Source organism: Phyllobates terribilis, unplaced genomic scaffold (genome assembly GCF_046119375.1).
Source record: "Phyllobates terribilis strain yellow unplaced genomic scaffold, ASM4611937v1 Scaffold_9__5_contigs__length_417890890, whole genome shotgun sequence".
Classification (NCBI taxonomy): Eukaryota; Metazoa; Chordata; class Amphibia; order Anura; family Dendrobatidae; genus Phyllobates; species Phyllobates terribilis.
Genome location: NW_027362769.1, coordinates 293,540,330 through 293,612,418, shown reverse-complemented (window position 1 = coordinate 293,612,418; position 72,089 = coordinate 293,540,330).

The window sequence follows — 72,089 nt, the reverse complement described above, 5'->3', positions numbered from 1 at the left end:
AACTATACTTACCATCACGCCCATTCCAGCTGAAGCCAACGATCTCCTGCAATAAAAGAAAATTAATAAACCAACATCATCCTTACCTTTCCATGGTTCCCATGACAGCTTCAGCTCTGCTACATCGAGATGACTGGCTGGACCGCAGCAGAACGCTGCCATTCAGCCTGTCATCCCGCAGACACTGAGAAGAGCAGGCTTGCTTGCACTCCTCAGTGTCTCGCTGTGATGGCAGCCAGATGAGCCGAGGTCATGTCCAATGAACTCGGCTCACCTCATGCACGTCACTGACAGCGTGGGAAAATTCTCACGCTGAATCGCTGAGTGCAGGAGAATTCTCCTACGCTGTCAGTGACGTGCATGAGGTGAACTCATGTCCAATGAACTCAGCTCACCTCATGCACCTCATTGACAGCGTGGGAAAATTCTCCTGCACTCAGCGCTTCAGCGTGAGAATTCTCCCACGCTTTAAGTGACGTGCATGAGGTGAGCTGAAATCATTGGACATGAACTCACCTCATGCACGTCACTGACAGCATGGGAAAATTCTCACGCTGAAGCGCTGAGTGCAGGAGAATTTTCCCACGCTGTCAGTGACGTGCATGAGGTGAGCTGAGTTCATTGGACATGAGCTCACCTCATGCACGTCACTGACAGCGTGGGAGAATTCTCCTGCACTCAGCTCTTCAGCGTGAGAATTTTCCCACGCTATCAGTGACGTGCATGAGGTGAGTTCATGTCCAATGATTTCAGCTCACCTCATGCACGTCACTTAAAGCGTGGGAGAATTCTCACGCTGAAGCGCTGAGTGCAGGAGAATTTTCCGTGGGTATCACCCCCTTCCCAGGCTTCAAACATCTGCCCCAGCCGTCTGCTTAACCTCCTCTAGAGACTAAAATTACGGGGAACCCCACGCTAATTTTTTTTTTTAATAAATCCTTTATTTTAACACTAAATGACAAGTACAGTAAGCAACACTGTCACTGTACTTATTATATATGTGACTGACATGTTTCTATCTATCTAATCTTTGTGTGAAGCTCTATTATTTCTGTTCTAAATTGTCGGGTACCGCTGCTGAATTGCCGGCTGGCTTTTTTAAAGAGACGGTGCATGAAAACACTAATATTTTTTTTAATAAATCCTTTACACTAAATGACAAGTGCAGTAACCAACACTGTCATTGTGCTTCTTATATGTGTGACTGACATGTTTCTATCTATCTAATCTATGTGTGATGCTCTATTCCTTCTTGTCTCAATTGTCGGGTACCGGTGTATGCCGCTGCTGAATTTGCCGGCCGGCTTTTTTAACCCTCCGTCACATACAATATCGGTTCTAACGAGTTCACATACAATGTGACTGTCAGGCGCAGGCTAGAAAAATACCTATAATATCTAATGTTTGCAATTTCAGTGCTCTAAAAGTGATCAGTGACCTTTATAGGAGTGTAATAAAAGAGACTACACATAATCAGGTGCAAAAAAAACCATTTACTTAACATAAAACTAATAACTCTGAAATACAAACATTTCAAAACTCCCGCCAAATAGTCCCCAGTTCAACTCTGTCAAAAAACTCTACAAAGAAAATTTATGGAAACAAACTTAATTTTAAGGTACCTTAAGTACTATTAAACACATATTCAATCAGAATTAGATCCTGAAGTTTCCCCATAAAAATTACACTTGCAGAGCAAAGAGCAAGAATTACACATAATTTTTGCATGTGTCAGGCAGATTGCATTATGACATTTGTGACATTCATAATTAGAAAGCCTTCTGATTCCGCTTTCCGTGGTGCAGGTGGTGCATCTCCTTCTTTTGGGAGGTGGTGCAGGTGGTGAATTTTCACTATCATCTTCTAGGCGGAATCTTTTGAGCTGAACTTGAAGGCGAGAGGGGATACCGATTGTTTTCATACTTCTCATGTGTAGCTCTCCAAGCACTAGTTCATGGGCCAATTTTTTCAGATAGAATCGTCTACGGAGTGGTTCAAGCTTGTTTTCAAGGTAAATGACTTGTGAATTTATACCACCCAAATTCAACATAGCAAAAAATATGACCATTGGCCAGCGTTTGGTGTTTCTGCTGACGTTGAAAGTTGAGCACATCTGATCAGCTATATCAACACCCCCTTTGGCTGCATTATAAAATGTAATTATCTCCCGTTTTTTTTGTGCCTCAGTCCCAGGATCGATGGCATCATCATCATGAAGTGTTGATAGAAGAAGTACAATTTTTTTTGCTTGTGGTACATAGGAAACCAAAACCTTTCCATTATGGAATGCAAACATACTGCTGTACTGTTGTCTCCCTTTCACACTTACAAACTGTGTAGGCAATTCTTTTTTATTTTTTCTTACAGTTCCGACATATGAAAGCTTCTGCATTTTCAGATAATCAATCAGATCACAATTTGAAAACCAATTGTCAGCTGTTATATTGCGACCCGATCCAAATAAGGGCTCAGCCAGTCTTTTTACAACATCACTGGGTTTGTTGCTGACACTGTAAGGACCTTCTGGTTGTTTTCCTGCATAAACTTCCAGGTTGTAAGTGTAGGTCTTACTGGCATCAACAAGGGCATACATTTTTATTCCATATTTGTTAGGCTTTGATGGAATATATTGACGAAAGGCACATTTACCATGAAAACCAGGGAGCATTTCGTCAATAGTGAGATTCTCCCAAGGGCAATAGCTTTTTTTACAGTTTTCAACAAATTTTTGGAATATATCACGAATTGGAGCAAGTCGGTCATGTGTTTTACGTTCGGTCCGGGTAGTTCTGTCGTCAAACCGAAGGCAACGAATTAGAAGCTTGAATCTGTTTATGGACATAACAAGGCCAAATTTTTCAACTCCATCCCCATCTTTACTCCAAAGTTCCTCCAAACTTTGTCTATTTGCCCCATAAGCTCCTGCAAGGTATAATAACTCAAAAAAAGCACACAGTTCTATTTCATCTGTGGCCTTGATGGTTCTGTTGCAGATGAACTTGTCCTTTATAATGTCTATATATTGGTTGGTATATGTGACAATAGAGTCCAGAATGTCATCTGTGAATAAACTATTCCAGCATTCAACTGCAGTTTTTGCATTACTTGCAGTTCCTATAACTGCAGGAAGGTGAGTAATAATGTTTTGAGGTTCCCTACATTTTTTCTGGAGTGGCTTCTTGTTCCATTGGTTTTTTTTATCTTTTCCCATATAATAAGATTCTACATCTTCATCCTCATCACTGTCACCATCTTGCTCTGTTTCAGAATCCACTTCACATACTTCCACCTCATCATGATAATCAATCTCACTTTCCTCTCCTATATCCTCATTCAGTGTGGGGTCTGCATCATCTAACAGCATGTTTGTTACTTCCTCAACATCAAGATTTTTTGATAAATTGTACATTTTCCTCTCCATTTCAGCAGATAATCTGAAGCAAGAGAAGGAATATGTGTTAGGTAACTACTGTATATGCCTGTGCAGCACACTTTCTTTTTTAATCTGCCTTATTTCTATGAAATATTCTCATACTTTGTGCTATACATTCATAAAACAAGCTAAATAAACAATTGTGATGAATAAAAACATAAAATACCAACCTTATTGAGTGTGATGTGTTCACATACAATGAGCCTGAGAGATTAGCGCAGTTATATCTGTCCTCCTGAAGCTTTGCAATCCAACTGTGGTATGAGGTTTCACAGAGCTGCTAGAGACAGGAGACTACCTGGAGGGAGGGGATTTCCTCACAATCTGGTGCGGAAGGAGAAATGAAAGTAAAAGAGATGTGCCTGTCAGGCCTATTGTATGTGATGGAGTGTTAAAGAGAGTGTCTTCTGAGCAGTTTGTCAGCTTTTGGACACCTTTGAAGGTGTTTTCTATGTGTTTCTATGTGTTTTTGTTTGCCTGCCATTGGTTTTAACGGTGTTCGACGGTGTTCTAAGGTGTTCGACGAACAGTTCGACGAACAGTTCCTCGAACATCCCGGTGTTCGACGAACAGAACCGAACCCGAACACTACGGGGGTGGCTCAACACTATTTGTAGCACCACTTTGACCAATTTTTTCAATAAAGGTCTTTTATACATATGTTAGTTCATGTCTCATGAATATTGGACTGGACATTCGATGGTTCTCCTTTCTTCCAACGGAATGGAAGGCAGAAATGGCTGATTTTGGAACTCTGGTATATATATATGATACGTCTGACAGAGAACCACGGTTTTAAATAGCAGGCCTGTAATTTACTAATACTATTCTTCACAGACACCTAGTGTGCATAGCTTGACTGAGACACTGCAACAGAATGGAGAAGGAGGCCAATATTTTCCTCATTCAGTTCAAATTTCTGGATTTTTATCGCTGAAATATGTAACAAATCTGGCTTTATTCTGCAGTGAGAACAAGCAAATGGAGCAGAAAAATGGTGTACTCTGGATTGATTTTTAAGCAAACAACCAGGATTAAGATAACAAAAAAAATTTGCCCTTTCCCCTGATATCTGGGGCTATGTCTAGAAATATCTGTAATTATTACAGCAGCAGCAGACAGAACATTCAATGGACCCTCATGCGCTATATGCACTGCAGTCTGCCACATACACAGCCTGCCTGCATAACACCTGGCTAGCACTGCTTATGAGCAGCTTGATTAGTCTTCAGAAGGACTCTTAGTTCAGATGAATGGTATTCCACAACATATATATATATATATATATATGTTGTGGAATACCTATTATAACTGTAAACAAGCAAATCTCTCCCTGACGCAGCAGCAGCTCTCCCTACTCTGCCTGATTCCATGGTAGACTGTGACCTCATGATGCTGTGCAGCCACTGTAATGACCACAACCAACATGGCTACGGCATTACAGTGCGTGACAGGCAATCACTTCATTTTCATGGGCTCTCTAAAACATGCAGGGAGGGGACCCGAGTTCCTGCCCGAGCAACGCTGAAATACCCGCCGATCGCCGAGCACAGTGATGCTTTGGCGAGTACCAAGCAGTGGCGAGCACTTTCGCTCATCACTAGTCATCAGTAGAGATGAGCGTTGTTCTACTCGAACTGTTCGCCAATCTCAAATTCGAGCTGTTTTGGGCGGTGTTCGAGCCGGTCGGCGAACACGAACAATTTGAGAAAAATTCGGCTGTTCGAGGTTATGTTCGATAACTGTTCGTGCACCAAAATCATAACTGGATTTTTTCTCAGTAATGATGAAAATTAATGTTAATACGCAGTTTGAGTGTACAGCGGGGCGGGGGGAGGGGCAGGGGATGGATCTCTGCAGGAACAATGAAGATCTCCATTTTTTTTTCTCTTTCCCGCATTTGCAGTGGGGAGGTGCAATCTGTCAGCCTATCAGCAGCGCACACACGGAGCGAAGTGCTTTTTTTCACACAAGCAAGGGCATGTGTGATTGGCAGTGTATGTCACATGTCCTTGCCCTATAAGACCAAGCCATTTTCCCCGTCGCCACCATTTTCTCACTGCTGCAGCTGCGTGTTAGACGGCACCGCTGTTGCTGTGTGCGCTATACCTTGTTAATTTCAAGCCAATTTTCGCACAAATATACAGATAGCTTGGGAGTAGGGAATAGTTGTGATTGCAGTCCTTTTAAGGACTAGGTTACAGCATTTCCTATGACTTTTATCAGGCAGGTCTGTGCTCTTAAATAGATAGATTGTGGGAGTAAAGACTAATTGTAATTGGAGTCCTTTTCAGGACTAGGTTACATCAGTTCCTATCAGTTTTTGCCAGGCAGGTCTGTGCCAGTGCTGTGCAAGTTTTTTTCACAGCATTTGGCTGAATCTAGCAAAGCTAATCCTTTTTGGCCTATTGCAGAGTGTGTTAGTCAGTGGAGTAGCCTATCTGTGTTGCAAGATATACCACCTGTGTATAGAATACCAATTTTTTTACTGCACCTAGTGAAGTAAAATCTTTTGGGCATAGCATCATTCTATTAGTCCATCTATACTGACCTCCATCAGGTTGCAAACTGAATATAATTTTTTTCTGCATCTAGCTCTTAAAAAATATTTGGGCTTCTAGCAGTGTGTGGGACTTGGTCTATTAGTCCATCTATACTGACCTCCATCAGGTTGCAAATTAAAAATAATTTTTTTCTGCATCTAGCTCTGAAAAAATATTTGGGCTTCTAGCAGTGTGTGGGACTTGGTCTATTAGTCCATCTATACTGACCTCCATCAGGTTGCAAATTAAAAATAATTTTTTTCTTCATTTATCTCTGAAAAAATATTTGGGCTTCTAGCAGCGTGTGGGACTTGTTCTATTAGTCCATCTATACTGACCTCCATCAGGTTGCAAATTAAAAATAATTTTTTTCTGCATCTAGCTCTGAAAAAATATTTGGGCTTCTAGCAGTGTGTGGGACTTGGTCTATTAGTCCATCTATACTGACCTCCATCAGGTTGCAAATTAAAAATATTTTTTTTCTGCATCTAGCTCTGAAAAAATATTTGGGCTTCTAGCAGTGTGTGGGACTTGGTCTATTAGTCCATCTATACTGACCTCCATCAGGTTGCAAATTGAATAAAAAAAATTTCTGCATCTAGCTCTGAAAAAATATTTGGGCTTCTAGCGGTGTGTGGGACTTGGTCTATTAGTCCATCTATACTGACCTCCATCAGGTTGCAAATTAAAAATAATTTTTTTCTGCATCTAGCTCAGAAAAAATATTTGGGCTTCTAGCAGTGTGTGGGACTTGGTCTATTAGTCCATCTATACTGACCTCCATCAGGTTGCAAATTAAAAATAATTTTTTTCTTCATTTAGCTCTGAAAAAATATTTGGGCTTCTAGCAGTGTGTGGGACTTGTTCTATTAGTCCTTCTATACTGACGTCCAGCAGGTTGCAAATTGAATATAATTTTTTTCTGCATCTAGCTCTGAAAAAATATTTGGGCTTCTAGCGGTGTGTGGGACTTGGTCTATTAGTCCATCTATACTGACCTCCATCAGGTTGCAAATTAAAAATAATTTTTTTCTGCATCTAGCTCTGAAAAAATATTTGGGCTTCTAGCAGTGTGTGGGACTTGGTCTATTAGTCCATCTATACTGACCTCCATCAGGTTGCAAATTAAAAATAATTTTTTTCTGCATCTAGCTCTGAAAAAATATTTGGGCTTCTAGCAGTGTGTGGGACTTGGTCTATTAGTCCATCTATACTGACCTCCATCAGGTTGCAAATTAAAAATAATTTTTTTCTTCATTTAGCTCTGAAAAAATATTTGGGCTTCTAGCAGTGTGTGGGACTTGTTCTATTAGTCCTTCTATACTGACCTCCAGCAGGTTGCAAATTGAATATAATTTTTTTCTGCATCTAGCTCTGAAAAAATATTTGGGCTTCTAGCGGTGTGTGGGACTTGGTCTATTAGTCCATCTATACTGACCTCCATCAGGTTGCAAATTAAAAATAATTTTTTTCTGCATCTAGCTCTGAAAAAATATTTGGGCTTCTAGCGGTGTGTGGGACTTGGTCTATTAGTCCATCTATACTGACCTCCATCAGGTTGCAAATTAAAAATAATTTTTTTCTGCATCTAGCTCTGAAAAAATATTTGGGCTTCTAGCAGTGTGTGGGACTTGGTCTATTAGTCCATCTATACTGACCTCCATCAGGTTGCAAATTGAATAAAAAAAATTTCTGCATCTAGCTCTGAAAAAATATTTGGGCTTCTAGCGGTGTGTGGGACTTGGTCTATTAGTCCATCTATACTGACCTCCATCAGGTTGCAAATTAAAAATAATTTTTTTCTGCATCTAGCTCTGAAAAAATATTTGGGCTTCTAGCGGTGTGTGGGACTTGGTCTATTAGTCCATCTATACTGACCTCCATCAGGTTGCAAATTAAAAATAATTTTTTTCTGCATCTAGCTCTGAAAAAATATTTGGGCTTCTAGCAGTGTGTGGGACTTGGTCTATTAGTCCATCTATACTGACCTCCATCAGGTTGCAAATTGAATAAAAAAAATTTCTGCATCTAGCTCTGAAAAAATATTTGGGCTTCTAGCGGTGTGTGGGACTTGGTCTATTAGTCCATCTATACTGACCTCCATCAGGTTGCAAATTAAAAATAATTTTTTTCTGCATCTAACCCAGCCAATAGTTTTGGCCAAATATCACAGTTTGGCCACTCAGCTCTGCTCGGTTACCATCCATTGTTTTTTTGTGCAAACAACTCCAGAGTTGTGAATTAGTTAACCACCAAAATGAGTGGAAAAAGGCCTGCTGCTGGTGGAAAGGGGAATAGGCGTGTTGGGAAGGGGAAAAAAGGTTGTGTCCGTGGGGTAGGTGCAGAAGAAAGACCATCTTCCAGCCAAACTAAAATGTCTACTTCTTTTAGCGGACAATGTGATAAGATCCCTTTCTTACGGCCACGCCAATCGCTACAAATTCCAGATGAGGCACAAAAACAGCAGGTGCTTCAACGGATATCAAGTGCTCCTTTAAGTGGGCTCTCCTCCACATCAACTTCAACATCACAAATACTCCAGTCCTCAAAGGTGTCACCCAAATCGCACTTGCTTCCTCACAGCTCCCAAATCTCCAGCTGCCCGTCTGAGTATGAGGTAGAACAGATGGTTGAGTCTGCAGAGCTGTTTACTCATACTATAGCCTGGGAATCAGAGGTCGACTCCAGCGCTTCTGTGAATCCAGACGAGGAAATGATCTGCACTGATGCCCAGAATCTTTATGAGTTGGATCCAGGACCAGACGCAGAAGGTTCTGACCATAATGTAGACCCTCATTCCCAAACTGTAACTCCTGTTGGTGGAGACAATGAGGAAGACGATGATAAGACTCAAATACCTGATTGGAGCGACAACTTTAGTTTTTTGTCAGGGCAGGAACAGGTTGGCTCTGAGGACGACGGGTGTGATAACGCACAGGGTGATGATGATGAGGTCGGAGATCCCACTTACTGTCAACCCACAGTCAGCCAAGAGATGAGGTCAGCAGAGGAGGTGGAGGAAGATGCTAGTGACGACGAGGTCAGGTTGCACCTTCCTGGACAGAGACGTAGTACTGGAAGCACGTCGACAACTGCATCCTCAAACACAACTCTGCCTCTCACCACAAGTCGTGGTGGCTCTTCAGGTCGCATGGGTGCTAAGCCTTGCATAGCCTGGGCATTTTTTCAGATCGATAAAGATGACCCAACTCGTGTTATCTGTAACATTTGTCAGCAAAAGCTAAGTAGAGGCCAAAAAATACATAGTTTGAGTACTTCATGCATGAACCGGCACATGGACATGAAGCATAAGTTGCAGTGGGAAGCTCAGTGTGCTACAATGCGGTCTAGCCGGCCGGGCCAACCACCGTCTGCCATATCTTGTGCATCCGCGGCCTCTTCATCCTCTGTGACTGGGGGGACAGCAGTCACACCTGTTTTGGGGCGCAGACCTGCCACCTCTTTACCCGCAACAGCCAGCGTGATTGGCAGGTCATCATTTTCTTTGGAGGTGGTAACACCAGCTGGTCTTGAGCGCTGTCCGACATCGATAGCACCACCTTTGGATCAAGGCAACCTAACATGTCCGCCTGCATCTTCCTCACAGACCGGCAGTTTGCCGGGGACACCCTTATCAACCCCGTCTAAGCACAATAGCCAGCCCTCGGTCCCTCAGATGTGGACAAGTAAAAGACCATTTCCTCCTAGCCATGAGAAAGCTAAGAGGTTGAATTTCACCATCTGCAAGCTCTTGGCTACAGAAATGCTGCCTTTCCGCCTGGTGGACACAGAGGATTTTCGAGACCTTATGTCCGTCGCAGTGCCCCAGTACCAGATGCCCAGTCGGCACTACTTCTCAAAGAAAGGTGTGCCTGCGCTCCACCAGCATGTCGCACACAACATCACCGCTTCTTTGAGAAACTCTGTGTGTGACAGGGTGCATTTCACCACAGACACTTGGACGAGTAGGCATGGACAGGGGCGTTACATGTCGCTGACTGGGCACTGGGTAACTATGGTGACAGCAGGACAAGGGGCTGCTGTCCAAGTCTTGCCGTCCCCACGAGTTGTGCGTCAATCCTCTTTATGTCATTTTTCCTCCACTGCTTCTGCCTCCTCAACCTCCTCTCGGTCTTCCACCTGCACCCAAAGGCTGTCTGGTCATGCCACAAGCTTTCTAACTGCGCAGAAGGGATCCTGCACACCTCCTTACTATGGTGGCAGTAGGGCTCAACGTCATCAGGCGGTTTTTACATTGAAATGTCTGGGAAATGTGAGTCACACAGCTGAGGAGTTGTGGTCAGCTCTGGAGAACCAATTTCATGAATGGTTGTCTCCACTGGACCTGAAACCAGGGAAGGCCGTGTGCGACAATGCTGCAAACCTGGGTGCGGCCCTTCGCCGGGGCAATGTCACACACGTGCCTTGTATGGCTCACGTGTTGAACCTGGTTGTCCAGCAATTTTTAGCCCACTATCCCAGACTAGATGGCCTTCTGCAGAGGGCACGGTCGCTGTGTGCTCACTTCCGCCGTTCGCATCCCGCAGCTCAGCGACTTACATCTCTACAGAAGTCGTTGGGCCTGCCACTTCACCGGCTAAAATGCGATGTGCCTACCCGGTGGAATTCAACTCTGCACATGTTGCAGCGACTGTGGCAGCACCGACAAGCCCTGGTGCAATACGTTCTGACGTATAGCCTGGGCCAACGAGATTCAGAGGTGGGGCAAATCACGCTGGAGGAGTGGTCTCAGATCAGGGACCTATGCACCCTTCTGCACAGTTTTGAAATGGCGACGAAGATGTTTAGTGCTGACGATGCCATTATCAGCATGACTATTCCGGTGATTTACATGCTGGAGCACATGTTAAACAGAATTCGGAGTCAGGTGGTGGCACAAGAGGAGGTGGAGGAAGTAGAGGAGGAGGAGTTGTATGCGGAAGGGCTAACATCTGCAAGGTCCAGACGGTCGGCAGCACCAAGGCGGCAGGCATGTGAGGGTGGGGGAGATGATTTTACCAGGGCGCATGGTAGCAGCCAAACTAGTGAGGAAGGTGCAGGAGCCCAGGAAGAAGTGGAGGACGAACTGATGGAAGACTCATCAGATGAGGGAGACCTTGATCACATTTCTGTTGTGCGAGGTTGGGGGGAGAGGACAGAGGAAGGAAGCATGATTGCTACCTCGCCACCAACACAACAGGGACTTGGTGCTCCTGGATGCGCAACACACATGAATGCCTTCTTGCTGCACTACCTGCAACATGACCCTCGAATTGTGAGAATTAGAAATAATCCTGACTACTGGGTTGCCACACTGTTAGATCCCCGGTACAAAAGTAAATTTGCAGAAATTATTCCTGCCATAGAAAGGGATGCACGCATGCAGGAGTATCAGCAGAGACTGTTGCAGAATCTTACATGTGCTTTTCCACAAAATACCAGTGGTGCACGTAGTGAATCTCACAGTTCCAACTTGCCAACCGTGGGACCGTCAAGTGTTCAGCACTCAAACCGTAACAGAACCACAGTATCTGCTGGTAACATCAATTTTGCGGAATCATTTCACCACTTTTTTAGCCCATCCTTTGCAAGGCCACAGGAGACAAGAAGTCTGACACATAGTCAACGCCTAGAGACGATGGTACAGGAGTATCTCCAAGTAAACATTGAAGCCACGACTGTGTCACTGGACCCTTGCTCTTTTTGGGCTTCCAATCTGGATAAATGGCCGGAGCTAGCCACTTACGCCTTGGAGATCTTGTCATGCCCCGCAGCCAGCGTTCTGTCTGAACGTGTGTTCAGCGCTGCTGGTGGTGTGCTGACAGATAAGCGCACGCGGCTCTCCACTGATAATGTAGACAGACTCACGTTCATAAAGATGAACAAATCATGGATCCGAAACGACTTTTCTACCCCTGTGTCATCCTGGGAAGAGTAAAAGCTTGATGATTGGTTAAAATCACCCTACCAACCGTTTTAAGCTTTCAAATTACTAATCATGTTTATCTGTATCTTGACTGGAAAATAATTTGGGCTTTGTAGCAGTGTGCAGCACTGATCCTATTAGGCCATCTATAATAAGCTTCACCAGATTTAAAATTAAAAATAATTTTTAGCTGCATCTAGCCCGGAAAATAATTTTGGGGCTCCGAGATGCGCAAGACACATAAGTGCCTTCTTGCTGCACTACCTGCAGCATGACCCTCATATTGTCAGAAATCGAAGTAATCATGACTACTGGGTTGCCACACTCTTAGATCCCCCAAACTTTTCGATCAACCTTTTCATTTTAATAAAGACCAAAAAAATGGTCATTTTTGAAATTATAAGCATTAGCAGGTTGTTAGAAACTGAAATCAAACAGTTTTCAACTCAAAACTTTATTCTAGGTGATGTTACATTTTCACATAGGACCCCTTGTTCGAAAGGAGCTTCTGAACTCTCTCGTCCATTGAATTTGTCAGGTTTTGGATGGTTTCTGCTTCAATTGTTTTGCATGAGGACAGAATACCCTCCCAGAGCTGTTGCTTAGATGTGAACTGCCTCCCGCCATCATAGACACTCCTTTTAATGATGCTCCAAAGGTTCTGAATGGGCTAGAGGTCAGGGGAGCATGGGGGTCACACCATAAGTTTGTCCCCTTTTATGCCCATATCAGCCAGAGATGCAGATGTTTTATGTGCAGCATGAGATGGTGCATTATCATGCAGAAAAATGATCTTGCTGTGAAATACACGGTTCTTCTTCTTGAACCATGGCAGGAAGTGCTGTTTGAGAAAATCCACATACATTATGGAGTTCATCTTTAGCGCCTTCAGGGATCCTAAAGGGGCCGACAATCTCTCTCCCCATGATTCCAGCCCAAAACATTACTCCACCTCCTCCTTGTTGGCGCTGTAGCCGTGTTTGCGTGGGGTGTCCATCAACCAGCCATCCTCCACTCCATTCATCTGGACCATCGAGCGCTGCACGGCACTCATCCGTGAACAAAACAGTTTTGAAATCAGTCTTCATGTAATGTTTGGCCCACTGGAGCCGTTTCTGCTTGTGTGAAGTGGATAGAGGAGGTCGACAGGATGGCATATGCACAGCTGCAAACCTCTGAAGGACCCTGCATCTTGTTGTTCGGGGGACGTTGGAGGCACAAGCAGCTTCAAAAACTTGTCTGCTGCTATGACAAGGCTTTTTTGCCGCTGCTGTTTCAACCTGACGTAATTGCCTGTAGGAAAGAGTCCTCAATTTGCCCTTATCAGCACGCACACGTGTGTACTGTGAATCAGCTACATACTTCTTGATTGCCAAGACACTTCATCCTGATCATCGCACAATGTTGATTGTAGTCATGCCTTGACCTAAACACTCCACAATTTGTTGCTTCTCAGCAGCCGACACATCCTTTTTCTTTCCCATTTTGGCAGAAAATGTAGGCTGCTTAATAATGTGAGAGAGCCTTCTTAAGTAGTCTTGCCTTTCATTGGACACACCTGCCAAACTAATTAGCACAGGTGTCTGCAATTGCTTACAGTGATATAAAGAGCCCTGACACACATCACCATCAATGAGTTTAACTGACAAACAAACAAATTCTTCCCTTATCACTCCTAAACACTTTTTGCATAATAATTTGGAACGCGGTGTACATGTGCTTTTCCACAAAACACCAGTGGTTCACGTAGTGAATCTTACAGTTCTAACTTGCCAACCGTGGTCTGTATGGAATTGTTCAATAAAGGGCCCAAAATTAAGATAACATAGATGGGAGAGGTCTCTATGAATAGGAATTCCTAAGTATTTGATACCCTGTGAGGGCCAGGCAAAGGGAAAGTTGGACTGGATGGAATCCTATATGGATTTAGGGAGGGAGACATCGAGGGCCTCAGACTTCGCTGCATTGATTTTAAAATTTTACCATGTAACAAAGTGATCTATTTCAGCCATAACAGCAGGGATGGATATATGTGATTGAGTGATATATACTAGGACATCATCAGCAAATAGAGAGCACTTGTACTCGGTGCCTCCCACCTCAATCCACCTAATATTGGGGTTATGGCGAATTGATGAGAGCAGGTGCTCCGTCACTAGGATGTATAAGAGAGGGGACAGAGGACATCCCTGCCTTGTCCCATTGGTGATTGTGAAAGTTGATGAAAATGTTCTGACGCACCCCCTGGGCCTTGGGACACCCGGAGCCGGACCCTTTTTGGTGGATGCTGGTGGTTGTAGTCTTCGTGGCGGCGATCCGGTTCCGTGGCTCAGGGCGGTCAAACCAGTGGCGGAACTTTTTATGTGGTTTTGATGTTTAAATGTCCGACTACGCCACCCGTGGATTGCGGTCAGAGTGAACCGCCGCTACAGGGCAGACCGCTAAGGCTGGTGTTGTGGGTGCAGCAGAGCGTAGCATAACTCCCCACGGGAGAAGTATAGCCTCAGGGCAGTGTATGCGGAGGATGGGGGTGATGGTGCAGGGCAGCAGCAGTAACGACACGGAGTCAGTGATGCAGTTCAGGGCCTTTACTCACAGTTCTTATTATCCAGACCACGTCTGCAGGTAACGGCTGCCCACGTCGTACTGTGCTCACCAGGTGAGGGGCTCAGACAACTCCCAGATAACTTTGGAGCGCTTCACAGGACCCCCTTTGTGTGTCCTTTGTCTGGCCTTTCTTACCAACACTTCTGTCCGGCTGCCTCGGGCCTCCTCTTGGTAAACTTGGCGCCAGTTTCCCTGACCCTATGTGGTGCCTTCCTAGCGGGTGGAGCAAGGTGCTGCGCCACATAAAATGTCAGAGCCTCCGGTTTCTAGCTGAGGGTCGTTTCCTGCCTCCACTAGTTCGGGGACCGGTCTCCCCCTTTGGCCTGACCCCTCCACGCAGGTGGATTCGGGCGTGCGGTGGCGACTCGCCCGTCCGCACCCCTGGGATCCCTTCATTCCTCGTTCCTGGAGCCTTCTCCGCTCCTCTTCCTTCCTTCTCCCTCTTGCAGGCCTGGGCCTCTGTTACTAGGCCCGCCTCCGGAGCAGAGCTCATGCAGAGCCCCTGCTCCCTGCCACTTCTGCTCAGACTTCTCTGCACTGAACTAAGATGGTGCCCACCTTTTATACTCCCTTCTCAATGCACCCAGGAACTGCTTCCTCCCTGCTCCTGCACTGCAGGGTTCCCCTTCCTCAGTGTTCCCTCCCCCCACTCCAGCCAGGGACAGGGACTGTCGTGCCCATCTCAGGGGCATATTGGTCGCCCTGCCCAATGGCAATGTGGTGTAATGCATGCAGGTGTCGGGTCCTGATCCACACTCCATCCTTATCTGAGAGTGAGATATCACACCTCTGGGTGAGGTGCAATACGTCTGTAGCAACCGAGCCCTCGGTGCTACAGTTCCATTTATCTTCAGCCTAGGTGACGTATTGTGATACAGGGCCGTGATTTTGGCTATAAAAGGGTCCCCTAGACCCCTACCCCAAGCTTTTTAAGAGAATCATATATGGCGTGCCAGGAGACTCTATGGAATGCTTTCTCAGCATCCAACGAGAGTATCTACTTACAAATTTTTAACTGCATCTAGCCCAGGAAATACTTTGTGCCTAGTAGCAGTGTCTGCTAGTCAGCGGATTATCCCGGCTGTTAAGCAAGCTACACCACCTGTAGTTTGGACACTTAATTTTTTCAAAGGAAATGCTTCGGGACCACGGGATACTTAGTGAAGAGCATCAGGAGGCACCCCAAGGCATAGGGGCTGGGACTGGCACTAGGATGCCTTGCGGTGGACAGCCGAGCTCGATCCTTATAAAAGCTTTTTAACTGCAGCAGCTTTAGTGGACGCTACTGGAGCTGGAATTACGCGGCTGCTGGCATGAGACTTGCCCTCCAATAGATCCTTGTAAATGGATTTAAAGTGTATTCATTCAAATTAGAGGGACAATTTAAATTAAAAAGCTTAGAGCTGCCTCCACCACAGGGGGGCTCTCTCGACCCACCAGCGGACAGGCACCAGTATTGGGAGAGGGGGGCTGGCCGTCAGGGTTCACCGCGGCTCTGGCACAAACCCGGCGACACGGAGGTGGCACGGGCAGGAGCGGACTGGCCGTCTCGGCTTCTCACTTTTTAGATTTTAGAAGGGCATGACATGCCTATATCTGTGTCTCCCCCTCCTTTTACTCCTCCACCTCTTTTCTTTTCGCATGACTATATGTACTTGTCACTTTTCCATGTGTTAGTTGTGTCTTCTGAGCAGTTTGTCAGCTTTTGGACACCTTTGAAGGTGTTTTCTATGTGTTTCTATGTGTTTTTGTTTGCCTGCCATTGGTTTTAACGGTGTTCGAAGGTGTTCGACGAACAGTTCGACGAACAGTTCGGCGAACACACGGGTGTTCAACGAACCGAACCGAACTCGAACACTATGGGGGTGGCTCAACACTAGTCATCAGCCCCATCATCATCATCCTCATATACTGCTATTCATAATGTTCCTGCTTTCCCTCCATTCCCACCTTGATTTATTATGCCATTATTGGGATAAATATGCATTGTGCACTTTAACTTTTTTTGTATTTGAATAATTCAAGAGGACTTTTTAAATATATCTTCTTCCGTTGGAATTTTGTTGTTTTCACTAAAATTATGCATATTTGAAAGTCAATCCTCTTGGCTTTATACCCTATATGCTCATACTGTGACTCTATTTGGTGTATTTACTCCTAAGCATAAACTGTTGACAATGTATGCAAATTCTTCACAGTGTTACATTGCTTTAGTGTTTTCCATTCCTCTAATATCTCCTGGTTGGTGGTGGAGATGCATGGGTTACTTAGCCCTATTGTGGGTTAATATTGTTATCTACATGTCATTTTTTACTTTTTAAGTGTTTTAATAGTTTTTTTGTCTGCTGTATCGTTCAATAAAAATATTTGTCTATTTTTGGCGATACCTGTGTTCATAGCATGTTTCTTTCTTCTTTTTATTTAATATATGGGTATTTATCACATGGTACAGGCTGACTATATACTAAGGATTAGGTGGTGCCCTTTATATTATATGATTGATACACCAATCGTGTTAATTCAACATGACCCCTATAAAAGGTTAGGTTAGTCATTTTGTATGTTTATATGCCTGATGAAGGAGTCCTATCGACTATGAAACGCGTTGCCTGAATAAAAGAGTGTTATTTATACATGTTGATGTCATAGGTGTATTTAGGTTTTCTGGTATTCTGGCAAGAATGCAATTTGGAGCCCCCCCCCCAATCACATATGCGATTTGCACACTTAGTCATGCGCTGCCGAGCTGCTCTCCCTAATTCTCCCAAAGTTTAGTGAAAATAGAGAAGCAGGAGAGAAGCTCATTTTCACATGACTGTGAGTATGAAAATTGCATATGAGTGAAGTGGCCACTGCTGAAACCAGCATGCAGAGCTAAATCCTGACAGTGAGGGTATTACATATTGTTAGGGTTGACATGCTACATGGCTTCACTTTATAATTAACATGCTTTTTCAGGTTTTAGATGGAAGTCTGCAGTCACTCAATGTGACTAGAGGCTTCTGAATTCTCACAGCGCATGCTCTCCAAACTTTTAGAATTCGCCCTTTCTGGTGTCAAGAGTGGACGGTCATGTCAGCATACTTCTGGCCACATTTTGACTAGACTTTTCCGGCATTGCTCAATTAATTTTCATTGAGACAGTCCACACATGTCTAGTCGGCATGTGACCGCATGTATGCAAATCGCCGGCACAAGAGAATACTGACAGCGTGCAGTGCGCACTGTGAGAATTCAAAAGTCTGCAGTTACATAGAATGATTGCAGACTCATCACAAACTTGGACAACCCCTTTAATGCTCCTAACATAAATAAAAACATAAGAATTAGTCAGTATCACAAAAAACATTTACAGCCTGGTACCTGATAGATGATGCTGTCTCTGCAGTCGCTCTCTTTCTTTTCATCTTCATCTTGTCCAGACTCCATGATGACTTTTCTCATCCACAACATGTCTCTGCAGATTTCTATCTTCTTCGGCCTTGTGCAGCACATCTCAACAAGATGCCCTTAAAGATAGCAGTGTCATTATAGTGCTCCTGAATAAAAATCTGTCCTATGCCGAGCCCCTGAATAAATAATTGCCCCCACTATATTCCCTGCACAAAATATGACCCCAAACTCTCCCTCTTTTGGTACATGCTCTCCACACTGCCCTCTCACACTGTCCTTCACCTATACAGCCCTGCCTCTATACTGTGCCCTCTCAGCACACTATCCCTCTTTGGCTTATTGTCCCCTCCTGGCTGTGCCCTTATACTGTCCCCCATGCTACTCTCCCCACTACTCAGTCTTCATTCACTCACTCACACTTTCCACCCCCCATACTGTCTCCTCACATGTTTCCCCCTCCTTCATGCTGTCTCGTCTCACGTCCTCCCTGCTAAGCGTACTGTCTCCTCACATATTTACCCCTTCACTCTCCATACTGCCTCCTCACACATCCTCCCCATACTGTGTCTGCACACATCCCCTTACCTCGCTCCCTATACTGTGTCCGCATATATTTTTTCTCTCGCTACTCATACACTGTCCGCACTCATCCCGCCACTGATCATACTGTGCCTGCACCCATCCCCCTACTTACCATACTGTGTCTGCACCATCCCCCCACTTACCACACCTTGTCTGCACCCATCCCCCACTCGCTCTCCATACATTTCCCCCTTTTCACTACCCATACTGAATTTGCACCAATCATCCCCATTCAGTGTCTGCACCCATCCCTAACTGACACTTTCGCCCACTCACCATACTGTGTCCGCAGCCACCTCCCCACTCACCATACTGTGTTTGCACCTGTCCTTCCCTTGCTCTTTATCTTCCCCATTAGATGAAATCTTCTCCATCCTTGTTACACTAAATCTCCCCCACCCATGCCCCCCACACTAAATCTCTATCCCTCCACACAAAGTAAATCTTCCCCTTCACAGAGATTAAATATCCCTCCCTCAACAGATTAAATCCCCCCTTTCACACAGATTAAATTTCCCCCTTCACACAGAGGGTAACGGAGGGTGGCAGTGGGATTTGAGAGAAAGAGAAGTTATCTGACAGGAGAAAACCTACCCCTCCACCATGCTTGCCGCTGGCGCGAGGGGTGTAGGGAAGGTGGAATCCACCATACGAATGTGCAGCTGGAGAGACCATGTCAGAGGGAAAGAGCCAGGTTTCAGTGATGCAGAGGAAGGACATTTTATTACTAATGAAAAGATAATGGATGTAGGAAAGTTTGCTGCAGATGGAGCGAGCGTTCCATTGAGCACCTGTTAGTGGGACTGGGGAAGAGGGGGCTGGGCAGATGGATATAAAGTTAGAAGGGTTGCGAGAGTTTGTGATAGATCGTGGATAGGAGGTGGAAGTCCCTTTAGGAATGTGGTGAGGAGGACCAGGATTTGGAGAAATATTGCCGGCAGTGAGGAGTAGCAGAGAAAGTGTTAGTAGGTGGGAGCAGGAGAGTGCATGGGGTGGCTGTCTGTGTTTGGAGACATAGGATTGAATGTTGAGAAACAGTTTTGAGAAGGAGGTGAGATGGATGGGGAGGATTGAGGGAGAGATGAAGAGTTCATAACTAGGTGTAGGGATAGGGGGGTGTAGGACTATAGGAGAGAGAGTGAAAACAAACAGAAACAATGGTATTGTGCCTGGGTATCCAGTTTCCTTCAGTTCCCTTCAGGTTCAATTCAGGTCTAATACATGCATTACACTTGTCTGATACACACTTGGTAATACACACTGGCAGACTAAGTCAGCAGACTTACTACTCACAGTATATATGCTAGCAAATGCATTCAGGTGGAGCAGAGGGGAGAGGCCTCTGACCCATCTGTATTAGTGATGAGCAAGTGTGCTCGTTTAACCCTTTCACCGAGCATGCTTGGGTGCTTGCCGAGTATCTTCAGCGTGCTCGTATGTTATGTTCCAGTTTCTGCGTCTGCATGATTTACAGCTGTAAGACAGCCTCAACACATGTAATGATTTCTTAACAAACAGGCAATCCCTGAATGTGTTCAGGCTGTCTTACAGCTGTAAATCATGCAGACGCAGGGGATGGAACATAATATAAGAGCACACCGAAGATACTCTGCAAGCACCCGAGCATGCTCGGTGAAAGGGTTAAACCAGCACTCTCGATCATCACTAATCTGTATCACATAATTACAAATTGCACCTGATGCAGGGTATAAAACACAGACAGAGTAAAAACAGACTGGTCATATAGAAAAGTGGTGAGCAGGGATCATACAGGGTCCGCTTACAAACATGCCAAGTTAGAGGAGAGAATAGGTAGGATTTCTCACACAATTGGAAAGGCAGGTGATGACATACACAGTTGGAAAGCAGGACGATGACATACCAAGTTAGTGGACAGAAGAGGTAGAATTTCTTACACAGTTGGAAAGGTGGGTGATGACATGCACAGTTAGATTATCTTTCAGTGGTTTCTGGTGACACCTCCATATCAATGCACTTTTTCTGCTTCATTCTTAATGAACATCGCCCATTCACACAAGTAATAGGACATTCCATTGTATCAAATGTCAAACAGCATAATGCCTAGTCAACTACAATTGGGCAACTTAGTAAGCAACAATGCCAGAAACATCATGGTTGTCATGCAATTAGGTGATGAAACACTTGCTCCCTGCATGGCACATGCCTTCAATTTGATCGCCCAACATTGTTTTTAATAAATACACTGTGTGCACAATAATTAGGAAATTTGGGGTTTTGATTATTTATTTGTTATTGAACAACTACAGTGCTGTTGGTCAATCTAAATGGTTAATAAACACAAAACTTTAATAAAGTAAAAGTAAGGTTTTGTCTTTCTTAGGTCACATTCACATATTGAGTATGTGGTGAGTTTTTTACTTCTGTATTTGTAAGCTAAAACCAGATGCGGAACTGTCAGAGTAAAAGTATAATAGAAACACAGCACCACTTCTGCATTTTTCACCCACTCCTGGTTTTGGCTTACAAATACTGAGGTAAGAAAACTCATCAAATACGCAACGTGTGCACATGGCTGTGGGAGAATATCTATGTGTGCAGAATTACCGGGCAACAGTAAGGCTATGTGCCCACGTTGCGGACCTGAAGCATATTTTTTACGCTTCTCCCTGGCGGGAAAATCGCATGCGGATATTACATGCGGTTTTCCCGCCAGGTAGAAGCGTTTGTGAGGCGTCTTTGCATGCATTTCTGCATGCGGGTTATCAAGCACTTCTCCAAGCATCACTTGGAAAAGTGCTTGACAACTTGTTCAGAATGGTAAAAAATAAAAAAATAAACTTTATACTCACCTTCCGATGCATTCTCTGCCCCGTCCGGAGTCTTGAGCGGCTCACGCTGTTGTGTGCAGGACCTGCGGTGACGTCATTGAGTCATGTGGTGGGTCACATGACTCAATGACGTGGCAGGTCCTTCAGACAACAGCGCGACGGAGGGAAAACATCATAAGATAAGTATAAACTTTATTTTTTCTTTTTTTTACAGGTTCTTTGGTACCCAGGTCTGGATGAGAGTCTCCTCTCCTCCAGACTTGGGTACCATCCGCACATTGATTCCGCTGCGCTTCCGCAAAATTAATGAACATGCTGCGGATTTTTGACTGCAGCATATATGCTGTGGAAAAATCCGCAGCATGGGCATTGACATTGCGGAATGCCATTGGGGACCATGGGGTGCGGATCTACATGCGTTTTTCAAGCGTTTACGCTGCGGAAATTCCGCAGCATATACGCTTGAAAAATGCTACGTGGGCACACAGCCTTAGTGTGCAGAATTATTATGCAAATAAATGAAAAACAAACATTTTCCCTTCTCAACTGTATATTTATATGTATTCTTATTTATATATATTCTTTTAATGTTAGAATATTAACCTATCACCTTAAAATATTGAAAAATCCATTTCTGACATTTTCTAAAAACTCCATCAGTGACCAATATAGCCAACTTTCTTTTGAATAACAATTATAAGCCTATCGTCTATGGAGTCTGCCAGTTTCTTAATTTGCTTAAAATACACTTTTTGGGCAGCACCAACTACTACAACCTCCCAGAGATGGATCAGAGAGGTTACTGTTTTCCTTCACTATAAATCTCTGAATGGCCCACAGGTTACCAATAGGGGTTAGCTGTAGTGAAGAAGGGGCCATGTCATTACTAGTGTTGAGCGAGCACTAAAATGCTTGGGTGCTCGAAGCTCGGGCTGAGCTCACCGTGATACTCGGGTGCTCGACCCGAACAACGAGCCCAATGTTACTCTATAGGAGACCCGAGCATTTTTGCGGCGGCACCCCCGGCAGTCTGTGGAAAGCCTAAAAAGTGCCCAAAACAATAGTGACAGTGTTCAAATGACATGGGGACAGCATGGGGATCGCCACAGGAAGCATTTCTGACCCCCTGGTCACTGCTGTCAACAACGTGATCAGAGGTATTAAGCCACTTTTACGGGCTCACAATAAAACGTTCAAAAACGAAACTAAAACCGTTTGCCTGTGAACACGGTAAAGACTTGTGTATAAGATAAAATAAATAATCAAAAACAAAAATACTCCTCCACACCTTGGGCTATGTTCACAAGTAGCATTTTTTATGCATTTTTGCACTTTTGTATTGCTAAAACCGTTTGCCTGTGAACACGGTAAAGACTTGTGTATAAGATAAAATAAATAACCAAAAACAAAAATACTCCTCCACACCTTGGGCTATGTTCACAAGTAGCATTTTTTATGCATTTTTGCACTTTTGTATTGCTTTCAACTATGACAAACGCATTCACCGGGAAATGTCATTTTAACATTTTACAACCTTATCTGGCCATGTGCTGTGTGACACATGCATACAGTGCTGAAAAGACATGGGAACAGCATGGGGAAGACCCCTGGAAGCATCTGACACCCAGGTCACTGCCTAAAAGTGTGCCCATCAGAAGTGATCCTTGCCCCATCAGAAGATGCAGACTTGCAACTATCCCCCTGCAAGTCCTTGTCCCAGGGCAGTGTTCAATTGTACCTCCCCCATTCCTTGCAATGCAAGCGCAAGTATGCAGCCTGCCACCCACCCACCCCCAGGCTGCAATACCATACTGCTTACTTGCACTTGAAATTGGGCATTTTAGGCATGTGGAGGCGGAATCTGGCCACCACGTCTTTGCTGCGTCGGCGGCCTGGTATCCACACTCAGTCCCCAGCCGACCGGCAGCCGGGTGTCCACGCTTGGTTCCCAACCGCCAGGGGGTGGCCGGGTGTCCATACTCGGACCCCAGCCACCCTGCGGCCGGGTGCCCACACACGGTCGCCTGCCGCCTGGGAGCCCATAAACGGTCCCCAGCCACCCCTATTTGAAGGACAGCCTAACCACAAACATGTGGACAAGTGAATGTGGCCAGGGATGGTCCATCTGACTGACGCCTTCACATTGGGTTAATATTGTGGGAGTCGGGATACAGTTGGACACTGGGATGCAACACGTCCACCAGACATAGAGGATTGCGGGTCCTGGCTCAATCAGGCTTCAACACAAAGTTCAGAAGGTAGACAGCAGCAGTGGTAGGCCTCCTACACAACAAGTAAATTATTAATGATCATGAGGCCATCCATCTCCTTAGCTTTCTGTTCCTTGGAATGCAAGTGCATGTATGTAGTAGCAGCTAGGCCTGAGGTGGTCAGCGTTTTGGCGCATATCCTACCTCCTCCGAGGATTGCTGGATGTTTTCCTGCTACTATCCCAGTTCTATGACTCCCGTTAAAACAAAGCTTCAGGTGATGAATGATGGATAAGGTAGTGGCAAAGGAGAAAGAGCAGGAGGAACAGGGATCATTCACATCAATATCAGGCCAGTCACCCACACATGTCTTGTAGGATATGTTTCTGTACCAAAAGGAGCGGTTCGGCTACACAGTTATAGGGCATACAGTGAGTGCAATGCCTACCAAAAATTTTGAGGCACTCCAATGCCCCTTGGAAGTGACATGGAGGTCAGAGGGCTGTAACTAAACCATTTTTTCCATTTATAGCAACTGGGTCTCCTGTACAGTCATGGCCAAAAGTTTTGAGAATGACACCAAAATTATATTTTCCCATGATCTGCTGGCCTCTGGTTTTTATTAGTGTTTGTCTGATGTTTATATCACATACAGAAATATAATTGCAATCATATTATGAGTACCAATAGGTTATATTGACAGTTAGAATGAGTTAATGCAGCAAGTCAATATTTGCAGTGTTGCCCCTTCTTCTTCAAGACCTCTGTAATTCTCCCTGGCATGCTCTCAATCAACTTTTGGACCAAATCCTGACTGATAGCAGTCCATTCTTGCATAATCAATGCTTGCATTTTGCCAGAATTTGTTGGTTTTTGTTTGTCCACCTGTCTCTTGATGATTGACCACAAGTTCTCAATTGGATTAAGATCTGGGGAGTTTCCAGGTCATGGACCCAAAATCTCTGTTTTGTTCCATGAGCCATTTAGTTATCACCTTTGCTTTATGGCAAGGTGCTCCATCATGCTGGAAAAGGCATTGTTGGGCGCCAAACTGCTCTTGGACGGTTGGGAGAAGTTGCTCTTGGAGGACATTCTGGTACCATTCTTTATTCATGGCTGTGTTTTTAGGCAAGACTGTGAGTGAGCCGATTCTCTTGGCTGAGAAGCAACCCCACACATGAATGGTTTCAGGATGCTTTACAGTTGGCATGAGACAAGACTGGTGGTAGCGCTCACCTCTTCTTCTCCAAATAAGCTGTTTTCCAGATGTCCCAAACAATCGAAAAGGGGATTCATCAGAGAAAATGACTTTGCCCCAGTCCTCAGCAGTCCACTCCCTGTACCTTTTGCAGAATATCAGTCGGTCCCTGATGTTTTTTCTGGAGAGAAGTGGCTTCTTTGCTGCCCTCCTTGAAACCAGCCCTTGCTCAAAGAGTCTAAGCCTCACAGTGCGTGCAGAAGCACTCACACCAGCCTTCTGCCATTCCTGAGCAAGCTCGGCACTGCTGGTAGTCCGATCCCGCAGCTGAAACAGTTTTAAGATACGGTCGTGGCGCTTGCTGGTCTTTCTTGGGCGCCCTGGAGCCTTTATGACAACAATGGAAGCTCTCTCCTTGAAGTTCTTGATGATGCGATAGATTGTTGACTGAGGTGCAATCTTTGTAGCTGCGATACTCTTCCCTGTTAGGCCATTTTTGTGCAGTGCAATGATGGCTGCACGTGTTTCTTTAGAGATAACCATGGTTAACTGAAGAGAAACAATGATACCAAGAACCAGCCTCCTTTTAAAGTGTCCAGTGATGTCATTCTCACTTAATCATGACTGATTGATCGCCAGCCCTGTCCTCATCAACACCCACACCTGTGTTAATGGATCAATCACTAAAACGATGTTAGCAGCTCCTTTTAAGGCAGGACTGCAATGATGTTGAAATGTGTTTTGGGGTTAAAGTTCATTTTCTGGGCAAATATTGACTTTGCAAGTACAGTAATTGCTGTTAAGCTGATCACTCTTTGACATTCAGGAGTATATGCAAATTGCCATTACAAAAAATGAAGCAGTAAACTTTGGAAAAATTACTATTTGTCTCATTCTCAATACTTTTGGCCATGACTGTACACTGTTGGCCAAAGCAGTGAATGGAAGGCTTTCCAAAAATTATGAGGAACTGCAATGCCCCTTGATACAGACGTGGATTACAGCATACTAAAAACCTTCTACCCATTATTGGGGAGTGGGTCTCCCTTAGTTTTGCCTATGCATTGAAAAGTAAAAGCTGACTAAAATTAGGAGGAAAAGCAATGCCCGTTTGAAGAGTCGTGGAGGTTAGAGGTAATTAAAAACAACATTTCAATGCCCCTTGGAAGAGCTGTGGAGTTCAGAGTGGTTTAACAAGGCGTTTTTAACGCCCCTTGGAGGAGTGGTGGAGGTTGCAGTGGAAAAAAAAGACAATATCAATGCCCCGTGGAAGAGACGTGAAGGTCACAGTAGCTTAACAAGACGGTTTTCATGCCCCTGAGAAGAGCTGTGGTCTTCAGAGTGGTTTAGAAGACGGTTTTAATGCCCCTTGGAAGAGACGTGGAGGTCACAGTAGCTTAACAAGACAGTTTTAACCCCTTACTTACCGGGGACGTATTAGTACGCATATTTGCGTACTGCCCGTTCAGTGAGGGCTGCTGCGCTGAGCCCTCACTGAACGGAGCACATGTCAGCTGATTCTTACAGCTGACATGTGCCCGCAACAGCCACGGGTGGAATCGCGATCCACCCACGGCTGTTAACATGTTAAATGCCGCTGTCAATCTCCGACAGCAGCATTTAACGCGCGCTTCCGGGTAGCGCGTCATAAGCCCCGCCCACCGGCGACCCCGTCACGTGATCACGGGTCGCCGATGGGCGTGCATGACAACCCAGGGTCTGCAGCAGACTCCTGTGGTTGTCATGATCTTGTCGCTATGAGCGCCACCTAGTGGTCGGCGCTCATAGCACAGAAGCATTTTTGCTGCATGTAGGGGATCTGCTCGTCCCCTGTATGTAGCAGAGGCGATCGGATAGTTGCTGCTTCTAGTCTCCTATGGAGACTATAGAAGCATGCAAAAAGTAAAAAAAAAAAGTTTTTAAAAATATAAAAAAAAATAAAAAAATATAAAAGTTTAAATCACCCCCCTTTCGCCCCATTCAAAATAAAATATATAAAAAAAACCCCACATACACATATTTGGTATCGCCGCGTTCAGAATCACCCGATCTATCAACACAAAAAAAGAATTAATCCGATCGGTAAACGGCGTAACGAGAAAAAAATTCTAAACGCCAGAATTACGTTTTTTGGTCGCCACAAAATTGCAATAAAATGCAATAACGGGCGATCAAAACATCGGATCTACCCCAAATGTTATCAATAAAAATGTCAGCCCGGCACGCAAAAAATAAGCCATTTACAAGCCCCAGATCACGAAAAATGGAGACGCTACGGGTCTTAGAAAATGACGCTATTTTTTTATTTATTTTTTTACCAAATTTTGGATTTTTTTTCACCACTTAAATATAAAAGAACCTATACATGTTTGGTGTCTATGAACTCGTAATGACCTGTAGAAAGAGAAGGGCAGGTCAGTTTTAGCATTCAGTGAACGTGGTAAAAAAATAAATAAAAAACAACTGTGGTATTGCACTTTTTTTGCAATTTTACCGCACTTGAAATTTTTTTCCCATTTTCCCGTACAGGATATGGTAAAACTAGTAATGGCGTTGAAAAGTACAACTCGTCCCGCAAGAAATAAGCCCTCACATGGCCATATTGACCAAAAAATAAAAACGCTATGGCTCTGGGAACAAGGGGAGCAAAAACGAAAATACAAAAACGAAAAATACTCCGGGGCTTAAGGGGTTAATGCCCATTGGAAGAGTGGTGGAGATCACAGTAGTTTAACAAGACGGTTTTCATGCCCCTTGGAAGAGCTGTGGAGTACATAGTGGTTTAATAAGATTGTTTAATGCCCCTTGAAAGAGACGTGGAGGTCACAGTAGCTTAACAAGACGGTTTTAATGCCCCTTGGAAAAAGGTGGAGGTCACAGTAGCTTAACAAGATGGTTTTAATGCCCCTTGGAAGTGCTGTGGAGTTCAGTGTGGTTTAGCAAGACGGTTTTAATGCCCCTTGGGAGAGATGTGGAGGTCACAGTAGCTTAACAAGACAGTTTTAATGCCCCTTGGAAGATTGGTGGAGGTCGTAGTGGAATAAATAGACAATATCAATGCCCCTTGGAAGAGCTGTGGAGTTCAGCGTGGTTTAACAAGATGGTTTTCATCCGCTTGGAAGAGCTGTGGAGTTTAGAGTGGTTTAACAAGACGGTTTTAATGCCGCTTGGAAGAGTGGTGGAGGTCGCAGTGGAAAAAAAGGCAATATCAATGCCCCTTGGAAGAGTGGTGGAGGTCTCAGTAGCTTAACAAGATGGTTTTAATGCCCCTTGGAAGAGCTGTGGAATTCAGAGCGGTTTAACAAGACGGTTTTCATGTCCCTTGGAAGAGCTGTGGAGTTCTGAGTGGTTTAAGAAGATGGTTTTAATGCCCCTTGAAAGAGACGTTGAGGTCCCAGTAGCTTAACAAGACAGTTTTAATGCCCCTTGGAAGAGTGGTGGAGGTCGCAGTGGAATAAAAAGACAATATCAATGCCCCTTGGAAGAGTGGTGGAGGTCTCAGTAGCTTAACAAGACGGTTTTAATGCCCCTTGGAAGAGCTGTGGAGTTCAGAGTGGTTTAACAAGACGATTTTCATGCCCCTTGGAAGAGCTGTGGAGTACATAGTGGTTTAATAAGACAGTTTTAATACCCCTTGAAAGAGACGTGGAGGTCACAGTAGCTTAACAAGACTGTTTAAATGCCCCTTGGAAGAGACGTGGAGGTCACAGTAGCTTAGCAAGATGGTTTTCATGCACCTTGGAAGAGCTGTCGAGTTCAGAGTGGTTTATCATGACGGATTTAATGCCCCTTGGAAGAGATGTGGAGGTCACAGTAGCTTAACAAGACAGTTTTAATGCCCCTTGGAAGAGTAATGGAGGTCGCAGTTAAATAAAAAGACAATATTAATGCCCATTGGAAGAGTGGTGGAGGTCACATTATCTTAACAAGACGGTTTTTATGCCCCTTGGAAGAGCTTTGGAGTTCAGAGTGGTTTAACAAGACTGTTTTAATACCCCTTGGAAGAGACGTGGAGGTCACAGTAGCTTAATAAGACTGTTTTAATGCCCCTTGGATGAGGCGTGGGGGTCACAGTAGCTTAACAAGACGGTTTTCATGCCCCTTACAAGAGCCATGCAGTACAGCACATTAAAAACATTATTCCCATAATTGGGGAGTGCTTCTCCCATAGTCTTTGACTAAGCCTTCCAAGCAAAAGCTGCCAAAAATTAGGACAGAGGAACTTGCAATGCTGGCAAACAAGAGCCATGCAGTACAGCATATTAAAAACATTATTCCCACTATTGGGGAATGGGTCTCCCATAGTCTTTGCCTATTCCTTCCAAGCAAAAGCTGCCAAAAATTAGGATGAAGGAAATTGCAATGCTGGCAAACAAGAGCCATGCAGTACAGCATATTAAAAAAATTATTCCCATTTTTGGGGAATGGGTCTCCCATAGTCTGTGCCTGTGCCTTCCAAGCAAAAGCTGCCAAAAATTAGGACAGAGGAACTTCCAATGCTGGCAATTAAGAGCCATGCAGTATAGCATATTAAAAACATTATTCCCATTATTGGGGAATGGGTCTCCCATAGTCTTTGCCTATGCCTTCCAAGCAAAAGCTGCCAAAAATTAGGACGGAGGAACTTGCAATGTCCCTTACAAGAGCTATGCACTACAGCATATTAAAAACATTATTCCCATTATTGGGGAGTGGGTCTCCCATAGTCTTTGCCTATGCGTTCCAAGCATAAGCTGCCAAAAATTAGGACAGAGGAACTTGCAATGCTGGCAATTAAGAGCCATGCAGTACAGCATATTAAAAACATTATTCCCATTATTGGGTAATGGGTCTCTCATAGTCTTTGCCTATGCCTTCCAAGCAAAAGCTGCCAAAAATTAGGACGGAGGAACTTGCAATGTCCCTTACAAGAGCCATGCAGTACAGCATATTAAAAACATTATTCCAATTATTGGGGAGTGGGTCTCCCAAAGTCTTTGTCTATGCCTTCCAAGCAAAAGCTGCCAAAAATTAGGACGGAGGAACTTGCAATGCTGGCAAACAAGAGCCATGCAGTACAGCATATTAAAAAAATTATTCCCATTATTGGGGAGTGGGTCTCCAATAGTCTTAGCCTAAGCCTTCCAAGCAAAAGCTGACAAAAAATAGGACGGTGGGATTTGCAATGCTGGCAACAAGGACCACAGTCACCCTGGTGGTATAGTGGTGGTGGAGGCTGTGGATAAGGAGAAGAGCAAAATACAGCCGAAATGAGGAAGCGTGTACCCATGTGTGGGTGTGAATAGGTGCATGGGATTGCACTTCGCGAAATAACACAGTGGTCTTGACTTTATGTTACTCTGCTGTCAATTGGTGGTGATGAGAAGTCTGGCCCAATCCAGCCCTTGGTCATTTTGATAAGCATCAGCTTATCAGCATTGTCAGTTGACAGGCGAGTGCACTTATCAGTTATAATTCCCCCAGCAGCACTAAAAACATGCTCCGATAACACGCTAGCGGCAGGGCAGGCCAGGAACTCCAAGTTGTACAGAGCAAGTTCATTCCAAGTGTCCAGCTTGGATACCTAATAACTAAAAGGCACAGAGGAATCATGGAGGACGCTGGTACGGTCGGCAAGGTACTCCCTCACCATCTTTTGAAACTTTCCACTCCTTGTGAGAGTACCCCGCGCCTCAGGGCCTGTATGCTGGGCAGGTCTCCGAAAACTGTCCTAGAACGTTGACAGTGTTCAACTGCCTCTGTTGGATTGGAGTTGCGTCTCTCTCGCCTGTACGTCTTGGTTGGGCAACGAACTGTGACCTCTGCGGCTAGAGTGTTCAGCGGTAAGGGCCTTCTGGTACTGCCCCATTTTTGTAGACCTCTCCACCTCAGGAATAAGAGAGTGAAAGTTCTCCTTGAAGCGGGGGCCTAAAAGTGTCACCACCCAGTAATGACAGTCACCCAACATTTTGACAACGCAAGGGTCACGGTTAAGGCAGCGTAACATAAAGTCAGCCACGCATGCCAGACTGGTAGCGGGCAAGACTTCCATGTCCCCACCAAGATGACGACTGACCATGCTCTCCTCCTTCTCCTCCTCCTCCTCCCCCCTGTCTTCAGGCCACCCACACTGAACCGACGGTATGACAGTTGTACAGGTACTACCGTCTACAGCGTATGATACCAGCTCCTGGTCTTCCTCTCCCTCCTCCTCCTCCTCTCCATCATTGTCCCCCAATGCACGTTGGGATGAGATGAGGCTGGGCTGTGTGTAATCGCCCGTTACGGCTTCTTGATCCATCTCATCATACTCTGGCTGCAATGCCTCCTCTTTAATTCTCTGCAGAGAGCGTTGCAAAAGACGGACAAGTGGGATGCTGACGCTAATGATGGCGTCATCGCCACTCACCATCTTGGTGGACTCCTCAAAGTTTGTCAGGATGGTACATATGTCAGACATCCAGGCCCACTCCTGAGGTCTTATTTGTGGAGTCTGACCTGAATATCGATGGCATTTTTGCAGCTGGCAAACCACAACTGAACACTTCAGCTCACAAATCCTTTGCAACATGTGGAGGGTAGAGTTCCAACGTGTGGGGACATCACACACCAGTCAGTGTGATGGAAGCTGCAAACGCTGCTGCAACACAGCAAGGGCGGCGGAAGCTGTAGCCAACTTCCGAAAATGTGCTGACAGGCGGCGTACTTTCAGGAGCAGATCTGGCAACTCAGGGTACGATTTAAGAAACCGCTGAACCACGAGTTTAAGCACATGAGCCGGGCATGGTACGTGTGTGATCTCGCCTCGTCTCAGAGCCGCCACCAGGTTACGGCCATTGTCACACACGACCATGCCTGGATGTAGGTTCAGTGGTCTCAGCCACAGATCTGTCTGCTCTTTCACAGCTTTTCACAACTCAGAAGTAGTGTGAGGTTTATCACCTAAGCTTATGAGTTTCAGCACAGCCTGTTGCCGCTTGGCTGAGGCAGTACTGCAGTGCTTCCAGCTTGTAACTGATGTGTTGATATCTGAGATGGAGGCTGAACATGAGGAGGAGGAGGACGATGATGTGAAGGAGCTGTACACTGTGGGGGCAACTCTGACGGACATAGAGCCCGCAATCCTCGGTGTGGGGAGGATGTGTTCCATACCAAGGTCCGACTGGGTCCCGGCTTCCACTATGTTTACCCAGTGTGCCGTCAGGGAGATGTACCCTCATTGGACACAAGCACTTGTCCACGTGTTGGTTGTCAGGTGGACTCTCTCAGTAACTGCGTTGTTGAGGGCACGGCAGATGTTTTGGGACAGATGCTTGTGTAGTGCGGGGATGGCACACCGGGCAAAATAGTGTCGGCTGGGGACAGAGTACCGAGGGACGGCCACCGCCATAAGGTTGCGGAAGGATTCAGTCTCCACCAGTCTAAAAGGCAGCATTTCCAACGCAAGGAGTCGTGAAATGTGCAAATTCAGGACTGTGGCCTGTGGGGCGTTGGCTGCAAATTTGCGCTTTCGTTCAAAGCTCTCGGATATGGACAATTGAACGCTGCGGTGGGACGTGGACGTTGATGCTGTTTCTTGAGAAACTGCCATAACAAGTGAAGACTGAGAGGAGGGGGCATCTTTGCATGCAGTATGGATAGGGGATTGCCTTGCACACACAACAGAGGGTTCTCTTACACGCAAAACAGACGACGAAGCAGTGGTGACACCCGCTGACAATGGTCGTGGACCCTGGGGTTCACCCCACAAAGTCGGGTGCTTTGCTGCCATATGCCTGATCATGCTGGTGGTGGTCAGGCTGGTAGTTTTGTCACCCCTGCTGATGCTGGCATGGCAGGTGGTACAAATGGCCTTTTTGGGGTTATCAGCAGAGTCTTTAAAAAAATTCCAGACTCTGGAAGACCTATTTGTTGTACTGGCAACGTCCCTCATCTTGGTGTTATGGGGAACGGTTGCCCGCCTTCTGCGTGCGGCCACCACACTGCTTCTTCCTGCCTGTTGGGGTACTCAGCCTACCTCCCTCTGTGTGCTGCTGGCCTCACTCTGTGTGTTCTCCTGCCACGTTGGGTCAGTTACTAGATCATCCACCACCTCCTCCTTTTCCACTTGCGCACCCCGATCCTCCTCCTCACTTCGTGGCAATTGTGTTTCGTCCTCGTCCACCTCTTGTGACAAATTGCCTGCGTCTATTCCTGTGGCCTTGGCTGTTCAAATATTTGGGCATCGCTACATGGGATCTCCTCTTCCACCACTTCAAGCGGAGCAAGTGAGGGGCACATATATGGAAATGGACCAGTGAACAGCTCTTCGGAGTGTCCAAGTGAGGGATCAGTTGCTGTCTGACGACACTCGGCATGGTGGGAGGAAGGAGCATCAGGGTGAGGAGGATTATAGAGTGGAGACTCACGGCTACTAATACTTGACCGTGTGGAAGACAGACCGGAGGTGGTGGTGCCCAGGTAACTGGAAGTATTATCTGCTATCCAATTAATAACCAGTTCACACTGATGAGTTCGCAATACTGGTGTTGTAGTGTGCTTCCCTAGTAATTCGATCAAGAAGTGGGAGCGAGAAGATGTGGCTGTTGGTTGTGGCACATTTTCACCTTGGCCACGGCCCCGTCCTCTACACGCACCATCACGAGAACGTTCAGTTCCACGTCCCTTGCCACGCACCTTGCCCATTGTAAATTAAGTAAAATAGCTTACACTCGCACTATCAATGGAAAAAGGGTAATAAAAAGGAGATTAGAACCGTGGAAGAGGAAAACCACAGTTCTATTTTTCTGGCCTACACCAGAATCTTTTAAACACATATATTTGTGTCTGAACAGTCAGGGAGGCACTATTACTGTTTTTTTTATGGAAAAAAGGCCAAAAGCTGGATAATACAGAGATTTGAACCGTGGAACTGCAAAACCACAGTTATAGTTATGTGGCCTATATCAGAATCTTTTAAACAGATATATTTGTGTCTGAACAGTCAGGGAGACACTACTACTGTTTTTTTTAACGGAAAATAAGGCCAAAAGCTGGATAATACTGAGATTTGAACTGTGGAACTGTAAAACCACAGTTATAGTTATGTGGCCTACACCACAATCTTTTAAACAGATTTACTTGTGTCTGAACAGTCAGGGAGACACTATTACTGTTTTTTTTACGGAAAAAAAGGCCAAAAGATGGATAATACAGAGATTTGAACCGTGGAACTGCAAAACCACAGTTATAGTTATGTGGCCTACACCAAAATCTTTTAAACAGATATATTGGTGTCTGAACAGTCACAGACACACTCAATTTTTTGGGGGGGAGGGGATACCAAAAGGTTAATAAGACGCGTAATTGTACAGTCTGACTGAGGGAAAAAAAAATAGGATTTAGATGAAAAAAAAAGGATTTCTCCTGGTCCCTGAAACCGGGGGATAAGTTTAGGAATTTGACCAGCAGGATCACACAGGACTGTAATGCACTGTCTGCCTGCCTGATATCTGGGATGGATATTAGTCCTGAGAAGGACAGTTTGCTTGATTTGGCAGGCTTTAGAGACCCTACACTACTTATTTCGCACTATATATCTCTCCCTAACTCAGCAGCACTGACCCTACACTGTCTGATCCTGGGCGACTGTGTACAAGATGGCGGCGCCCGGTTTCAAATACTCGAGGTGACACTGTGCGGCCAGCCAATCACTGTAATGACCACAAACAACATGGCTGCGGCATTACAGTGACTGGCTGGCAATCCCTGCATGTTCATTGGCTCTGTAAAGAGCGCCAAACATGCAGGGCGGAGAGCCGAGCTCCCGCCCGATTAACCCGGAAATGCTCGGTGCTTGCCGAACATCTCGAGTGGTGTGATGCTCGGGCGAGTACTGAGCAGTGTCGAGCATGCTCGCTTAACACTAGTCATTACTAGTGTTGAGCGAGCACTAAAATGCTCGGGTGCTCTAATCTCGGGCCGAGCTCGCCGTGATACTTGGGTACTCGACCCGAGCAACGAGCCCAATGTTCGTCTATGGGAGACCCGAGCATTTTTGCGGTGGCACCCCCAGCAGTCTTTTAAAAGCCTAACAAGTGCCCAAAACGATAGTGACAGTGCTCAAATTACATGGGGACAGCATGGGGATCGCCCCAGGAAGCATTTCTGACCCCCAGGTCACTGTTGTCAACAACGTGGTCAGAGGTATTAAGTCACTTTTACAGGCTCATAATAAAACGTTCAAAAACGTAAAGTGAAACTTTTTTCCTCTGAAATATGTTAAGGAATTTCTTTTCCAGGGTAAAGACTTGTGTATAAGGTAAAATAAATAACCAAAAACAGAAATACTCCTCCACAACTTGGGCTATGTTCACAAGTAGCATTTTGTATGCGTTTTTGCACTTTTGTGCATGGCTGCGTTGGCGGCCCTTTTATCCATACTCAGTCCCCAGCCGTCCAGCGGCCGGGTGTCCACACTCGGTCCCCAGCCGCCCCGCGGCCGTGTGTCCACACACGGTCCCCAGCCGCCTGGGGGCGGCCGGGTGTCCATAAACGGTCCCCAGCCGCCTCGATTTCTCCTGTTACCGACCCACACACTTTTTTTTAGACTGGCCTGCTTTAGGGCAGCATTGGACGAGCCCACCAGAGATCCAGACTCCTCCGGTGGGCCCTGGCTTCTCCATCAGGGGAGTTAAGAGTGCCAAGGTGAGGAGCATGATGATGATAGAAGTTAGCATCTGCTTTGTTTTCTTGGAATGCAAGCGCATGTATGTAGTAGCGGCAAGGCCTTAGCATCAGCGTTTTGGCGCATATCCTACCTCCTTTTAGGATTGCTGGATGTTTTCCTGCTACTATCCCAGTTCTATGACTCCTGTTAAAACAAAGCTTCAGGTGATAAATGATGGATGAGGTGGTGGCAAAGGAGAAAGAGCAGGAGGAACAGGGACCATTCACATCAATATCAGGCCAGTCAAAAACACATGTCTAGTAGGATATGTTTCTGTAACAAAAGGAGCGGTTCGGCTACACAGTTATAGGGCATACAGTGAGTGCAATGCCTACCAAACATTTCGAGGCACTCCAATGCCCCTTGGAAGTGACATGGAGGTCAGAGGGCCTTAACTAAACTGTTTTTTCCATTTAAAGCAACTGGGTCTCCTGTACACTGTGGGCCTAAGCAGTGAATGGAAGGCTTTCCTAAAATTATGAGGAACTGCAATGTCCCTTGAAACAGACGTGGATTACAGCGTACTAAAAACCTTCTACCCATTATTGGGGAGTGAGTCTCCGTTAGTTTTCGCCTTTGCATTGAAATGCAAAAGCAGACTAAAATTAGGAGGAAATGCAATGACCATTGGAAGAGTCATGGAGGTTAGAGGTAATTAAAAACAACATTTCAATGCCCCTCGGAAGAGACGTGGAGGTCACAGTAGCTTAACAAGACGGTTTTAATTAGAGATGAGCGTTGTTCTACTCGAACTGTTCGCCAATCTCAAATTCGAGCTGTTTTGGGCGGTGTTCGAGCCGGTCGGCGAACACGAACAATTTGAGAAAAATTCGGCTGTTCGAGGTTATGTTCGATAACTGTTCGTGCACCAAAATCATAACTGGATTTTTTCTCAGTAATGATGAAAATTAATGTTAATACGCAGTTTGAGTGTACAGCGGGGCGGGGGGAGGGGCAGGGGATGGATCTCTGCAGGAACAATGAAGATCTCCATTTTTTTTTCTCTTTCCCGCATTTGCAGTGGGGAGGTGCAATCTGTCAGCCTATCAGCAGCGCACACACGGAGCGAAGTGCTTTTTTTCACACAAGCAAGGGCATGTGTGATTGGCAGTGTATGTCACATGTCCTTGCCCTATAAGACCAAGCCATTTTCCCCGTCGCCACCATTTTCTCACTGCTGCAGCTGCGTGTTAGACGGCACCGCTGTTGCTGTGTGCGCTATACCTTGTTAATTTCAAGCCAATTTTCGCACAAATATACAGATAGCTTGGGAGTAGGGAATAGTTGTGATTGCAGTCCTTTTAAGGACTAGGTTACAGCATTTCCTACGACTTTTATCAGGCAGGTCTGTGCTCTTAAATAGATAGATTGTGGGAGTAAAGACTAATTGTAATTGGAGTCCTTTTCAGGACTAGGTTACATCAGTTCCTATCAGTTTTTGCCAGGCAGGTCTGTGCCAGTGCTGTGCAAGTTTTTTTCACAGCATTTGGCTGAATCTAGCAAAGCTAATCCTTTTTGGCCTATTGCAGAGTGTGTTAGTCAGTGGAGTAGCCTATCTGTGTTGCAAGATATACCACCTGTGTATAGAATACCAATTTTTTTACTGCACCTAGTGAAGTAAAATCTTTTGGGCATAGCATCATTCTATTAGTCCATCTATACTGACCTCCATCAGGTTGCAAACTGAATATAATTTTTTTCTGCATCTAGCTCTGAAAAAATATTTGGGCTTCTAGCGGTGTGTGGGACTTGGTCTATTAGTCCATCTATACTGACCTCCATCAGGTTGCAAATTAAAAATAATTTTTTTCTGCATCTAGCTCTGAAAAAATATTTGGGCTTCTAGCAGTGTGTGGGACTTGGTCTATTAGTCCATCTATACTGACCTCCATCAGGTTGCAAATTAAAAATAATTTTTTTCTGCATCTACCTCTGAAAAAATATTTGGGCTTCTAGCAGTGTGTGGGACTTGGTCTATTAGTCCATCTATACTGACCTCCATCAGGTTGCAAATTAAAAATAATTTTTTTCTTCATTTATCTCTGAAAAAATATTTGGGCTTCTAGCAGCGTGTGGGACTTGTTCTATTAGTCCATCTATACTGACCTCCATCAGGTTGCAAATTAAAAATATTTTTTTTCTTCATTTATCTCTGAAAAAATATTTGGGCTTCTAGCAGCGTGTGGGACTTGTTCTATTAGTCCATCTATACTGACCTCCATCAGGTTGCAAATTAAAAATAATTTTTTTCTGCATCTAGCTCTGAAAAAATATTTGGGCTTCTAGCAGTGTGTGGGACTTGGTCTATTAGTCCATCTATACTGACCTCCATCAGGTTGCAAATTAAAAATAATTTTTTTCTGCATCTAGCTCTGAAAAAATATTTGGGCTTCTAGCAGTGTGTGGGACTTGGTCTATTAGTCCATCTATACTGACCTCCATCAGGTTGCAAATTAAAAATAATTTTTTTCCTCATTTATCTCTGAAAAAATATTTGGGCTTCTAGCAGCGTGTGGGACTTGTTCTATTAGTCCATCTATACTGACCTCCATCAGGTTGCAAATTAAAAATAATTTTTTTCTGCATGTAGCTCTGAAAAAATATTTGGGCTTCTAGCAGTGTGTGGGACTTGGTCTATTAGTCCATCTATACTGACCTCCATCAGGTTGCAAATTAAAAATAATTTTTTTCTGCATCAAGCTCTGAAAAAATATTTGGGCTTCTAGCAGTGTGTGGGACTTGGTCTATTAGTCCATCTATACTGACCTCCATCAGGTTGCAAATTGAATAAAAAAATTTTCTGCATCTAGCTCTGAAAAAATATTTGGGCTTCTAGCAGTGTGTGGGACTTGGTCTATTAGTCCATCTATACTGACCTCCATCAGGTTGCAAATTGAATAAAAAAAATTTCTGCATCTAGCTCTGAAAAAATATTTGGGCTTCTAGCGGTGTGTGGGACTTGGTCTATTAGTCCATCTATACTGACCTCCATCAGGTTGCAAATTAAAAATAATTTTTTTCTGCATCTAGCTCTGAAAAAATATTTGGGCTTCTAGCAGTGTGTGGGACTTGGTCTATTAGTCCATCTATACTGACCTCCATCAGGTTGCAAATTAAAAATAATTTTTTTCTTCATTTATCTCTGAAAAAATATTTGGGCTTCTAGCAGCGTGTGGGACTTGTTCTATTAGTCCATCTATACTGACCTCCATCAGGTTGCAAATTAAAAATAATTTTTTTCTGCATCTAGCCCAGCCAATAGTTTTGGCCTAATACCACAGTTTGGCCACTCAGCTCTGCTCGGTTACCATCCATTGTTTTTTTGTGCAAACAACTCCAGAGTTGTGAATTAGTTAACCACCAAAATGAGTGGAAAAAGGCCTGCTGCTGGTGGAAAGGGGAATAGGCGTGTTGGGAAGGGGAAAAAAGGTTGTGTCCGTGGGGTAGGTGCAGAAGAAAGACCATCTTCCAGCCAAACTAAAATGTCTACTTCTTTTAGCGGACAATGTGATAAGATCCCTTTCTTACGGCCACGCCAATCGCTACAAATTCCAGATGAGGCACAAAAACAGCAGGTGCTTCAACGGATATCAAGTGCTCCTTTAAGTGGGCTCTCCTCCACATCAACTTCAACATCACAAATACTCCAGTCCTCAAAGGTGTCACCCAAATCGCACTTGCTTCCTCACAGCTCCCAAATCTCCAGCTGCCCGTCTGAGTATGAGGTAGAACAGATGGTTGAGTCTGCAGAGCTGTTTACTCATACTATAGCCTGGGAATCAGAGGTCGACTCCAGCGCTTCTGTGAATCCAGACGAGGAAATGATCTGCACTGATGCCCAGAATCTTTATGAGTCGGATCCAGGACCAGACGCAGAAGGTTCTGACCATAATGTAGACCCTCATTCCCAAACTGTAACTCCTGTTGGTGGAGACAATGAGGAAGACGATGATAAGACTCAAATACCTGATTGGAGCGACAACTTTAGTTTTTTGTCAGGGCAGGAACAGGTTGGCTCTGAGGACGACGGGTGTGATAACGCACAGGGTGATGATGATGAGGTCGGAGATCCCACTTACTGTCAACCCACAGTCAGCCAAGAGATGAGGTCAGCAGAGGAGGTGGAGGAAGATGCTAGTGACGACGAGGTCAGGTTGCGCCTTCCTGGACAGAGACGTAGTACTGGAAGCACGTCAACAACTGCATCCTCAAACACAACTCTGCCTCTCACCACAAGTCGTGGTGGCTCTTCAGGTCGCATGGGTGCTAAGCCTTGCATAGCCTGGGCATTTTTTCAGATCTATAAAGATGACCCAACTCGTGTTATCTGTAACATTTGTCAGCAAAAGCTAAGTAGAGGCCAAAAAATACATAGTTTGAGTACTTCATGCATGAACCGGCACATGGACATGAAGCATAAGTTGCAGTGGGAAGCTCAGTGTGCTACAATGCGGCCTAGCCGGCCGGGCCAATCACCGTCTGCCATATCTTGTGCATCCGCGGCCTCTTCATCCTCTGTGACTGGGGGGACAGCAGTCACACCTGTTTTGGGGCGCAGACCTGCCACCTCTTTACCCGCAACAGCCAGCGTGATTGGCAGGTCATCATTTTCTTTGGAGGTGGTAACACCAGCTGGTGTTGAGCGCTGTCCGACATCGATAGCACCACCTTTGGATCAAGGCAACCTAACATGTCCGCCTGCATCTTCCTCACAGACCGGCAGTTTGCCGGGGACACCCTTATCAACCCCGTCTAAGCACAATAGCCAGCCCTCGGTCCCTCAGATGTGGACAAGTAAAAGACCATTTCCTCCTAGCCATGAGAAAGCTAAGAGGTTGAATTTCACCATCTGCAAGCTCTTGGCTACAGAAATGCTGCCTTTCCGCCTGGTGGACACAGAGGATTTTCGAGACCTTATGTCCGTCGCAGTGCCCCAGTACCAGATGCCCAGTCGGCACTACTTCTCAAAGAAAGGTGTGCCTGCGCTCCACCAGCATGTCGCACACAACATCACCGCTTCTTTGAGAAACTCTGTGTGTGACAGGGTGCATTTCACCACAGACACTTGGACGAGTAGGCATGGACAGGGGCGTTACATGTCGCTGACTGGGCACTGGGTAACTATGGTGACAGCAGGACAAGGGGCTGCTGTCCAAGTCTTGCCGTCCCCACGAGTTGTGCGTCAATCCTCTTTATGTCAAAGTTCCTCCACTGCTTCTCCCTCCTCAACCTCCTCTCGGTCTTCCACCTGCACCCAAAGCCTGTCTGGTCATGCCACAAGCTTTCTAACTGCGCAGAAGGGATCCTGCACACCTCCTTACTATGCTGGCAGTAGGGCTCAACGTCATCAGGCGGTTTTTACATTGAAATGTCTGGGAAATGTGAGTCACACAGCTGAGGAGTTGTGGTCAGCTCTGGAGAACCAATTTCATGAATGGTTGTCTCCACTGGACCTGAAACCAGGGAAGGCCGTGTGCGACAATGCTGCAAACCTGGGTGCGGCCCTTCGCCGGGGCAATGTCACACACGTGCCTTGTATGGCTCACGTGTTGAACCTGGTTGTCCAGCAATTTTTAGCCCACTATCCCAGACTAGATGGCCTTCTGCAGAGGGCACGGTCGCTGTGTGCTCACTTCCGCCGTTCGCATCCCGCAGCTCAGCGACTTACATCTCTACAGAAGTCGTTGGGCCTGCCACTTCACCGGCTAAAATGCGATGTGCCTACCCGGTGGAATTCAACTCTGCACATGTTGCAGCGACTGTGGCAGCACCGACAAGCCCTGGTGCAATACGTTCTGACGTATAGCCTGGGCCAACGAGATTCAGAGGTGGGGCAAATCACGCTGGAGGAGTGGTCTCAGATCAGGAACCTATGCACCCTTCTGCACAGTTTTGAAATGGCGACGAAGATGTTTAGTGCTGACGATGCCATTATCAGCATGACTATTCCGGTGATTTACATGCTGGAGCACATGTTAAACAGAATTCGGAGTCAGGTGGTGGCACAAGAGGAGGTGGAGGAAGTAGAGGAGGAGGAGTTGTATGCGGAAGGGCTAACATCTGCAAGGTCCAGACGGTCGGCAGCACCAAGGCGGCAGGCATGTGAGGGTGGGGGAGATGGTTTTAATAGGGCGCATGGTAGCAGCCAAACTAGTGAGGAAGGTGCAGGAGCCCAGGAAGAAGTGGAGGACGAACTGATGGAAGACTCATCAGATGAGGGAGACCTTGATCACATTTCTGTTGTGCGAGGTTGGGGGGAGAGGACAGAGGAAGGAAGCATGATTGTTACCTCGCCACCAACACAACAGGGACTTGGTGCTCCTGGATGCGCAACACACATGAGTGCCTTCTTGCTGCACTACCTGCAACATGACCCTCGAATTGTGAGAATTAGAAATAATCCTGACTACTGGGTTGCCACACTGTTAGATCCCCGGTACAAAAGTAAATTTGCAGAAATTATTCCTGCCATAGAAAGGGATGCACGCATGCAGGAGTATCAGCAGAGACTGTTGCAGAATCTTACATGTGCTTTTCCACAAAATACCAGTGGTGCACGTAGTGAATCTCACAGTTCCAACTTGCCAACCGTGGGACCGTCAAGTGTTCAGCACTCAAACCGTAACAGAACCACAGTATCTGCTGGTAACATCAATTTTGCGGAATCATTTCACCACTTTTTTAGCCCATCCTTTGCAAGGCCACAGGAGACAAGAAGTCTGACACATAGTCAACGCCTAGAGACGATGGTACAGGAGTATCTCCAAGTAAACATTGAAGCCACGACTGTGTCACTGGACCCTTGCTCTTTTTGGGCTTCCAATCTGGATAAATGGCCGGAGCTAGCCACTTACGCCTTGGAGATCTTGTCATGCCCCGCAGCCAGCGTTCTGTCTGAACGTGTGTTCAGCGCTGCTGGTGGTGTGCTGACAGATAAGCGCACGCGGCTCTCCACTGATAATGTAGACAGACTCACGTTCATAAAGATGAACAAATCATGGATCCGAAACGACTTTTCTACCCCTGTGTCATCCTGGGGAGAGTAAAAGCTTGATGATTGGTTAAAATCACCCTACCAACCGTTTTAAGCTTTCAAATTACTAATCATGTTTATCTGTATCTTGACTGGAAAATAATTTGGGCTTTGTAGCAGTGTGCAGCACTGATCCTATTAGGCCATCTATAATAAGCTTCACCAGATTTAAAATTAAAAATAATTTTTAGCTGCATCTAGCCCGGAAAATAATTTTGGGGCTCCGAGATGCGCAAGACACATAAGTGCCTTCTTGCTGCACTACCTGCAGCATGACCCTCATATTGTCAGAATTCGAAGTAATCATGACTACTGGGTTGCCACACTCTTAGATCCCCCAAACTTTTCGATCAACCTTTTCATTTTAATAAAGACCAAAAAAATGGTCATTTTTGAAATTATAAGCATTAGCAGGTTGTTAGAAACTGAAATCAAACAGTTTTCAACTCCAAACTTTATTCTAGGTGATGTTACATTTTCACATAGGACCCCTTGTTCGAAAGGAGCTTCTGAACTCTCTCGTCCATTGAATTTGTCAGGTTTTGGATGGTTTCTGCTTCAATTGTTTTGCATGAGGACAGAATACCCTCCCAGAGCTGTTGCTTAGATGTGAACTGCCTCCCGCCATCATAGACACTCCTTTTAATGATGCTCCAAAGGTTCTGAATGGGCTAGAGGTCAGGGGAGCATGGGGGTCACACCATAAGTTTGTCCCCTTTTATGCCCATATCAGCCAGAGATGCAGATGTTTTATGTGCAGCATGAGATGGTGCATTATCATGCAGAAAAATGATCTTGCTGTGAAATACACGGTTCTTCTTCTTGAACCATGGCAGGAAGTGCTGTTTGAGAAAATCCACATACATTATGGAGTTCATCTTTAGCGCCTTCAGGGATCCTAAAGGGGCCGACAATCTCTCTCCCCATGATTCCAGCCCAAAACATTACTCCACCTCCTCCTTGTTGGCGCTGTAGCCGTGTTTGCGTGGGGTGTCCATCAACCAGCCATCCTCCACTCCATTCATCTGGACCATCGAGCGCTGCACGGCACTCATCCGTGAACAAAACAGTTTTGAAATCAGTCTTCATGTAATGTTTGGCCCACTGGAGCCGTTTCTGCTTGTGTGAAGTGGATAGAGGAGGTCGACAGGATGGCATATGCACAGCTGCAAACCTCTGAAGGACCCTGCATCTTGTTGTTCGGGGGACGTTGGAGGCACAAGCAGCTTCAAAAACTTGTCTGCTGCTATGACAAGGCTTTTTTGCCGCTGCTGTTTCAACCTGACGTAATTGCCTGTAGGAAAGAGTCCTCAATTTGCCCTTATCAGCACGCACACGTGTGTACTGTGAATCAGCTACATACTTCTTGATTGCCAAGACACTTCATCCTGATCATCGCACAATGTTGATTGTAGTCATGCCTTGACCTAAACACTCCACAATTTGTTGCTTCTCAGCAGCCGACACATCCTTTTTCTTTCCCATTTTGGCAGAAAATGTAGGCTGCTTAATAATGTGAGAGAGCCTTCTTAAGTAGTCTTGCCTTTCATTGGACACACCTGCCAAACTAATTAGCACAGGTGTCTGCAATTGCTTACAGTGATATAAAGAGCCCTGACACACATCACCATCAATGAGTTTAACTGACAAACAAACAAATTCTTCCCTTATCACTCCTAAACACTTTTGCATAATAATTTGGAACGCGGTGTACATGTGCTTTTCCACAAAACACCAGTGGTTCACGTAGTGAATCTTACAGTTCTAACTTGCCAACCGTGGTCTGTATGGAATTGTTCAATAAAGGGCCCAAAATTAAGATAACATAGATGGGAGAGGTCTCTATGAATAGGAATTCCTAAGTATTTGATACCCTGTGAGGGCCAGGCAAAGGGAAAGTTGGACTGGATGGAATCCTATATGGATTTAGGGAGGGAGACATCGAGGGCCTCAGACTTCGCTGCATTGATTTTAAAATTTTACCATGTAACAAAGTGATCTATTTCAGCCATAACAGCAGGGATGGATATATGTGATTGAGTGATATATACTAGGACATCATCAGCAAATAGAGAGCACTTGTACTCGGTGCCTCCCACCTCAATCCACCTAATATTGGGGTTATGGCGAATTGATGAGAGCAGGTGCTCCGTCACTAGGATGTATAAGAGAGGGGACAGAGGACATCCCTGCCTTGTCCCATTGGTGATTGTGAAAGGTGATGAAAATGTTCTGACGCACCCCCTGGGCCTTGGGACACCCGGAGCCGGACACTTTTTGGTGGATGCTGGTGGTTGTAGTCTTCGTGGCGGCGATCCGGTTCCGTGGCTCAGGGCGGTCAAACCAGTGGCGGAACTATTTATGTGGTTTTGATGTTTAAATGTCCGACTACGCCACCCGTGGATTGCGGTCAGAGTGAACCGCCGCTACAGGGCAGACCGCTAAGGCTGGTGTTGTGGGTGCAGCAGAGCGTAGCATAACTCCCCACGGGAGGAGTATAGCCTCAGGGCAGTGTATGCGGAGGATGGGGGTGATGGTGCAGGGCAGCAGCAGTAACGACACGGAGTCAGTGATGCAGTTCAGGGCCTTTACTCACAGTTCTTATTATCCAGACCACGTCTGCAGGTAACGGCTGCCCACGTCGTACTGTGCTCACCAGGTGAGGGGCTCAGACAACTCCCAGATAACTTTGGAGCGCTTCACAGGACCCCCTTTGTGTGTCCTTTGTCTGGCCTTTCTTACCAACACTTCTGTCCGGCTGCCTCGGGCCTCCTCTTGGTAAACTTGGCGCCAGTTTCCCTGACCCTATGTGGTGCCTTCCTAGCGGGTGGAGCAAGGGGCTGCGCCACATAAAATGTCAGAGCCTCCGGTTTCTAGCTGAGGGTCGTTTCCTGCCTCCACTAGTTCGGGGACCGGTCTCCCCCTTTGGCCTGACCCCTCCACGCAGGTGGATTCGGGCGTGCGGTGGCGACTCGCCCGTCCGCACCCCTGGGATCCCTTCATTCCTCGTTCCTGGAGCCTTCTCCGCTCCTCTTCCTTCCTTCTCCCTCTTGCAGGCCTGGGCCTCTGTTACTAGGCCCGCCTCCGGAGCAGAGCTCATGCAGAGCCCCTGCTCCCTGCCACTTCTGCTCAGACTTCTCTGCACTGAACTAAGATGGTGCCCACCTTTTATACTCCCTTCTCAATGCACCCAGGAACTGCTTCCTCCCTGCTCCTGCACTGCAGGGTTCCCCTTCCTCAGTGTTCCCTCCCCCCACTCCAGCCAGGGACAGGGACTGTCGTGCCCATCTCAGGGGCATATTGGTCGCCCTGCCCCACGGCAATGTGGTGTAATGCATGCAGGTGTCGGGTCCTGATCCACACTCCATCCTTATCTGAGAGTGAGATATCACACCTCTGGGTGAGGTGCAATACGTCTGTAGCAACCGAGCCCTCGGTGCTACAGTTCCATTTATCTTCAGCCTAGGTGACGTATTGTGATACAGGGCCGTGATTTTGGCTATAAAAGGGTCCCCTAGACCCCTACCCCAAGCTTTTTAAGAGAATCATATATGGCGTGCCAGGAGACTCTATGGAATGCTTTCTCAGCATCCAACGAGAGTATCTACTTACAAATTTTTAACTGCATCTAGCCCAGGAAATACTTTGTGCCTAGTAGCAGTGTCTGCTAGTCAGCGGATTATCCCGGCTGTTAAGCAAGCTACACCACCTGTAGTTTGGACACTTAATTTTTTCAAAGGAAATGCTTCGGGACCACGGGATACTTAGTGAAGAGCATCAGGAGGCACCCCAAGGCATAGGGGCTGGGATTGGCACTAGGATGCCTTGCGGTGGACAGCCGAGCTCGATCCTTATAAAAGCTTTTTAACTGCAGCAGCTTTAGTGGACGCTACTGGAGCTGGAATTACGCGGCTGCTGGCATGAGACTTGCCCTCCAATAGATCCTTGTAAATGGATTTAAAGTGTATTCATTCAAATTAGAGGGACAATTTAAATTAAAAAGCTTAGAGCTGCCTCCACCACAGGGGGGCTCTCTCGACCCACCAGCGGACAGGCACCAGTATTGGGAGAGGGGGGCTGGCCGTCAGGGTTCACCGCGGCTCTGGCACAAACCCGGCGACACGGAGGTGGCACGGGCAGGAGCGGACTGGCCGTCTCGGCTTCTCACTTTTTGGATTTTAGAAGGGCATGACATGCCTATATCTGTGTCTCCCCCTCCTTTTACTCCTCCACCTCTTTTCTTTTCGCATGACTATATGTACTTGTCACTTTTCCATGTGTTAGTTGTGTCTTCTGAGCAGTTTGTCAGCTTTTGGACACCTTTGAAGGTGTTTTCTATGTGTTTCTATGTGTTTTTGTTTGCCTGCCATTGGTTTTAACGGTGTTCGAAGGTGTTCGACGAACAGTTCGACGAACAGTTCGGCGAACACACGGGTGTTCGACGAACCGAACCGAACTCGAACACTACGGGGGTGGCTCAACACTAGTTTTAATGCCCCTTGAAAAAGTGGTGGAGGTCACAGTAGCTTAACAAGACGCTTTTAATGCCCCTTCGAAGAGACATGGAGGTTGCAGTAGCTTAACAAGATGGTTTTAATGCCCCTCGGAAGAGACCTGGAGGTCGCAGTAGCATAACAAGGCGCTTTTAATGCCACTTGGAAAAGTGGTGGAGGTCGCAGAAGCTTAACAAGACGGTTTTAATGCCCCTCAGATGAGACGTGGAGGTCAGAGTGGTATAACATGACAGTTTTAATGCCTCTTCGAAGAGACGTGGAGGTCAGAGTAGTATAACAACATGCTTTTAATGCCCCTCAGAAGAGATGTGGAGGTTGCAGTAGATTAACAAGATGGTTTTAATGCCCCTTACAAGAGCCATACAGTACAGCATATTACAAACATTATTCCCATTATTGGTAAGTGGGTCTCCCATAGTCTTTGCTTATGACTTCCAAGGAAAAGGTGCCAAAAATTAGGACGTAGGAACTTGCAATACCCTTACAAGAGCCATGCAGTACAGCATATTACAAACATTAGTCCCATTATTGGGAAGTGGGTCTCCCATTGTCTTTGCTTATGCCTTCCAAGCAAAAGCTGCCAAAATTAGGACGTAGGAACTTGCAATACCCTTACAAGAGCCATGCAGTACAGCATATTACAAACATTAGTCCCATTATTGGGGAGTGGGTCTCACATAGTATTTGCTTATGCCTTCCAAGCAAAAGGTGCCAAAAATTATGAGGAAATGCAATGCCCGTTCGAAGAGTCGTGGAGGTCCCAGTAGCTTAACAAGACAGTTTTAATGCCCCTCAGAAGAGACGTGGAGGTCAGAGTGGTATAACAACTCGCTTTTAATGCCCCTCAGAAGAGACGTGGAGGTCAGAGTGGTATAACAAGACAGTTTTAATGCCCCTCAGAAGAGACGTGGAGGTCACAGTAGCTTAACAAGACGCTTTTAATGCCCCTCGAAAAAGTGGTGGAGGTCGCAGTAGCTTAACAAGATGCTTTTAATGCCCCTTACAAGAGAAATACAGTACAGCATCTTAAAAACAGTATTCCCATTATTGGGGAGTGGGTCTCCCTTAGTCTTTGCTTCTGCCTTCCAAGCAAAAGCTGCCAAAAATTAGGATGGAGGAACTTGTAATGCACCTTACAAGAGCCATGCAGTACAGAATATTACAAACATTATTTCCATTATTGGGGAGTGTGTCTCCCAGAGTCTTTGCTTATGCCTTCCAAGCAAAAGCTGCCAAAAATTATGACGTAGGAACTTGCAATGCCCCATTCAAGAGCCATGCAGAACAGCATATTACAAACATTATTCCCATGATTTGGGAGTGGGTCTCCCATAGTATTTGACTATGTCTTCCAAGCAAAAGCTGCCAAAAATTATGAGGAAATGCAATGCCCATTCGAAGAGTCGTGGAGGTCCCAGTAGCTTAACAAGACCGTTTTAATGCCCCTCAGAAGAGACGTGGAGGTCAGAGTGGTGTAACAAGACGCATTTAATACCCCTTGGAAAAGTGGTGGAGGTCGCAGTAGTTTAACAAAACGGTTTTAATGCCCCTTGTAAGAGACATGGAGGTCGCAATTAGTGTTGAGCCACCCCCGTAGTGTTCGGGTTCGGTTCGGTTCGTCGAACACCGGGATGTTCAAGGAACTGTTCGTCGAACTGTTCGTCGAACACCTTAGAACACCGTCGAACACCGTTAAAACCAATGGCAGGCGAACAAAAACACATAGGAACACATAGAAAACACCTTCAAAGGTGTCCAAAAGCTGACAAACTGCTCAGAAGACGCTTTCTTTAAAAAAGCCGGCCGGCAATTCAGCAGCGGCATACACCGGTACCCGACAATTTAGACATGAAGGAATAGAGCATCACACATAGATTAGATAGATAGAAACATGTCAGTCACATATATATGAAGTACAGTGACAGTGTTGCTTACTGTACTTGTCATTTAGTGTAAAGGATTTATTAAAAAATATAATAGTGTTTTCGTGCACCGTCTCTTTAAAAAAGCCGGCCGGCAATTCAGCAGTGGTACCCGACAATTTATAACAGACAGAATAGAGCTTCACACATAGATTAGATAGATAGAAACATGTCAGTCACATATATATGAAGTACAGTGACAGTGTTGCTTACTGTACTTGTCATTTACTGCAAAGGATTTATTAAAAAAAATAATAGTGTTTTCATGCACAGTCTCTTTAAAAAAGCCGGCCGGCAATTCAGCATCTGTACCCGACAATTTATAACAGACAGAATAGAGCTTCACACATAGATTAGATAGATAGAAACATGTCAGTCACATATATATGAAGTACAGTGACAGTGTTGGTTACTGTACTTGTCATTTAGTATTAAAATAAAGGATTTATTATTAAAAAAAATTGGCGTGGGGTTCCCCGTAATTTTAGTCTCTAGCGGAGGTTAAGCAGACAGCTGGGGCAGATGTTTGAAGCCTGGGAAGGGGGTAATACCCACGGAGCTTCCCAGACTACTAATATCAGCCCCCAGCTGAATACCTAGCCTTTACTAGCTATTAAAATGGAGGACCCCCCCCAAAAAAATGACGTGGGGTCCCCCCTAATTTAATAGCTAGCAAAGGCTAGGCAGACAGCTGGGGGCTGATATTAATAGCCCAGGAAGGGAGCCATGAATATTGGCCCCCTCCCAGGCTAGAAACACCAGCCGTCAGCCGCCCCAGAAATGGCGCATCCATAGGATGCGCCAATTCTGGCACTTAGCCTCGCTCTTCCACGCTGCCCTGTAGCGGTGGCAGGGGGTAATAGGGTTGGGGTTGATGTCAGCTTATAATGCCAGCTGACATCAAGCCCAGGTTAGTAATGGAGAGGCGTCTATAAGACACCCCCATTACTAACCCCATAGTCAAAGTTAAAAAAAAAACACAAACACCCAGAATAAAGTCCTTTAATTGAAATAAAGACACAATTCTTTATTGTTCTAAATTAAACCATACTTACCATCACACCCATTCCAGCTGAAGCCAACGATCTCCTGCAATAAAAGAAAAATAATAAAGCAACCTCATCCTTACCTTTCCATGGTTCCCAGGACAGCTTCAGCTCTGCTACATCGAGATGACAGGCTGGACCGCAGCAGAACGCTGCCATCCAGCCTGTCATCCCGCAGACACTGAGAAGCGCAGGCATGCTTGCGCTCCTCAGTGTCTGACTGTGACGGCATCCAGAGGAGCCGACAATGAACTCGGCTCACCTCATGTACGTCACTGACAGCGTGGGAAAATTCTCCTGCACTCAGCGCTTCAGCGTGAGAATTTTCCCACGCTGTCAGTGACGTGCATGAGATGAGCCGAGTTCATTGTCGGCTCATCTGGATGCCGTCACAGCCAGACACTGAGTAGCGCAAGCATGCCTGTGCTTCTCAGTGTCTGCGGGATGACAGGCTGGAAGGCAGCGTTCTGCTGCGTTCCAGCCTGTCATCTCGATGTAGCAGAGCTGAAGCTGTCGTGGGAGCCATGGAAAGGTAAGGATGATGTTGCTTGATTATTTTACTTTTATTGCAGGAGATCATTGGCTTCAGCTGGAATGGGCGTGGTGGTAAGTATGGTTTAATTTAGAACAATAAAGAATTGTGTGTTTATTTCAATTAAAGGACTTTTTTCTGGGTGTTGTGTTTTTTTTAAATACTTTACTAGAAATTCATGGCTGTCATGTCTAATATTGGCGTGACCCCATGAATTTCGGGCTTAGGGCCAGCTGATAATGCCAAGCTGGCCTTAACCCCTTTATTACCCAGTGAGCCACCGCACCAGGGCCCTGGATGAGTTGGGTACAGCGCCAGAAGATGGCGCTTCTATGAACGCGCCATTTTCCGGGGCGGCTGCGGACTGCAATTTGCAGCGGGTGGGGCCCAGAAAGCTTGGGCCTCCCTGCGCTGCAGATTCCAGCCCCCAGCTGCCTAGTTGTACCTGGCTGGACACAAAAATAGGGCGAAGCTCCACGCATTTTTTTTTTAAATTCATGAAATTCATGGAATAATTAAGAAAAAAAGGGCTTCCCTATATTGTTGTGTCCGGCTAGGTACAAATAGGCAGCTGGTGGTTGGGAGCAGCCCGTTCCTGCCTGCTGTACCTGACTGGACACAAATATAGGGCGAAGCCCCACATCAATTTTTTTTTCATTATTTCATGAATTTCCTGAAATAATTTAAAAAAAATTGACGTGGGGCTTCGCCCTATATTTGTGTCCAGTCAGGTACAGCAGGCAGGAACGGGCTGCCCCCAACCACCAGCTGCCTATTTGTACCTGGCCAGACACAACAATATAGGGAAGCCCTTTTTTAAAAAAATTATTTCATGAAATAATTAAAAAAAAATTGACGTGGGGCTTCGCACTATATTTGTGTCCAGCCAGGTACAGCAGGCAGGGACGGGCTGCCCCCAACCACCAGCTGCCTATTTGTACCTGGTTGGACACAACAATATAGGGAAGCCCTTTTTTTCTTAATTATTCCATGAATTTCATGAAATAATTTAAAAAAAAAATGCGTGGGGCTTCGCTCTATTTTTGTGCCCAGCCAGGTACATTTAGGCAGCTGGGAGCTGGAATCCGCAGTGCAGGGAGGCCCAAGCTTTCTGGGCCCCACCCGCTGCAAATTGCAGTCCGCAGCCGCCCCAGAAAATGGTGCGTTCATAGAAGCGCCATCTTCTGGCGCTGTACCCAACTCATCCAGGGCCCTGGTGCGGTGGCTCACTGGGTAATAAAGGGGTTAAGTCCAGCTTGGCATTATCAGCTGGCCATAAGCCCGAAATTCATGGGGTCACGCCAATATTAGACATGACCACCATGAATTTCTAGTAAAGTATTTAAAAAAACACAAACACCCAGAAAAAAGTCCTTTAATTGAAATAAACACACAATTCTTTATTGTTCTAAATTAAACCATACTTACCGTCACGCCCATTCCAGCTGAAGCCAATGTCTTCTGCAATAAAAGTAAAATAATTAAGCAACCTCATCCTTACCTTTCCATGGTTCCCACGACAGCTTCAGCTCTGCTACATCGAGATGACAGGCTGGACCGCAGCAGAAAGCTGCCATCCAGCCTGTCATCCCGCAGACACTGAGAAGCGCAGGCATGCTTGCGCTCCTCAGTGTCTCGCTGTGACGGCATAAAGATGAGAGAAGCTCATGTCCAATGAACTCGGCACACCTCATGCACGTCACTGACAGCATGGGAGAATTCTCCTGCACTCAGCACTTCAGCGTGAAAATTCTCCCACGCTGTCAGTTACGTACATGAGGTCAGCTGAGTTCATTGGACATGAATGCGCTCACCTCATGCACGTCACTGACAGCGTGGGAAAATTCTCACGCTGAAGCGCTGAGTGCAGGAGAATTTTCCCACGCTGTCAGTGACGTGCATGAGGTGAGCTCATTCATGTCCAATGATCTCAGCTCACCTCATGCACGTCACTGACAGCGTGGGAAAATTCTCCTGCACTCAGCGCTACAGCGTGAGAATTCTCCCACGCTGTCAGTGACGTGCATGAGGTGAGCTCATTCATGTCCAAAGAACTCAGCTGACCTCATGCACGTCACTGACAGCGTGGGAGAATTCTCACGCTGAAGTGCTGAGTGCAGGAGAATTCTCCCACGCTGTCAGTGACGTGCATGAGGTGCGCCGAGTTCATTGGACATGAACTCATCTCATCTTTATGCCGTCACAGCCAGACACTGCAGAGCGCAAGCATGCCTGCGCTTCTCAGTGTCTGCGGGATGACAGGCTGGATGGCAGCGTTCTGCTGCGGTCCAGCCTGTTATCTCGATGTAGCAGAGCTGAAGCTGTCATGGGAACCATGGAAAGGTAAGGATGATGTTGCTTTATTATTTTTCTTTTATTGCAGGAGATCGTTGGCTTCAGCTGGAATGGGCGTGATGGTAAGTATGGTTTAATTTAGAACAATAAAGGATTGTGTCTTTATTTCAATTAAAGGACTTTATTCTGGGTGTTTGTGTTTTCTTTTAACTTTGACTATGGGGTTAGTAATGGGGGTGTCTTATAGACGCCTCTCCATTACTAACCTGGGCTTGATGTCAGCTGGCATTATAAGCTGACATCAACCCCAGCCCTATTACCCCCTGCCACCGCACCAGGGCAGCGTGGAAGAGCGAGGCTAAGTGCCAGAATTGGCGCATCCTATGGATGCGCCATTTCTGGGGCGGCTGACGGCTGGTGTTTCTAGCCTGGGAGGGGGCCAATATTCATGGCTCCCTTCCTGGGCTATTAATATCAGCCCCCAGCTGTCTGCCTAGCCTTTGCTAGCTATTAAATTAGGGGGGACCCCACGTCATTTTTTTTGGGGGGGTCCTCCATTTTAATAGCTAGTAAAGGCTAGGTATTCAGCTGGGGGCTGATATTAGTAGCCTGGGAAGCTCTGTGGGTATTACCCCCTTCCCAGGCTTCAAACATCTGCCCCAGCTGTCTGCTTAACCTCCGCTAGAGACTAAAATTACGGGGAACCCCACGCCAATTTTTTTTAATAATAAATCCTTTATTTTAATACTAAATGACAAGTACAGTAACCAACACTATCACTGTACTTCATATATATGTGACTGACATGTTTCTATCTATCTAATCTATGTGTGAAGCTCTATTCTGTCTGTTATAAATTGTCGGGTACAGATGCTGAATTGCCGGCCGGCTTTTTTAAAGAGACGGTGCATGAAAACACTATTATTTTTTTTAATAAATCCTTTGCAGTAAATGACAAGTACAGTAAGCAACACTGTCACTGTACTTCATATATATGTGACTGACATGTTTCTATCTATCTAATCTATGTGTGAAGCTCTATTCTGTCTGTTATAAATTGTCGGGTACCGCTGCTGAATTGCCGGCCGGCTTTTTTAAAGAGACGGTGCACGAAAACACTATTATATTTTTTAATAAATCCTTTACACTAAATGACAAGTACAGTAAGCAACACTGTCACTGTACTTATTATATATGTGACTGACATGTTTCTATCTATCTAATCTATGTGTGAAGCTCTATTCTGTCTGTTATAAATTGTCGGGTACAGTACAGATGCTGAATTGCCGGCCGGCTTTTTTAAAGAGACGGTGCATGAAAACACTATTATTTTTTTTAATAAATCCTTTGCAGTAAATGACAAGTACAGTAAGTAACACTGTCACTGTACTTCATATATATGTGACTGACATGTTTCTATCTATCTAATCTATGTGTGAAGCTCTATTCTGTCTGTTATAAATTGTCGGGTACCGCTGCTGAATTGCCGGCCGGCTTTTTTAAAGAGAAGGTGCACGAAAACACTATTATATTTTTTAATAAATCCTTTACACTAAATGACAAGTACAGTAAGCAACACTGTCACTGTACTTATTATATATGTAACTGACATGTTTCTATCTATCTAATCTATGTGTGAAGCTCTATTCTGTCTGTTATAAATTGTCGGGTACCGCTGCTGAATTGCCGGCCGGCTTTTTTAAAGAGACGGTGCACGAAAACACTATTATATTTTTTATAAATCCTTTACACTAAATGACAAGTACAGTAAGCAACACTGTCACTGTACTTATTATATATGTGACTGACATGTTTCTATCTATCTAATCTATGTGTGAAGCTCTATTCTGTCTGTTATAAATTGTCGGGTACAGTACAGATGCTGAATTGCCGGCCGGCTTTTTTAAAGAGACGGTGCATGAAAACACTATTATTTTTTTTAATAAATCCTTTGCAGTAAATGACAAGTACAGTAAGTAACACTGTCACTGTACTTCATATATATGTGACTGACATGTTTCTATCTATCTAATCTATGTGTGAAGCTCTATTCTGTCTGTTATAAATTGTCGGGTACCGCTGCTGAATTGCCGGCCGGCTTTTTTAAAGAGAAGGTGCACGAAAACACTATTATATTTTTTAATAAATCCTTTACACTAAATGACAAGTACAGTAAGCAACACTGTCACTGTACTTATTATATATGTGACTGACATGTTTCTATCTATCTAATCTATGTGTGAAGCTCTATTCTGTCTGTTATAAATTGTCGGGTACCGCTGCTGAATTGCCGGCCGGCTTTTTTAAAGAGACGGTGCACGAAAACACTATTATATTTTTTAATAAATCCTTTACACTAAATGACAAGTACAGTAAGCAACACTGTCACTGTACTTATTATATATGTGACTGACATGTTTCTATCTATCTAATCTATGTGTGAAGCTCTATTCTGTCTGTTATAAATTGTCGGGTACAGTACAGATGCTGAATTGCCGGCCGGCTTTTTTAAAGAGACGGTGCATGAAAACACTATTATTTTTTTTAATAAATCCTTTGCAGTAAATGACAAGTACAGTAGGTAACACTGTCACTGTACTTCATATATATGTGACTGACATGTTTCTATCTATCTAATCTATGTGTGAAGCTCTATTCTGTCTGTTATAAATTGTCGGGTACCGCTGCTGAATTGCCGGCCGGCTTTTTTAAAGAGAAGGTGCACGAAAACACTATTATATTTTTTAATAAATCCTTTACACTAAATGACAAGTACAGTAAGCAACACTGTCACTGTACTTATTATATATGTGACTGACATGTTTCTATCTATCTAATCTATGTGTGAAGCTCTATTCTGTCTGTTATAAATTGTCGGGTACAGTACAGATGCTGAATTGCCGGCCGGCTTTTTTAAAGAGACGGTGCATGAAAACACTTATTTTTTTTTATAAATCCTTTACACTAAATGACAAGTACAGTAAGCAACACTGTCACTGTGCTTCTTATATGTGTGACTGACATGTTTCTATCTATCTAATCTATGTGTGAAGCTCTATTCTTTCGGTTCTAAATTGTCGGGTACCGGTGTATGCCGCTGCTGAATTGCCGGCTTTTCATGTTTCACTGTGAGCACTGTTCCCATCGATTTGGGCAATCACTGTAATGCCACAACCACCATGGCTGTGGCATTACAGTGAGTGGCAGACAATCCCTGCATGATTGGTGCTCTAAATAGCGCCAGACATGCAGGACACGCTTTTGGTGCACGAACAGTTATCGAACATAACCTCGAACAGCCGAATTTTTTGCAAATCGTTCGGGTTCGTCGAACAACTCGAACACCGCCGTAAACAGCTCGAATTTGAGATTGGCGAACAGTTCTAGTCGAACACCGCTCATCTCTAGTCGCAATAGCTTAACAAGAAGCTTTTAATTCCCTTCATAAGAGACGTGGAGGTCAGATTGGTATAACAACACTCTTTTAATGCCCCTCAGAAGAGACGTGGAGGTCAGAGTAGTATAACAAGATGGTTTTAATGCTCCTCAGAAGAGACGTGGAGGTCACAGTAGCTTAACAAGACGCTTTTGATGCCCCTCAGAAGAGACGTGGAGGTCAGAGTGGTATAAAAAGACGCTTTTAACGCCCCTCAGATGAGACGTGGAGGTCAAAGTGGTATAAAAACACGCTTTTAATGCCCCTCAGAAGAGACGTGGAGGTCAGAGTGGTATAACAACACGCTTTTAATGCCCCTCAGAAGAGACGTGGAGGTCGCAGTAGCTTAACAAGACTCTTTTAATGCCCCTTAGAAGAGACGTGGAGGTCAGAGTGGTATAACAACACGCTTTTAATGCTCCTCAGAAGAGACGTGGAGGTCCCAGTAGCTTAACAAGATGGTTTTAATGCCCCTCGGAAAAGTGGTGGAGGTCGCAGTAGCTTAACAAGATGCTTTTAATGCCCCTTACAAGAGCCATACTGTACAGCATCTTAAAAACATTATTCCCATTAATGGGGAGTGTGTCTCCCATAGTCTTTGCTTATGTCTTCCAAGCAAAAGCTGCCAAAAATTAGGACGGAGGAACTTGTAATGCCCCTTACAAGAGCCATGCAGTGCAGCATATTACAAACATTATTCCCATTATTGGGGAGTGGGTCTCCCACAGTCTTAGCTTATGCCTTCCAAGCAAAAGCTGACAAAAATAAGGACAGAGGAACTTTCATTAATGGCAACACGGACCACGGTCACCCTGGTTGTATAGTGGTGTTGGAGGCTGAGAATAAGGAGAAGAACATAAAACAGCCGAAATGAGGAAGCGTATACCCATGTGTGGGTGTGAAGCAGTGCATGTGAATACACCTCCCGAAAAAACACAGTGGATTTGACTTTATGTTACTCTGCTGTCATTTGGTGGTGATGAGAGGTTTGGCCCAATCCAGCCCTTGTTCATTTTGATAAGGGTAAGCTTGTCAGCATTGTCAGTTGACAGGCGAGTGCGCTTATCAGTTATAATTCCCCCAGCGGCACTAAAAACACGCTCCGATAACACGCTAGCGGCAGGGCAGGCCATGATCTCCAAGGCGTACAGAGCGAGTTCATTCTAAGTGTCCAGCTTGGAAACCCAATAATTAAAAAGAACAGAGGAATCACGGAGGACGCTGGTACGGTCAGCAAGGTACTCCCTCACCATCTTTTGAAACTTTCCACTCCTTGTGAGAGTACCCTGCGCCTCAGGGCCTGTAAACTGGGCGGGTCTCAGAAAACTGTCCCAGAACGTTTACAGTGTTCCCCTGCCTCTGCTGGATTGAAGTTGCCTCTCTCTCGCTTGTACGCCTTGGTTGGTCAATGAACTGTGACCTCTGCTGCTAGCGTGTTGAGATGGGAAATTTAACAGTTCTGCAGCAAGGGCCTTCTGGTACTGCCCCATTTTTGTAGACCTCTCCACCTCAGGAATAAGAGATTGAAAGTTCTCCTTGTAGCGGGGTTCTAAAAGTGTAACCAACCAGTAATGACTGTCACCCAACATTTTGACAACGCGAGGGTCACGGTTAAGGCAGCGTAACATAAAGTCAGCCATGCGTGCCAGACTGGTAACGGGCAAGACTTCCGTGTCCTCACCAAGATGACGGCTGACCATGCTCTCCTCCTCCTCCTCCTCTTCCTCCCCCCTGTCCTCAGGCCACCCACGCTGAACCGACGGTATGACAGTTGTACAGGTACTACCGTCTACAGTGCATGACACAAGCTCCAGTTCTTCTTCATCCTCCTCCTCCTCCTCTCCCTCATTGTCCCCCAATGCACGTTGGGATGAGATGAGGCTGGGCTGTGTGTAATCGACCGCTACAGCTTCTTGATCCATCTCATCATACTCTGGCTGCAATGCCTCCTCTTTAATTCTCTGCAGAGAGCGTTGCAAAAGACAGACAAGTGGAATGCTGATGCTAATGATGGCATCATCGCCACTCACCATCTGGATGGACTCCTCAAAGTTTGTCAAGATGGTACAGATGTCAGACATCCAGGTCCACTTCTCAGGTCTTATGTGTGGAGTCTGACCTGAATATCGACAGCCTTGTTGCAGCTGTTACTCCACAACTGCTCTTTTCTGCTCACAAATCCTTTGCAACATGTGGAGGGTAGAGTTCCAATGTGTGGGGACATCACACACCAGTCGGTGTGATGGAAGCTGCAAATGCTGCTGCAACACAGCAAGGGCGGCGGAAGCTGTAGCCGACTTGCGAAAATGAGCAGACAGGCGGCGTACTTTGATGAGCAGATTTGGCAACTCGGGGCATGATTTAAGAAACTGCTGAACCATGAGGTTAAGCACATGAGCCAGGGATGGTAAGTGTGTGATCTCACCTCACTTCAAAGCCGCGACCAGGTTACGGCCATTGTCACACACGACCATGCCTGGATGTAGGTTCAGCGGTCTCAGCCACAGATCTGCCTGCTCTTTCACAGCTTTCCACCACTCACTAGCAGTGTGAGGTTTCTCACCTAAGCTTTTGAGTTTCAGCACAGCCTGTTGGCGCTTGGCAGAGGCAGTACTGCAGTGCTTCAAGCTTGTAACTGATGTGTTGATATCTGAGATGGAGGCTGAACATGAGGAGGAGGAGGATGATGCGCAGGAGCTGTACACTGTGGGGGCAACTCTGACTGACATAGGGCCCGCAATCCTCGGTGTGGGGAGGATGTGTTCCGTCCCAAGGTCCGACTGGGTCCCGGCTTCCACTATGTTTACCCAGTGTGCCGTCAGGGAGATGTACCGTCCCTGGCCACAAGCACTTGTCCACGTGTCCGTTGTCAGGTGGACTCTCCCAGTAACTGCGTTGTTGAGGGCACGGCAGATGTTTTGGGACACGTGCTTGAGTAGTGCGGGGATGGCACACCGGGCAAAATAGTGTCGGCTGGGGACCGAGTACCGAGGGACGGCCACCGCCATAAGGTTGCGGAAGGATTCCATCTCCACTAGCCTAAAAGGTAGCATTTCCAACGCAAGCAGTCGTGAAATGTGCGAATTTAGGTCTGTGGCCTGTTGGGCGTTAGCTGCGAATTTGCGTTTTTATTCAAAGTTCTGGGATATGGACAATTGAATGCTGCGGTGGGACGTGGACGTGGACGTTGATGCTGTTTCTTGAGAAACTGCCATAACAAGTGAAGACTGAGAGGAGGGGGCATCTTTGCATGCCGTATGGACAGGGGATTGCCTTGCACACACAACAGGGGGTTCTATTGCACGCACCACAGCGGAAGAAGCAGTGGTGACACCCGCTGACACTGGTCGTGGACCCTGGGGTTCGCCCCACAAAGTCGGGTGCTTTCCTGCCATGTACCTGATCATGCTGGTGGTGGTCAGGCTGGTAGCTTTGTCACCCCTGCTGATACTGGAATGGCAGGTGGTACAAATGGCATTTTTGGGGTTATCAGCAGAGTCTTTAAAAAAATTCCAGACTCTGGAAGACCTAACGCTTGTTCTGGCAACGTCCCTCGTGTTGGTGTAATGCGGAACGGTTGCATGCCTTCTGTCTGCGGGCACCACACTGCTTCTTCCTGCCTGTTGGGGTACTCTGCCTCCCTCCCCCTGTGTGCTGCTGGCCTCACTCTGCATGTCCTCCTGCCACGTTGGGTCAGTTACTAGATCATCCACCACCTCCTCCTCTACCACTTGCGCAACACGATCCTCCTCCTCACTTCCTGGCAATTGTGTCTCGTCATCGTCCACCTCTTGTGACAAATTGCCAGCGTCGACTTCCTGTGGCCTTGGCTGTTCAAATATTTGTGCATCGCTACATGGATCTCCTCTTCCACCGCTTCAAGCGGAGCAGGCGAGGAGCACAGATATGGAAATGGACCAGTGAACAGCTCTTCAGAGTGTCCAAGTGTGGGATCAGTTGCTGTCTGACGACACTCGGCATGGTGGGAGGAAGGAGCATCAGGGTGAGGAGTAGTATGCGGTCGAGACTCACGGCTACTAAGAGTCGACCGTGTGGAAGACAGGCCGGAGGTCGTGGTGCCCAGGTAACTGGAAGTATTATCTGCTATCCAATTAATAACCTTTTCACACTGATCAGTTCGCAATACTGGTGTTGTTCTGTGCTTCCCTAGTAATTCGGTCAAGAAGTGGGAGCGAGAAGATGTGGCTGTTGGTTGTGGCACATTTTCACCTTGGCCACGGTCCCGTCCTCTGCACGCACCATCTCCAGAACGTCCACGTCCACGTACCTTGCCACGCGCCTTGCCCATTGTAAAGGTAGTAAAATAGCTTACACTCGCACTATCAATGGAAAAAGGGTAACAAAAAGTAGATTAGAACCGTGGAAGAGGAAAACCACAGTTCTATTTCTTTGGCCTGCACCCGACTCTTTTAAACAATCTGAATAATCAGGGATAAAATAAAACCGTTTTTCTTTACCGAAAAAATACCAAAAGCTGAATAATAGAGATTTTTTACCTTGGAACAGCAAAACCACAGTTATAATTTACTGGTGTATGTATACCAGACATTTTTCAATATATATATATTTGTGGCTGAACAGTGAGCGACACACTCAAGCTTTTTTTTTTAGATACAAATGGCCCAAAAGTGGATAATACAGAGGTTTGAACCGTGGAACTGCAAAACCACACTTGTATTTCTCGGGCCTACACCAGACTATTTTCAACAGATATATTTCTGTCTGAACAATCAGGAGTCACTATTTATTTTTTACGGCAAAAAATGCCAAAAGCAGGATAATACAGAGATTTGACCCGTGGAACTGCAAAACCACACTTGTATTTCTCAGGCCTACACCAGACTATTTTCAACAGATATATTTGTGTCTGAACAATCAGGAGACACTATTATTTATTTTTTACGGCAAAAATGCCAAAAGCAGGAAAATAGAGATATTTTACCGTGGAACAGCCAAACCACAGTTATAATTTACTGGTGTAAACCAGACTATTTTCAACAGATATATTTGTGTCTAAACAATCAGGAGACACTATTATTTATTTTTTACGGCCAAAAATTGCGAAAAGCAGGATAATACAGAGATTTAACCCGTGGAACTGCAGAACCACACTTGTATTTCTCGGGCCTACACCAGACTATTTTCAACAGATATATTTGTGTCTGAGCAATCAGGAGACACTATTATTTATATTTTACGGCAAAAAATGCCAAAAGCAGGATAATAGAGATTTTTTACCGTGGAACAGCAAAACCACAGTTATAATTTACTGTTGTATACCAGACTATTTTCAACAGATATATTTGTGTCTGAACAATCAGGAGACACTATTATTTATTTTTTTACGGAAAAAAATGCAAAAAGCAGGATAATAGAGATTTTTTACCATGGAACAGCAAAACCACAGTTATAATTTACTGGTGTATACCAGACTTTTTTAAATATATATATTTGCGGCTGAACAGTGAGCGACACACTCAAACTGGTTTTTTTTAGATACAAAAGGCACAAAACTGGATAATACAGAGATTTCACCCGTGGAACTGTAAAACCACACTTCTGTTTCTGTGGTCTATACCAGACTCTTTTCAACAGATATATTTGTGTCTGAAAAATCAGAGACACACTTTTTTTTTTGGGGGGGGGGGGACACCAATAGGTTAATAAGACGGGTATTTGTACAGTGTGAAGGAGGAAAAAAAATAGAGGATTTGGATGAAAAAAAAAGGATTTTTCCTGGCCCCTGAGACCTGTAGCTAAGTCCAGCAATTTCAGAAACAGGAGCATACAGGACTGTAATGCAGCGTTTGCTGGTATAACCCCACTGCGTCTCCTATACAGCCTGCCTGTCTGCCTGATATCTGGGATGGATATTAGTCCTGAGAAGGACTGTTTGTTTGATTTTTGCAGCCTTTACAGACCCTACACTAACTATTTTGCAGGAAAAATCTCTCCCTAGCTCAGCAGCGCTGTCCCTACACTGTCTAATCCAGAGGGACTGTGTCCAAGATGGCGGTACCCGGTTTTAAATACTCGAGGTGACACTGTGCGGCCAGCCAATCACTGTAATGCCCACAAACAACATGGCTGCGGCATTACAGTGACTGGCTGGCAATCCCTGCATGTTCATTGGCTCTGTAAAGAGCGCCAAACATGCAGGGCGGAGACCCGAGCTCCCGCCCGAGTAACCCGGAAATGCTCGGTGCTCGCCGAACATCCCGAGTAGCGTGATGCTCGGGCGAGTACTGAGCAGTGTTGAGCATGCTCGCTCAACACTAGTCATCACTCGTTCATCTTTAAGTCATTTACTGGCTAGCCAAGTACTTTGATGCATTTGATGGAGCATTGCCTTACATGAACAACATGGTTTTCTTGAAAGATGCAGACTTTTTCCTTTACCACTGCATGAAGAAAGTGTCTTTTAAAACTGGTAGTAGGTTCGGGAGTTGATTTTAAATCATTTTCAACCCAAAAAGGTCCAACTAGCTTATCTTTCAAGGGAATGTGTCAGCTGTAGGTTTTTTGTGGGATTCTATATGATTGTTTGTGTTTTTGATCCCTTCCTAATGTACCATCTGCACCAATTTTACATATGACTCTGTTCAGGTGGGGGTATATTAGTTTAGGAGAGAGTAGGCTCCACTATGCAACCTCTTTCTATAGATCTGATCTGACCTTACCCTAGGTAGCCCTCTGTGTCACTGTGTAGATGCATTTAACCTTTGTAATGGTGCTAATCAGACTGATCCCACACTTGCACCTCTTACTCCCTAACTACTTGCAATTGAGTTTGGTTCTTCTAGCCCTCCCACTGGGCTCTACTTACTGTTTCACTTGACAAATTCTGTTATATGTTAATTGAATCATGCAATATAATTTTTAATGAAATTGAATAAAATAATATTTTTTAGCTTTAACTCTATGTCCTCTGTTTTGTAATGATTGAGAGAGTGGCTATATCTTGGGGCACTAGCTCTTGAAATGATAAACTAAAGATGAAGCTCTGGAACTTTTTGTGCATACTCATTTATTCTGTGTTTTTCACAGCTACCTGTTCTCGATCCAACATGGATTTTAAGGAACCTGAACAGACGTGGCTAACCCGTATTAATGAAGTGTTCAGTGAAGTGCCTAGTGGGTCCTCAAAAGGGGTTGGCTAAGACACTCAAGAAATGATTAATAAACTCAAAGACCTGCTTAATAGACACACTCGAATCTGGTGGAATCGAGCATTTTTAAACAAATTTCTAGAGAAAGGACTTATACCTAGAGGCCTCAGGGTCCAAGTCTTTCCTTCTTTTGAAGTTGAAGATTAGGGAATAAGATCTAAGATCTATATGCGAGACCAAAGCAAAAAAATTCCAGAGGGACTTTAATTATCATCAGTCCAAGACCATTTATAGGTGGAGTCATAAACGTACACGTACCAGAACTGCCTCACGAACAAGAGCACAATCATTCTCCTCATATACATCAAGTGAGTATTTAGCAGTGGTTATACCCAAATTCATGGATTTTAAAAATGTGGGTGCCAATAAGGAGAAACAAGCAAGCAAGCAGAAAATAACCCCTGTAAATAATCAGGAAAAACTAAATAAAAGCGGACTAGAGGTGATTAATTCATCTAAATATACATTGACTAACATCCAGAAAGAAGTATTATCTATGGGTTTAACCGTTGCACCAACTAACTCATTTGATCTCTTTCCAGCAGTAAAAGATTTATACCTATTTGAAAGAAAGTTGGTTCTCAAGAAGCCACATAATAGGGGGGCAGGAGAACAAATCCCCAACAGTGAATTGGAAAGAGAAGCCCTACAAGCACTTGAGGATTTACTGAGTGAACAGGCCACTGAGTGCACAGGTATGTTTTCACGGGCAAGCTATGCACATTCTACTAGGTTTCCTCCCTTGTCTCTGTGTCCAGTGGTGGAGATATTTGTAAAACTGGTTATGGAGGATTTCCGAAAGATTCCGGTGAGACGGAACTCTGATAACTTGACTTTGGGACAGCGCAGAGCCTTGTATGAACTCCAGACCATGGACGATGTTGTTATAAAACCAGCAGACAAGGGGAGGAACATAGTCCGTGGCCCAGGGTTTTGTACAAAAGGGAGGCCTTTAGGCACTTGAATGATAGGACAACTTACCTAAAACTTGATCATAGTACACTGGTAGCCTATTCAGCCAAGCTGGAGGACATTCTGTTCTGGGCTCTAGAAAGGGGCATTATACCTAGAAAAAAAAAATCTATAAGGGTCTCCTAACTAAGTTCCCAAAAATCCCACAATATATTTTCTACCTAAAGTTCATAAAAACTCTTTGGAACCACCAGGGTGTCCAATTGTGTCTGGCATTGGGGGTTTGTGTGATCCTGTATGAAAATTCATTGACCATTACCTCAAACCTTTGGTTGAAACGCTACCCTCATATGCTCGGGACACAACGGACGTCCTGGCACGTGTCAACGATATGAACGTGGAGGGAGACATGCTATTAGCAACTGCAGACATAGAGTCCATGTACACATGCATATGTCACCAATATGGCCTGGAGGCCTGTCGGTTCTATCTTTGTAAAAGTAATTGGAATAGTCATGTTGGTGATTTGATATTGGAACTACTTACCTATATCCTAACGCATAACTTTTTCGTATTTAAGGATGTGTACTATCTGCAGCGGTGCGGCACTGCCATGGGGGCGGCCTGCGTGCCTTCTTTCGCCAACCTCTTCCTCGGCTTTTGGGAGAGGGGGATCTTTGGCAGGGAGGGCGTTCGGGCTGCCAACCATGTGCAGTGCTGGCTACGCTATATAGACAACTTTTTTATTATTTGGCAAGGTACCGTCCCACAGCTACAGGGATTCATGTCTCAGCTTAACATGAATACATTTAATATTAAATTGACCTACTCATAGAGTGCAACTGGGGTGGACTTCCTGGACATTAAGATACAGGTAGATTTATATCGGCAATTGCAGATGGATGTTCATCGCATGTCCACCTCTGTTAATTCCCTCCTCCATGCTAGCTCAGGCCACCCGTATTCCACCATCAGGGGAATCCCCATGGATCAATTTATAAGAATGAAGCATATTTGTTTCTCTGATCTTGATTTTGAACCTCAGTCCGCTAACCTACAGGAGAGATTCCAGGCCCGTGGGTATAGCAATAGATGTATTAAAAAGGGTTACATCAGAGCTAGAATGAGCACTAGGGATAGTCTTTTACATCCCTCCCCAAAAAATAGGGAGACTCTGGAGACCGTACGTTTCATCTCGACTTACAATGGGGAGTTGGATACAATGAGGGAGTGTCTAAAGAGACACTGGAATATTTTGAAAATCGAACCTACCCTTTCCAAATATGTTTCAGATCTCCCACTGATGACATCCAGGAGAAGTAGGAACTTGAAGGATTTACTTACCCAGAGCCATTATATCCCTGCACAGCTTAATCCTTTTGGAACTCATGGACCACCTTTGAGATGCTTTCCGTGTGGCGACTGTATCGCCTGCAAAAACGTGTCTCGAACAACAACATTTACATCGGCTGATGGTGTTAAGACATATCAAATAAAACATCATATTACATGCTGTATCACACAGGTAATATACTACACAATTTGTAGTTGTCCAAAAATTTACATCGGACTCACGTCATGCCAACTTAGAAAACGTACATGGGAGCATGTACGTGATATCATATCGGCCGAAACGGCTATTGATCCCACGCAACTTAAAATGATACCTCACCACTATATAAAGTTCCATCACTGTAACCCATGGTGCTTTATGGTCCGTGGAATAGAGCATATACAGTGTGGTATTAGAGGTGGGGATATTAAACGCCTCCTTGCACAGAAGGAGTGCAGATGGATAACTATACTGGGCACTATGGTACCGTATGGCTTGAATGAATCATTAGGATTCGCGTCTTTTCTGTAGACCTTGAGTGTCTTTGCCTTCTCTCTCGAGTGGATTTTAATATGTAGTCTTGTCCCATTCTTCTGCTTTGTATTTTTTATTATTATATTGCCTTTAATTTAGTTTTTAACATCTTGTTCTGTTATTTCAAAACAACATATACCAAGCTATGTGTCCTGTACATTTGACTGTATGGGCTCAAGATATCGTGCATGCAAGGCTTCTCCACGTTGCATCAACTTCCTTCTTTCTTATTTGATGTACCATGGGACTACTGACCAGCCTTACATCTGTGATATGGGATGAATTTGTGATAGACCACGCCATTTATGTATTGTATTGTCTTTAATTATATACTGTGTGTCCCTATATAATTGATGTACCACGGGATTACTGACCAGCCTTACATCTGTGATATGGGATGAATTTGTGATAGACCACGCCATTTATGTATTGTATTGTCTCTAATTATATACTGTGTGTCACTATATAATTGATTATGGGACCTGTTGTGTGATGTCAAATCATTTCCCCCTTTTTGCTGTTTGATTCACTTTGGAATGAAATGTATGATTATAAATTTATGCAATATGCATTCCATATAATGTACAGCAAGTATGTGATATTTTGGTGTGCAATGTATAGGATCTTATGAAACCTTCTATCTATATATTTGCATACTAAATGTAAACATTTAGGCGCATCTAGGTCCTGTGCATTATTGTGTTATATGAACATATCTTCACCCCACATACTTCCATGCATGTTGTTGCCTAATAGATCCTGTTTGTGCATATATGACTCCATGATCTCCTAAATTGATTGAGTTCCTTGCATTTTGATATATATTATGTGTATGCGCATCAGCACTTTATATCTTTCTATCCTAGCCCATTGCCTGTAACTAAGATAAGATAAGATATACTTTATTTTATCTCGGAGGAAATTGCGGTATCACAGCAGCAGAACACAGATCTCGAACATGACACATATGATAACATAACATTTGGAATGGTTTAGACATTGCTTTTCAGACATTTGTTAAACACCCCCCATAGCTGTTGGAACAAACGATCTCCTGTATTTTTCCTTTTTACACCTTAGTTGTATTAGGCGATTGCTGAATGTGCTCTTCTGTTTCGCAAACAGTTCATAAAGCGGGTGTGTGTTGTTGCCCATTATAGCTCTGCACTTCTTCTTAATCCTATCCTCTACCACCTCTTCAAAAGTCCCAAGCTGTAGGCCCACCATCGCGCTAGCCTTCTTGATAAGTTTGTTGAGCTTGTTGGCGTCAGCAACACGCACACTGTTACCCCAGCAAATTATTGCCGCAAAGGTGGCACTAGCCACAATGGATTGGTAGAACACCTCAAGCATTTTGCCACACACATTAATCGACCTTAACTTCCTTAGGAAGTACAATCTACTCATCCCCTTCTTGTAGACCTTCTCCATGTGGCACTTCCAGTCTAGCTTGCTATCCAGGTAAACCCCCAAATATTTGAAACTGTCCACCATCTCCACATCCTGACCGTCAATGGTAACAGGTAGGCATACCTTCTTGCACCTTCCATAGCTCATCACCAACTCCCTGGTTTTCTTAACATTTAGTTCTAGATGGTTAGCCTGGCACCATACTACAAAGTCCGCAACCACCCTTCTATATTCCTCTTCATCCTGGTCCTTCCCAATACCGCCAACTATCGCAGAGTCATCCGAGTACTTCTGGAGGTGACAACAGTCTGATTTATACTGAAAGTCAGCTGTGTACAATGTAAAGAGGAATGGCGACAGCACTGTTCCCTGCGTGGCTCCGACACTACTCAGTACACTATCTGATGTAGCCGTCCCCCACCTAACAAACTGTGGCCTATCCGACAGGTAGTCAATTATCCAATTCACAAGTCCCTCATCCACCGCCATTTTAATCAACTTTCCACGCAGTAAGAGTGGCTGTAATGTGTTGAACGCACTAGAGAAATCAAAGAACAAAGCAACTACACTGGATGGCACGCATGCGCTCCCCACGCGTGGAGTTTGCTGCGCTCACCTCCCTGTCATTGTATTGCGATGTCGTTCGCGTGGTCGCGGCCAGGCGCCGACAGCGCCATGTGACTGCCATGATGACTGACGGGAAGTGGACGGTGGTGAATCCACGTTGTCGGTACGCACGCGCTGAACACATTTACAGGATTGGACAATACCGACCATGTGATCGGCAGGTCCTTGTATTTAGAAAGAGACCAATGATGGCTTTGAGAAACTCCCGTTAAGGAAGCATTACAGCGAAATCACACGTTTGAGGTCTGAGCTGGAGACCCAACTCTGCAATTGACTATAGGTAATTTACTACTTGTCTCTCTGACACTTGTCCAAATATTTCTTTATTGGAGCTGTAGGTGTTTTGTGGGATTCTATATGATTGCTTGTGTTTTTGATCCTTTCCTAATGTACCATCTGCACCAATTTTACATGTGACTCTGTTCAGGTGGGGGTATATTAGTTTAGGAGAGTGTAGGCTTCACTATGGAACCTCTTTCAATAGATCTGATCTGACCTTACCCTAGGTTGCCCTCTGTGACACTGTGCACATGCATTTAACCTTTGTAATGGTGCTGATCAGACTGATCCCACACTTGCACCTCTTACTCCCTAACTAATTGCAATTGAGGTTGGTTTTTCTAGCCCTCCCACTGGGTTCTAATTACTGTTTTCACTTGCACAAATTCTGTTATATGTTAATTGAATAATGCAATGTAATTTTTAATGAAATTGAATAAAACAATATTTTTTAGCTTTAAGGCTGCGTGCACACGATGCGTTTTCCATGCGTTTATGCTGCGGAATTTCCGCAGCGGAAACGCATCAAAAACGCATGGTAATCCGCACCCCATGGTCCCCAGTGGCATTCCGCAATGTCAATGCACATGCTGCGGATTTTTCCGCAGCATTTCTGCAGCGCAAATAAATCTGCAGCATGATCATTAATTTTGCGGTAGCGCAGCGGAAGCGCCGCCATTGACTTGCATTGAGACGCATAATATCCGCGTCTGTACATTTGTCCAAGCGGATTTTATGCGTCTCTATGTGCGGATGGTACCCAGTTCTGGAGGAGAGGAGACTCTCATCCAGACCTGGGTACCATTGTACCTGTAAAAAAAGAATAAAATTAAAAATAAAGTTTATATTCACCTGTCCGGCGGCTTCTCTCTGCTTGCCGGCAGCGCTTCTCCTTCCAGGACCTGAGATGACGTCACGGTCATGTGACTGCAGGCTGTCTCGCGATGTGCCGGCAACCCGGAAGAAGCCAGGACGAGCGCTGCAGAAATTTTCTGCTTCATTTCTGCATCGTGGGCACATAGCCTAACTCTATGTCCTCTGTTTTGTAATGATTGAGAGAGTTGCTATATCTTGGGGCACTAGCTCTTGAAATGAAAAACTAAAGATGAAGCTATGGAACTTTTTGTGCATACAGCTTCTTAATTTGCTTAAAATACACTTTTTGGGCAGCACCAACTACTACAACCTCCCAGAGACGGATCAGAGAGTTTATTGTTTTCCTTCACTATAAATCTCAGAATGGCCCACAAGTTACCAACAGGGGTTAGCTGAAGTGAGGAAGGGGCCATGTCATTACTCTTTCATCTTTAAGTCATTTACTGGCTAGCCAAGTACTTTGACGCATATGATGGCGCATTGCATTACATGAAAAACATGGTTTTCTTGAAAGATTCAGACTTTTTCCTTTACCACTTCATGAAGAAAGTGTCTTTTAAAACTGGTAGTAGGTTCGGGAGTTGATTTTAAACCATTTTCAACCAAAAAGGTCCAACTAGCTCATCTTTCAAGGGAATGTGTCATCACATTAATTTTTTTTCAACAATTGAAAACAATGAAATTATTACTATTTAATATATTCAAACATGTTGTTAGAATTTTTTCATCAAAATGCCATATGCAATAAGACATGTCTTACATAACAAGGAGCTTCCTGTATCCAAGAGTCCAGATTTTGTGACGGTAAGTGACAGCTATGACTCTGACCTTACTCACACTGAAGATGAAGCATAAAGTCATGTGAGTAGGGATCCTAATTTCAAAGGAAGTTGTTCATTAGAGCCTCACTTCTTATCTCAAGAAGATCTGAATGACCTTATCCATGATTTAAGGCCCTGTCACACATAACGAGATCGCTAGCGAGTTCGTTACTACGTCACAGTTTTGAGATCGCTGGAGAGATCGTTCGGGAGCTGTCAAACATGTATAACTTGCCAACGATTTCGGCCGCCCCAGCGATCTAACTAACGATCTCGTTGGTCGCTGGGACGCTGTCACACAGCAGCTATTTCAACGATACACACACAACGATCCACACTTTGAGGGACTGTACTGTGTCAGAAAGGCGTGCATAAAATTACCTTTCCGCGCCCACTCATCTCCGATTGGTGGACGCTACTGCGTTCTGATTGGCGGCCGTGTTTTTTTAAAAAGGCGACGTTGGGGCAATTCCGCTCCTTTGTTCCTATCTGCGCTCTGCTTTCGGATTGTAGCAGTGTTCTCCGGGCAAGTTTCGCCCATCTGGGATTTGTTGAAGCCTTGTCAGCGTCCTGATTTTTGGATCCTAGTTGCGTTCTACTGCTGTGATTCCATTCATTTGTGGATTTTCTTCAGCTGTGACTGAACATTGACTTTTGGGTTCTTCAGGCACTGTATTGCTTTGTTTACATGGTAAGTTATTTTAGTGGATTTTTGTCACACCCAACAAGTATACGTTTGCTTATACATTGGAGGCCATTTTTAGTCAGCAAATGGTGTGTAGTACTTTTTACTATGTTTTAAAATGTTTCATGTATGCTCACTGTATTGCTATCCTTTTCAGATGGCTTTCAAAAGTGAAGAGTTTGTGAGGGAAATGATTGACCTCTACCGCTCCCTGCCATGCCTTTGGCAAATAAAATCTTCAGACTACTGCAATAGAGAGAAAAAGAGGGAGGCCTACCAGCAATTGATTTCCCTCTTTAAAAGGCATGGCCCCAACGAGAAGGTGGATGAAGAGCTGGTGAAGAGAAAGATCCAGGGTCTACGCATCGTATATAAGAAAGAACTCAACCGGGTGGAGAAATCAAAGAAGTCAGGTACCGGCACAGATGAGGTTTATGTGCCGACATTATGGTATTATGACTTGCTTACCTTCACCCGTGACCAGGAGCTACCTCGGCGAATGGCGTGTACGATGCGGCCGACCCCGGAAGAAGACCCCGACATACGGACTGACTCCCCTGTTGAAGATGTAAGTACCTTCTTTGCTTCCCTGTAAATAGCATTTATACTTTCAATGTACATGCCATAGTTTAGCCGCCCCTCATATTTGTTTTTTAGTGCACGTGTACCCATGCTGGTCATAACATACCTGCTGGATGTTGTAACCAAATCTTAACTTTAATTTTGGGTTCCCACAGCACCATCGGCAAGATGACGACATCTCGGCTACGGAACGTGGTATGGAGGAGGCGAGTGTTATGTCAAGGAATGAGGAACCTATGGCATCGGTGAATGAAGACCCTATGGCCTCTACAAGTGAAGACCTTGTGCCTCGGCGACAAAGAAAATCAAGGAAAAGAAAGGCCAGCTTGCCGCCATCGCCAGATCTAGTATCTCTGGCGAACAAGATTCTACTTCTGCAGACCCAGGCCAAGCGGGACAGCTTTGCAACATATGCTGGCGAGAGACTACAGAGGCTGGATGACCGACAGAGGGCGCACGCAGAAAGGGTCATGTTTGAGACTTTAAATAAAGCGGCAGCCGGTGAACTTAATGAAACGTCTACTGTGCATACTCTGATTGACCCTGGCCATTTTCAACAACATTCTTGGACCCATATGCCGGACCCACTTCGCAGCACACCAGTGCAGAGGATCTGGCATCCACAAAGCCTTGCCCCCCCCCCCCCACAGTATCCCATGTGTTCTGATTCTTT